The 72,089-nt window shown below is 42.3% G+C and overlaps 3 protein-coding genes across 4 annotated transcripts in view; all 3 read right to left on the bottom strand.

Moving 5' to 3' along the window:
• Positions 1 to 13,837: 13,837 nt before the first annotated feature.
• cacng1a (calcium channel, voltage-dependent, gamma subunit 1a) lies at positions 13,838 to 32,815 on the bottom strand. Its single transcript, XM_072682803.1, has 4 exons — positions 32,581 to 32,815; positions 21,146 to 21,220; positions 16,614 to 16,751; positions 13,838 to 14,067 (listed from the first exon to the last, which is right to left on the bottom strand). Exons 1-4 carry the CDS (start codon positions 32,813 to 32,815, stop codon positions 13,838 to 13,840), a joined length of 678 nt encoding a protein of 225 aa, XP_072538904.1.
• A 2,809-nt stretch (positions 32,816 to 35,624) lies between these two features.
• Positions 35,625 to 49,739, bottom strand: cacng4a (calcium channel, voltage-dependent, gamma subunit 4a). The gene is made up of 4 exons (XM_072682802.1): positions 49,332 to 49,739; positions 40,682 to 40,765; positions 39,520 to 39,660; positions 35,625 to 38,725 (listed from the first exon to the last, which is right to left on the bottom strand). Exons 1-4 carry the CDS (start codon positions 49,558 to 49,560, stop codon positions 38,175 to 38,177), a joined length of 1,005 nt encoding a protein of 334 aa, XP_072538903.1. The 5' UTR covers positions 49,561 to 49,739; the 3' UTR covers positions 35,625 to 38,174.
• Positions 49,740 to 66,754: 17,015 nt separating this feature from the next.
• cacng5a (calcium channel, voltage-dependent, gamma subunit 5a) overlaps positions 66,755 to 72,089 on the bottom strand; it is a 26,881-nt gene continuing 21,546 nt past the window's right edge. For both annotated transcript variants that reach the window (XM_072683429.1, XM_072683430.1), the window contains 4 exons: positions 70,882 to 70,968; positions 68,389 to 68,529; positions 68,065 to 68,210; positions 66,755 to 67,255 (listed from right to left, as the gene is read on the bottom strand). In XM_072683429.1, the coding sequence (XP_072539530.1) occupies positions 66,998 to 67,255; positions 68,065 to 68,210; positions 68,389 to 68,529; positions 70,882 to 70,968 (632 nt within the window). In that variant the 3' untranslated portion in view covers positions 66,755 to 66,997. The remainder of the gene's footprint in view (positions 67,256 to 68,064; positions 68,211 to 68,388; positions 68,530 to 70,881; positions 70,969 to 72,089) is intronic.

Genomic DNA, 72,089 nt, shown 5'->3' with positions numbered 1-72,089 from the left:
AAAAAAATAAATGTACCTAAAATGCTTTACCTTGTGCTTTTGGCACAGGTCACTGAGGCTGTGCAGTACAACCTGCAGATCTCCTGTTTTTTTACAAGCATGCAGTTAGACAGCTGGGCCACTTTAGAGCTATGAAACCATCAGTTTTGTCTTTCAGACACAATTCTGACTGGGATTTCTGCCACTGCTGGTAGACCCCTATGACCGTACGCTTCCATCCATCTGCAGATTCAGCTACTTCCTTCGCACTATGGTCTTTGGCCACGCCCAAATGCTGAAAATCACTTCTTTTAGCCAATCATTAACATCTGCTTTGCCACCCATTTTCTACACATTCAATGAAACACTCACTGCACTGCACTATTCTCAAAGTATGAGGTCCCGGAAGCTTATTTGTAAACTAACCCTATATCAGAATGACAGAATGTACAAAGAAACAGTTGTTTACCACAGGGTATGTTAGCAACAGCAATAGCCATGCCTTACTTAGGCCTGATGCTGATTACTAAGATTTCACATGACCCTCAGAGGTCATTAAAATTTTTCATTGCCTGCTTGGACTGCTTTATGGTCCTGATTTTAAAAAGAAGCTACAGGTTTAATAACGTTGGGCAGTGGTCATGTTCTGAGTCACCTAGTCGTTCGACTGAGTTTTTCGACATTCAGGGAAAACCACTCAACAGATTTGGCCCCAGGCTTCCGTTATTTAGGCACCGTTACCGTTGTGTACTGCGTATGTACTCGCTCTGATACGTGCTTACATAGCGTTCGTACGAGGTGAGAGAATTCACTACGGTCTCGAGCGCAGTGTGTAACTGAACTGAACTTAAACAGTTCTGACAGGAGCTGCTTTTAGATGCCTCGTGAATTAGCTGAGAGGTGTGTAGCGTTTGGAAAAGAGCTGCTTCTCCCTTCTCTTATTAGCCGAGATCCGTTATGCTCTTTCTCTCTGTCTTGTTTGTTAGAGTTGAAATGTCTCCTCCTCTTCCTCTCCATAGAAAGGTTAACTAAATCACCATCACTGCCAAACACCCTGCATGAGACACAGTTCAGCCTGGATTTAATGAGGTGGGCGTTTTCTCCCAGCTACACTCACATGCTTCTTCAAACGCGTACTGTTGATCTAGGAACAGTGGTGTGTCTGAAAGTGCTCACATATGAAAAGGTCAGTGAGGTTGTCCCTGTTATACACACACACACACACACTCACACATACACACACAAGCACACATGCTATGTATCTGCATTGAAGTAATGGTGCTACTGGCTGTCAGGGAGAACGGCGTCTCCGTCATTCCCACTCCGGGCCGTGATGCTGCTGCTACTGCACTATGGAGGTTTGGTGGTGGAACTGCAGGAGGAGAACCTCTCTCCAGAACTGCTGCTGTGTAACGCCACGTAACCCATAGAGTCATATTAGTGTAAAATCCTGTAGTATTACTCTACCGCCTCAGCCCACATGCTTCTCTACCTTCAGATCAAGCGTCTGGATCTTTCAACTTGTCCAGAAATGCATGTGTACAGCTAGCTGTCCATGAGGGGTTGCTCAAAGCGTGGTTTGGATTTACATCAGTTGTGCAAAAGTGAATTACTCCATTTGTAAAACATCGCTGAACCAGTGAAAACTATTATCTACAAACTGAGAACCGTAGGGGAACATTGGTGAGTCCCTGTCCTCTTAAATGACTCAGGACCATTTGTATTTACATTAGTGGTGTATTACCCCTAGAGGTTGGAAGTGTAACATCACTTTTACACCACTGTTGTAAATACAAATGCTGCTGGGACATTTAGGAGGCCAGACACTCCTAAGAAGGCTCACTAATGTTTTTATAGATAATTGTTCTCACTGTGGTTCAGCAATGTCCCACAAACGGTCCTAGACATTTAACCATTTCCAGGCAGATACTTCAACAGCATTTTTACCTCATCCCTCTGAGATTATGGTCTAGTTGCGGTGAGTCCCTCATGGTAAGCTTTAATGAGTTATACATTCAGCAGGGCTGGCTGGATTCAATCAGCTGAATATGGTTAATTTAGTGCTTGAGTAACTAATTACTTTTCCACATGGGTGGAGTTGGAAAACTCAACAGCTTGATAAATATTCTAATGAACGTACGCAACTGGGCGGACAAAATTTGTTTACGCTACCATGGCAACACACACAACAACTACTTTGAGTTGCGTTTGTGATTTTGTGAGATCTTAAGGGTTTACTAAAGGTTCTGATATCTGGAACCGAGATACCAGACCATATACAGATACAAGCCAGAGCAAACCCTCTCATCCTTCAGGCCCAGCACCCGTCGCCTCTCCACTTCTCCACTTGGGCGTCCAGCTATGCTCTGTGCCGCTACAGCTAAAGTGCTGTGTTGGGACGTCCTGTCCGTCCCGGCACCCAGCCTCAAAATTCTGTGGTGATCTGGACGGGTGCAGGCCGCAGGGCACCGGGCATGAAAGATGACGAGACCACTGCTTCCCCAGTCGCACCTCAAGCTTTAGCTCACCAGCTTTAGCTTTAGCTCTCCATGTTGCTCAAACTCAAAGAGAAGGCGGAGGAGCCATGTTAGCCTTGTGATTGGTCAAGGGTAAGCTGATGTAAACCTCACCCACTTTTAGGACCACTCCTTCCACATGGAGAGGAGAGCAATACTGGTGAAATCCAGCAGATCATTACACTTTGATAAGATCTTCATTAGGCATCCTTTGTACAGTTCCACTGGGGGCCCTGAGGAGCCAGATTACCTTCATTAGAAAGAAAACTCAGATTTAGGTTCCCAGGGGCTTTAAGTCAATAACTGTTGAACCGTGCTTTACAGCAGCCTTCAGTAGGTTTACATTTCTAGACTGAAATCATTAGCGTTAGCATCATCCGTCTAAAGCCTTCACTCCTGCAACTGTTCCCCCTCCAGGCTGGGCATCAACTGAAGCGACAGCAAGCCGCGCTTGGACCCGAGTCGGCTTCTCCTCATTGTCCAGCTTTCTGACAGAATGACATTGAAAGGTTCTGATGGCAGTCACCTTCCGCTCCACAGGGGAAGCCATTTTGCACCCTGCCCTGTTTCCCACGGCCACAGCAATATGTCCTCATTATTTTTTCAAAGAACATGGCCATACTCCCTCCATGACTGTCTCCCTCCACCTGGCAACGTCCTATCAATATTGCATATCCGCCTGTCGCTAATGCACTGCACGTAAATTGCATACAGCCTTCAAAACTGTGCAAAGGAAGGTGTTATTATGAAGGGTCTGCTCTTATTTCACTGCTGTCAAACAGGCCTGGCCAAAGTACAACCACTCTGGCACATTTATGTACTATTATTAATACAGATATGCACTCGGAGGTGGCTGGGAAAAAGGCAGAATAACATAGGGAAACCCTGCTGTCCCCATGTACTTGAAATACATGCACATTATCATGCTATTTTATTATATTCCCTGCTCATAATTACATAAACAGCTTTCCTTTCCACATGCCTAGCCCCTATTCTTGCAAATACACAGCTAACACAGTTGTATGGAAAGTCCCCAGCTCCGACCAACATCACACTAGGAGCGATGTGGGGAGGAAATGCCATCAACCCACCCTGGAAAGAGCAAGGCCAGTTGTGCTCTCTCTGACTCCGGCTGCTGATGGAAAGCAGCAAGAGCTGGGATTCGAACCAGCGATTCTTGGGTTGTAGTAGACCACTTGACTCCTCCGAGCCTCTGAATTAGGATATCTGACTTTAATTTTTTGTGTTTTATTGTTTGGCAGCGATTGCTGCCAGTCATTTGACCAGTTTGTTTTTTACAATGTATATGCGACTGTCCAGATTTTGCACTGAAGAATTTTTCTTTTGACTTTGTTTTGATCACCTCTCCTTCCTTGTTCAATCTCCGGCAAATGAGAACAAGCAGCCCACATCTGAAACTAATTACTTGTGCAGTACGAACATGTTCAATTAGCCTTTAGGGGTAGGATTTCACAGGCTTCGTTTTGCACGGCAAAAGAGGAAGTAAACTTCCCATCTGACTCAATTTATGCAGATAATTTACCCCCCTAAAAACATAACGAGCAATGGTGGATGGAATAATTATTACTAATCATGAAATCATTCGGCCCAGCACGACTCCTCAGTCTCCTTGTTTAGAGTGTCTGAGAACTCGGGGACTGGATGCTGCAAGACTTGCGTTTGTCCTGGAAATGGACGCTGTGTCTTTTGCATATTTGTGGAAATGGATGTTTGCTTGGGTTCGGGCTCAGGCTCAGGCTCAGGCTTTCCTGGAAAGGAAGGAGGTTTTATGAGGGGCTTGTTTGGGTTGAGGAGTCTGATGATGCAAATGTGTACATCAGTTCCACATCAATGAACTATTAAATGCAATATTCGTCCAAATGTTTGTGGACACCCCTTCTAATAAATGCACTCAGCTACATTAAGTTGCACTCATTGCTGATTCAGATGCACACACACAGCTTGTCTACTCCCCGTAGAGAAGTACTACCAATAGAATAGGGCTCTCTAAAGCAGATCAACATCAACCTATTGGCACCATGCTGCCTAATGCCAGGTCTGGGCTAGAGGGGTACAACAAAGCCCCACAGCAGCATTGAGCTGTGGAGCAGTGGAACTAACTGTGTTCTCCGGAATGATGGTTGGTGCTTACAAAGCTCCCAGTTTGGTCCCACCTGGTTGCCCACAGCAGGTTGACTCTGCCCCTGCCTTCCATGTATGGCAGAATCTGTCCTTAAACTTTTTGCCATCTTCACATTGTGGAAATGATTGTTAAGATGGACCTGGAGTCTCCCGGTACAACTGCTAAGGTCTGAGGCCACACTGATTAGATTTAGGCTAAATTTTGTATGTTATTAAAGGCAGAGTCATTTTAGCGTTAGGATTTGCTGGAAATATTGTTTTATGTCGGAGTAGCTGCCGTTTACTGCTTCTCAATAAAAAAAAAATAAAGACAAAATGTGGCCAGTGGTTTCCAAACTTTTGCATAAGATGATTGCACAAATGTAATGTGGACATTCTGTCATTCTGATCAGCTGTGAACCACTTTCCCGTGTGTGTATGTGTGTGTGTGTGTGTGTATATATATATATATATATATATATATATATATATATATATATATATATATATATATATGTTCTATTGTCACAGAGAGTTTGCCTCTGAAAGATCAAAAAGGTTCATTTGCAACCTAGAGAGTGCCTTGATCGGGCGTCTGCGTCCAAACAACATCAAATACAACCTCGTACAACAAGCAGAATATTTGAGGACTCTATTCTGGCAGGCTGGACTGAATGGCTGTTCTTTTTACAGAACCTGCTTCAACACTTTGCAGCCTGTTGATTAATGAATGCAGGAATTTCAGTGCAATAACCCCTTAAACAGTCTATGCTCTGCTGGTGGGCCAAAAGTCTTATTACCAACTTCTGTTACCAGAGAATAGCCCCTCCAGTTTGTACAGAAGTCCCTGTAGTTACTGAGTAAGACACCTTAGTACATAATAAGCCTTTCTGCATTAAGGGGTCAAAGACTAACCTGCCAGGCCAGATCTATACAGTTATTTTACCTCCCGATCTGATCTGCATTAGCATTAGCCTCCTCCTCGATTCTGAATGTGCCGTTCAGAGCTGGTCTAGAACCAGAGAAAGGAGTGTGGTTCTCCCGCTGGTAAAACAGAGCATTTCCACCATAGTTTAGTTTCTAACCAGGCGAAATACCAGAGTAAAGACAAGACGGGAGGAACATTGGATCTTTCCAAATGGAGATCATAGAATCTGTGTCTGTGTCATTGCACAGCTACAGCCAAACTGTGTGCTTTTTACCTGCTGCTCTGGGAGTATTGACATTCATTCCTCAGGTAGAAGTGATTGGAGATACGAGGGTTTAAGAGACTTCTATAGAAGCTGAAGTATCAACCGAAGCTTTTTACTCCAGTAAAAGTGTAAAAGTACTGGTTTCAGAACGACTTCAAGTAGAAAAGTAAAAGTAATGGAAGGAAAACAAAGGCTGAAAGCTTAGGCCGCGCCACAGGGGTCTATAGTGCACTACCCTCCCCCCTCCCCAAAACCCCATTTCTCTAAAAGCCATAATGAGGAGAATGCTCTATTAAAATGTTGATGTTAAAAATGTTGGGCTGCACTAGGCTCCTGTTTCAGCTGCAGATCTGCCCATTGAAAATGAAGCATTTCAGTAATATCAGCTCTATTAAAGGAACGTCTCTGTGCTCTACTGAGCATCAACATGAGCTTCATGGAGGAAAATATGAGGAGTCGTTGTCTAGAAGTTTTGTAAAGCTGCAGAAAGTCAGACTTCAGAGGCTTGTGATCAATAAGCTTTATTGGAATGTAAATGTGGGGCTCAGTCGGGACGTTTCACTGCAGCTCTCTTGAGTCTCTGCCACGGACACAGTCTTCATACTAGACTACAGACGTCTGCTGTGAGCTCGCTGGAGAGGGACGGGACGTGTGCAGGTGTGATGGACCTCTTATAAACCAATAGGGAGTCAGAATGGTGTCTGTTTATACTTCTCATCCAATCACGATCAGACTCACACTTTCCGGATAGAGAGATTTATCTGGAGAGGGTTTTTATTGATAACGAGCCGGAATGAAAACAAAGGGAAATGAAATAGGAGGAACGAGGCTGTTTTTAAAATGTAAGAAGTAGAAGTAAAAGGTTGACATAAAAATAAATAATTACTCCAGTTCAGATAACCAACATTTCTACTTAAGTAAAGTAACGAAGTATTTGTACTTTATTACTTGACACCTCTGCTAACATCTAATGGTCAACAGAAATGATCAGGACTTCAAGGAATGCTGGGAGGTGTAGTTCTTCCTTCTTGTCTGTACACCTTCGCTGGTTTGGTCAATGAACACAGATTTTTCTGCTGTTATTAAATTTCAGATGGTCTGAACACAGTGACACTCATTTACTTCCAGCTAAATAATGATAATTACAGTTGCAACACCTTTTTGTGGACTATTGATTTTTAGGTTATTATATTATTATTATTATTATTATATTTTGATTGTTATTCCAGTATTTATTTCTCAACACTGAGAAACCTTTTTTTAGTGTATGAATAGATTTGAAGTGAATTAGCAAGACATCACCACACTCCAGCGCTACTTCCATGGCATGATGCTATAGAAGAACCATCTGATGTTCGGTGTGATATAAATTCATATTAAATGATATAAAAATTTATATTATCTAAAACAAAAGAAAAAAAAGATTGCCCAGAACATCACACATCAGCCAAGAACCACAAAGGAACCTTTTTTCCCCTTAAGCTTACCTCCTTATCCCCTACTGAAGATCAGACCGTCATTCAGGACCTCTGATTCATATTATTGGGTGGCTTGCGTAAGAAAGCAGCTGGAGACCAGTAGTTAAGTCTCATAACGGTATTTCCGTCCTAACACACACACTCTTGCTCTCTCTCTTTTTGGAACTCGCCCATCTCTGTCTCTCACAGAGTGCAAATCGCCTGATTCGGGCTCATTGTAATTCCGCACAGTTGGCCCTGGTGCTGCCGATTGCTCTGATGTTTGATCCCCCCCCCTCATTATTGTCATGATTGCGTTCTCTGCGTGTCACTGGGCCCACGGTGAATGGACGTGATTGGCAAGGCAGAATACTGGGGATGGGGAGGGGAGCATGACAGCTGAAGTTTGGAAGGTCGATTGCTGAAATGCTTTCTTTAGGCTGTGATTGGATTGTATGCGGCTTTTCATTGCAATTAGGGATCCCCTTCATGTATTTTGTGGATTGTAGGTTTCTTCAACAAGCCATCATTTTCATACTTGAATTTGTGACTCACTTCATTCCCTCCTTCACTTTGCTGATCTTCCGCTTGACGTCTTCATTCCTGGGTCATAGCGACAACCCAGCCAATGGGTTTGCAATTATTAAAGATGGCTTTGCTAGAAACCTCTATGTTAAAGCTCCAGTGGTCAACAGGGGCTCTGTAGTCAGACATGTGTTAATGATGAATGGGTGAGAGAAGGTCTGAAAAACTGTGCAGCAGATGCTAACTGCTAACTTGTGTTTCTAATAAAGTGGCCAGTAAGTGGAAGCACAAAGCCAGTGTTTCTAATAAAGTGGCCAGTCAGTGGAAGTACAAATTGAGTGTTTATAATAATGTGGTCTGTGAGTGAAGGCACAAGGCCAGTGTTTCTAATAAAGTGGCCAGTGAGTGGAGGCACAAGGCCAAGTTTTCTAATAAAGGCCAATAAGTGGAAGCACAAAGCGTGATACTGAGCTTTAAGGTGTGACTGTATTTTGGAAAGAGGGACACCGTGTGCTTAGCATGTGAATAGTGTCTCCCCCTGCCAGCAAATGTCTGGTGTTAGGGTACACTGCCGCAGAAGTGAAAGACTGTTTTGATAGAATCAGGTCATTTGTCAAGCAGCTTCACTTATCCGGGCTATATTGTATTTACCATACTTGAGACCATTAGCGGTCTCCTTGGTTTGAGATGGACACGGCCGGTCTAATTTAAATTCAGAAAGAAGTGTGAATAATTAGCACACATTGAGGATCTGTCACATGGCTGCCGTTTACGATAACGGTCGAGACGTGAACTGCAACTCTGTAACTAGGCCAAGAACTTTCTGTCTCCTGTCCTTCATGATCAGGTAGGCCTACATTACACTCCTCACACTCCTCATTGGTTCTTGGCTTGGATGTACTGTATATAGCTAACCTGTTAGCTCACCAACGTGGTGAATGGTTCCAGTGTTTTCTCTGCTAAGGTATTTTTGGGGATTTTTACACCATATCAGATATAATTCTAATAACACTGAGCAAAAATTGGAACGAAACTTGTCAACCGCAGATTTATTTTCCCATAAAAATACAGGTACGATACAGGATGCATACAACGAAACAAAATCAGAAGGGAGTAAATCTGCAATGTAACCAAGAACTCTTTGTTGAAGCATGCAAATAAATAAAAATAGAAAAAACAAAATGCTGGACACTACAATCCCAACGTCTATGGTAAATGTTACTGTTTGGACAGTAGCCATCAATATGTGCTAAATGGAATTTAAGGTGATTTTAATCATTTGAAACAAGGGGTTCCTCTGCGGGGATCTCTTACAATCTCTGTCTAATTAAAAATGCTGGATATTAATAAGATAAGCTCAATTAAACTAAAAAGAAACGATGCAGGGGGTGAAAAAGCTTCCAGAATCATAACAGACTGTTGGTTCATTATGTAATCAGCGCATTTAAATGAATTTCTTGAAGGCAAAAGAGAGGAACGTGACTGATTTTGGAACAACAAGGCTAGATTAATACGTGCTGATCATCAGTCATGGACTTAGGAGGTCTGTATCGTGTTTATCTCTGTACAGTGTGAAGTGAAACATCTTGATGTCTTCTCAGATTATCTGTAGTTCAATGAATTAAGGATAATCAGTGAGAAAAATATGCTTTAAACAGCTCAGTAAAAAGGTATGCATGAATTATTCCATGACTGCTGCAACTTGGACGCTCCGAAAAGTAATCTTGCACCATTTAACATGCGGGAAGAATTGCATTGAGGCGTTGATTTGAAGCATTTTCAAGTTTTAGGCCCGAGTTTCAGAGTGGCTGTGACCCAGTTTATCGGCAAGTGTGGAATTAAGAGAGGTTCAAAGAAGCCTCATTTCGCTTTGGTGCATAAAAAGTGGCACGAGAAAGTATATGAAGTTTAATGTAGAATGGGTGAACTTTACAGGCGTAGAGAAGAGACATGTCTGCACTTTCTGGCTAATCTAGGGGGGCAAGAATCAACAGAAAGTACACTCAAGTACAAGTATTACTGCGTCAATAGAATGATGCCTGAAGCAAAAGTAAGAGAAGCCTAGCATAAACCAACTTCAGTCAAAAACCTCCTCCAGAACTTCCCTGTAGAACTGCAGTGTGCATGTAATGTTAGCATCAATTAGCATAGCTCTATTCTTTCCGTTTTGGCTAAAAATAACATGCTAAAGCTCCCGAACAACATTAAAACGGGGCAAAACCTAAAAACTAAATATAGCTTAAATAACTTAAGTGTGAAGGACTGAAATGGAGCTGTGATGTAGATTACGTTACTTTTGTCAAATGTTACACAGCTAAACTTTACGGGCGTAGCAAAGAGACACCCCTGTACTTCCTGGGCAATTTCTGAGGGCAGGAATTGAAATAAACTATACTACTAGTACAGGTATTGCTGCGTATGTGAAATAATGCCTCAGACAGATGTAAAAGTGGCCTAGCGTAAACCAACTTCAGTCAAAAACCTCCTCCAGAACTTCCCCATAGAATTGCAGTGTACAGCTAGCATCTGTTAGCATAGCAAATGAAGGCTTTTAGGCCCTATTTTTTTTCCATTTTGGGCTAAAAATACCATTCAAATGGGACAAAACTCAAAACCTAAATATAACTTAAGTGTGAAGGACTGAAATGGAGCTGAGTGTGATGTAGATTACGTTACTTTTGTCAAATGTTACACAGCTAAACTTTACGGGCGTAGCAAAAAGACACCCCTGTACTTTCTGGGCAATTTAAGGGGGCAGGAATTGAAATAAACTATACTACTAGTACAGGTATTGCTGCGTCTGTGAAATAATGCCTCAGACAGACGTAAAAAAGTTGCCTAGCGTAAACCAACTTCAGTCAAAAGCCTGCCCATAGAATTGCAGTGTACAGCTAGCATCTGTTAGCACAGCAAATGAAGACTGTTAGGCCCTATTTTTTCCATTTTGGGCTAAAAATAACAGTAAAACTCAAAAACTAAATATAACTTAAGAGAAGTGAAGGGCTGAGATGTAGCTAAGTTTGATTACTAAGTAGATTACTTTACTTAATGTTGACTACCTAAACTTTACAGGTTCAGGAAATAGACATGTCTGCACTTTCTGGCTAATCTAGGGAGGCAAGAATCAACGGAAACTACACTCAAGCATAATTAATGCTACGTCAATAGAATAATGCCTCAAGCGAAAGTAAGGGTAGCCTAGCATAAACCAACTTTAGGCAAAAACCTCCTCTAGAACTTCCCTGTAGAACTGCAGTGTGCAGCTAGCATGTTAGCATAGCAAGTGAAGACTGTGACTGTTAGGCCCTATTCTTTTCCTTTTGGGGATAAAATAACAAACTAAAAGGTGTGAACAACAGAAAAACAGGACGAAACTAGATGTCTCTTAAGTGTGAAGGGCAGAGATGTAGCTTTGATGAGAGTCTGATGTAGATTACTTTACTTAATGTTGCCTACCTGAACTTTACAGGTGTAGAAAAGAGACATGTCTGCACTTTCTGGGCTAATCTAGGGGGGCAATTATTTTAGTCAAAAACCTCAAATTTCCCCGTAAAGCTGCAGTGTAGCTTCTTAGTATATGTAGCATCTATTAGCATAGCTAACTGAAAACTCTATTCTTCTCTTTTTGAGCTAAAATGAAATGCTAACGCTCTAAAGTGAGAAGTATAAGCAACAGGACAACATAATTAACCTCAAAAAACTGCAAATATGTGTGAAAGTCTAAAATGTAGCTGAGTTTGGTGTAGATTACTCTACTCATAGTTGAGCCGAAGTACAAATATTAGCATATTAGCATTTGGAAAACCTCAGAGAAGTCAAGCTAAATCCATACACACAAGGAAGCAGAGGGCAGATGAGGTGGGTTTGGGACTGCAGTGTCATGGAATTAGCCGCTTTCCTTACTCTGGAAATGCTAAAAGAGCAACGGATGCCATTTTGTTTGCACCTGCCAGAACTGAAACCCCTCCAAAATGTCTGGCCAGGCATTCAGAGGGTACGGCCGACTGGACATTAGCATTCTGTTCAGAGCCGAAGCCAGATAAACTGAGCTAGTGTGTCCCCAAACAAAGCTAGCATAGTGTGCCTACAGGCTACTACAGACATATCCCACCACAACCCAGCTGCTCAACCAGAAAAACAGACCGAAAATGAATACAAAATCGCATCACATCACATTAGGAAAGATAAACGCAACACGTTAGATCAATTCAGTAACTGTGGATGTTGGTAAAGTAGCATCAGAGCTAGTTTAGTCATTTACATCCGAGCTGTCCTGCTAACGATGGCCACCTTTGAACATGTACTCTTAAAAATTGTCGGCCATCTTGCATTTTTCTGTATACTTTTGCAGAGCAAGGGTGTTCAGAAGGATGTAAGTTAGTCTAACAGGACTATTGTTGTCATTGAGAGATATTTTGGGCTAAATCCATTGGTCAGTTTGTCAGAAAATATTCGTCTAAGGTAAAAGACAGCTGACGTGGCCTAAAAAAAATAAAACAAAGAACAAAACAAGGCGTTAAAAGGATGGTGTGACGCCGATAAATCTGTCTTGATAATATTTCAGCATCATAACCATTCCAGGTAAAAATGGTTTGTATATATATACAGCAATATAATACAATGCACACATTTAAAGTAGAACTCCATGAATCTCCTTTTCTCCACAATTCGATGGTTAAAATCTGAACAGAATCATTGCAGTAGGTTTGCTGTGGAGAGGTGCACTGTAAAGGCACTTACCAACTCTCTAAAGTTTCCTTTACAGTGGTGGTGATAGGAACCAGAGGTCCTGCATTCTCTACGGCACACATGCAGCCATTTTATTTACGTGTTATGTAAATGCACCAGTGAACAGTGGATCTACAGGTGTATTCTTCAGGTGTTTTATGTGTAATGTACAATAGTGTGGGAAAATAGTGTTAAATAAGTGTTTGCTTTGGGGACTGTTTTGCCTCACAACACTTTGCATGTAACGTTCCGCCATATGTATGTATAGCCCGTATGTACAGCCCCGAATTTATCACTATTTATAGGCAACATGTTTAGGGAAATTTAGATTTCATAAACCAATGGATATTTCCCCTAAATTCCAAATAAAAATATTTGCTATTTATTTACAGAAAAAACAAAAACAACTGCTCAAATAATGCAGAGAAATTATTATAATGTAAAGAAGTTATTATTCAGATTTAAACACAGTACTAACTTTGAGAGCATTCAGAAATCACTATAGCTAATCACTATAACCTCAACGGCCAATCACAGCTCTCATGTCTCGGCAGGCTCTCCACTAGTCTTTCACATTGGGACTTTTGGGACTTTATGCCATTCATAGTCTGCAAATTCAGGCAACTCAGCTTTATTTGATGAAATGCCTGGAATAAAACAGCTGCCGTACACAGAGAGATGCAAATTTAATAAAAAAAAATTATATCTTAATATCTTAAAAAATATATATTTTTCCAGAGCTGTATATGGCTTTTGTTTTTGTTTTTTTTTAAAAAGAAGTTTGGCCAAACCCTGATTACAAAGTGATCATAACGCTATTGGTTAGACCTCAGACATCATATTTATAATCATGTCTTATGTTATAATTTTCTGTGAAGGAGCTTTTAGAGGCTTTAAACTTTTCAGACGTCTGATTCCATTCTCCACCACTGTGAACAACTGTGATTAGAAGTTTCCCTAGAACTATTTACCAATTGAATTGAGATTGAGAGATTAAAAAAAAAATCAGTGGAATTCCACTTTAAGACAACCAAGGCAATTAAACCCCCCCATTCAGTAAGTCTCGCACTGAGCAAATGTACACAAGTCAAGGTTAACCAGAGGATTTGACTGAGCTGTGCAGCCAGAACGCACATATTTAGAACCCTGTAATGACTTGTTAGTACTAGCACACTCTCAAAACAGGATGCTGTTCTCTTGCCACCCCCAAAACAAAAACAGAGAAAAAAAATCTTCTTGAGCTTCTTGTTTCCATGCCGGTGCTGTAATCAGCGACAGGCTGATAGCAGTGCAACAGGAGGTTTCACGGCTGGCTTTACTAGATCTGTTCAGGCTCTGCGTCCATGCAGGTCTCCCAGGGGTTACGGGGCATCTGGGGCATGGAAAGGAGGAGGAGGCCGATGCCGCTGAGGAAGAGGAGGACGAAGCCTGTGCAGGCACAAGCGAAGGACCAGGAGTAATAATATTCCATCCAGATGGTTTCCTCGCTCTCGATCATCCTCTTCACTGACTGCCTCATCACCTCCACTGAGATGATGGCGCACAGGCCTGCGGGGCAAATGAAGGGAACGAGAGAGAAAGAGGAGGTAAGTAGAGAATTAAAGTTAAATTGCCAACCAATTCCATTTCCTTTTTCTCGTTGACTTCCCCTCCACCTTCCAGAAGTTTTACCCACATCACACATGCGTAACATGAGCGCTCGCTGCAGAGGGAACTGTGAGGCATGGTGAGTTTAAAAATAGACTTGGAAACAGAGAGAGCGGATAGATTGCCACCCTAACAGTTTGCACCGACTCATCCCTAGCCCTGTACACAAATCCTTTGTACCCTTAATCCAGATCAATTCATCATAGATCATAGATCACAGAATAAAAGTGTCTTATTCTATTGGAAAATTGCAAATTGCCATATTAAAATATTATAACCACCCTTGGTTTGGAATGAACTCAGTCCCAGGTAGAATATGGGTGGTGGGTCATGTTTAGCACTGCAGTGACACTGACTGACTTGGTGGTGGTGTGTTATTAGTGTGTGTTGCGCTGTGTGTTACGAGTGGATCAGACACAGCAGTGCTGCTGGAGTGCTTAAACACCTCAACATTACTGCTGGACTGAGAATAACCCACCAACCAGACATATCCAGCCAACAGCGTCCTGAGAGCATTGATGATAGACTAGAGGATGATCAACACCAATGAACTATGCACCAACTAGGTATGTCGACCAACTAGGTAGAAGGGCCCCCATCATTACAGCCCACCTTAATCTCACAATGGTCCCATCTAGGCCCCTGTATGCAGTGTACAACACAGATGGAGCCCATGTTTAACTCCTGGTCCCATTACTGACTCTTGTTGGTATCCATATATGGGGTCAACTTGAAACCCATAGACAAAACTTACTGGTTTCCAAACGGGCTACCCATACAGGCCCCACATGGACATGTTAGCTGGGTATTTCTGGGGGAGGGATCCACTTGTTTTATTGCCATAAATGGAGGAACAATAATAACACATATAATTTGTATTATCAAACATAATACATAATACAAATAATTTTTATGATCTATAATTGTCATAAATAAATAAGACATCATTAAATACAATAACATCAAAAGCAAAACTACTACTTTGACCACAACTAATAATAATAATAATAATAATAATAATAATAATAATAATAATTTTTATTATTATTATTATTAATTTTATAAATTTCTGGCTTTTGTAGTTTATTATAGTTTAACAAATTTAATAATTTGTAGCTTTATATAATATATTTTAGTTGGTTTCTCTGGTCATGTGTGTGTATTTGAGTATTTTACAAGAGCTAAGAAAACCCCTTTAGCCAATCAGATTTGAGAGTCGATATAATAATATTGTTTTTGACAATATTTAGTTTTTTGGGTGTGATAATGAAGACATACTATGTTTTTGACAGAGCTGAATTGATATTTTGAGGTTTGACTGGCCGCACAGTTTCAAGGTCCACAAAGATGCTCTTTGAATTTGTCAGGTTTTGGTTTACGAACCCTTCAGGACACACTTTTTTCTCATGTTCTTCATTAGTTTGTTTGTTGTTCTTTAAGATTGACAGTTTTTGGGAAACGTACACCAGATAAACAGTTTTATTGAATTCTTTTGACTGGCGTAAGACTTTTGCACAGTACTGTGAGCCCAAGTACCTAGAGAGGAAAAGCAAAGTGCTGTCAGGAGTTGCTTTATCAGTCTGTTCTGTCAGAGCAAAATATTTAATAAACTCATACAAAAGAGGAAAAAAGAGAATGTGCTCAGAGGAGAAGCTCCTCAGCTCCGTCTATGGGACCAAGCAGACACCCCGATTGTCTGGGACGTCACTCAGCAGTAGGGGAGACAGGGATCCTGCCGTCCCCCTGAGCCAGTCGGAGCACAGTTCATAGTCCCAGGATACCACAGCCATAGGCGATGTGTGCCTGGGACTCAAACTTAGGTCCCCATGGCAGCAACACTGCTTTTGTAACTCGATCCATGCAGGGCCTCCCTACGAAGTCAGATGACATTTTTGATGTGATCGGAATTGGCCGAGGTGTAGTTTACTTAACTTTTCATTTCTGCCATTTTTAATTTCTCTCCACACTGCCAGCTACGTGTACTGTTTCTTTTCCACTTGCTATTGTTTATTACGTGTTATATATATATATATATATATATATATATATATATATATATATATATATATACTTGTTATAATATAAATAAATTAGAATCAGGAGCTGCTAACTGTTGTAACTATCTCTCTACTGGGTCTTTGAGCTCCAGCGGCCTAATGCAGAGCTCATAAGCTATATTCAGACTGCAGGCAGTATAGATAGAGGTCATGTTGCGAATAATGCAAGGGATACAAAGGAAGTAATACATAGAGCACAGTACATACAAACAGCATCAGAACTAAACAAGGCACATGTGGTGGTAATGATGAGGGGGCGGAGCAGAAATGTTCTAAGATGTTCCAAGACCTTTAGCACAGGACTGTGGCTTGGTATAACGTTAATAACACTTTCCCTTGGTGCATTAGATATAAAGGCATTTCCAGATATGAAGACTAAGTTTGACCTACCTGCAAATGCGTAAAACATGCCGGCTGGTTTGTGGAGATAGTCTTTGCCTTTCCGCACGGAGCCCAGCAAACAGAGACTTCCCAGAATCATAAAGGCCAGACTGAAAACAGCAATGGCTGCTGCTGAGATGTTGTACTCTGTGAAGAGAGGATGTGAGGTCAGGATTAATCAATCATAGAGTATTAATCAATCAATCATTCTAATTATATATTAGAAAGGACAGTCAGATGCTTAGTCTTCCATACAACCTAAAGTGACATTACAAACACAGCAGTTATAATTAACCCCATAAAAAGCCTATGGTCTGCCGGCAGAGCATTGAGCCCCTACAGCCCCCCAGCATTGAGCTGTGTAGCAGTGGAACTCTGTTCTCTGCAATGATGGTTGGTGCTCCATCCTAAGTTGAGGAGTCGGGGATGAGGTGGGACGGTGATCATCCAACATTCTGGCCTCACTAATACAGCTGTCCCAATACATTTGTCCAAATAATGTATTTGTCCTGTAACCATCATAAACATTTCTGAGACTCAGTAGCTCATCTGTCAGTTCCAACCAGATGGGAAAGCCATCATGACTCACAAGTCAATTAGCCTTGGACACCCAACACCCTGTTGCCAATTTTTTTATTTGTCCCATTTGTCTTGGAACACTGCTCATTGGAGATGCTCGGACCCAGTTCGTCGAGCCATCACAGTTTGGACCTTGTGAACGTTGCTCAGGGCTTCACACTAATGTTGACTGCAAGCACCGACCTTTCAGTTACTGTCTACTGTCTACAGACCTTGACATTCGTTGTTGTTATGGGACAGTATGTCTGAATATTGATTGTAGACTAAATGTTCAGCCTTTGGTTTGGTTATGTAATCTATCAGTGCACCCTAACTTTGTTTGCTAGACTCCTCAAAGAGTCCCGAAAGTTCAGCGCAATGAATAATTCATGCACCACATTAACAAGCTATACCACAATCATATAGCTTTAGTGGAATCATATTGGAGGGCTAAGGCAGGCAGTGCCTGAGGGCAGAAAATAAGACCCAAGTGGCTCATGTGCTCAGCAGAGGCAGGGGAGATGAGGTCAGATTGGGGATGACAGACAAGTCGCACGCTTCACAGCGCCTCGTCCCGCAAGCCAACAGAGCAGATTTGCAGCTTTTGCCCAGCAGACCAATCCATGACATCAGTCAGATATTTTTGCCTGATTGAAGTGGGCTACAGTTCGATGGCACTGGCCAAGGCCTACTCCAAGGCCTACTCTGGTCCAATTCCTCATCCAGTCCATCCATCTTGCACGGCTCGATCCCTCTGCAAGAAGACTGGTACTCTACAGCACATTCTGAGCTGCTGTCCCAGAGTTCTCGACGATGGTCGCCATCACTGGTGGCATGACCAGGTTCTCTGGACCAGTGGTCCTCAACACTGGAGGTCCTGGAAGGACCTGGTCCAGCATTTTTAGTGGTGTTCTGCTCTAGCCCACTACCTTCAACTCAGGAAGGGCTTAATTAGCTGATTATCATGGACAAAGTGTGTTGGGAGCAGGGTAAACACTAAAATGTGCAGGTCAGGGCCTGCACACAGAACCACAGATCTGGACAACTGCAGAAATAATCTGCAGTGCCCTCAACATATCCTGGAAAGCAAGAATGGTCAAGAACACCATTGGATTGAACCACCACCAACAGAACAGCAGAAAATGACTGGGCTACTGTTCACAAAACTGGTAGGTGAAGACCACATTGCAGCCTGATATTGTGTTGTGGTCCGATTCATCAAGGCAAGTTCCTCTGCTTGGGAAGAACCATTGGACGAACATGGAGGAGGCCGACGAGTGGGAGAGAGCCACGTACGAGGAGCCTAAAAACAGCGGCCACCAGAAAGTCTGATGAGCCTAGTGTTGGCTTGTGAAGGTCAGCTATCCTGGCTTTGCAGGTCTGTCACTTTGCAGTGCAGATACCTCACTTGGTCATGGGAGAAAGAAGAAGAAATCTCAGAAGACCACTAAGAAAGTATCAAGATGTCGTTGGCTTGAGATTGCAGATCCCAGATCCCAAGGCAGATCCCAGGGTTGGTCCAAAACACCTGGCGACCCCGGGGGGACATGACTGATAACATTCACAATGGTGCCCCAGCTTATAGCCTGAATCTGGACTGTTCTCAGGCCTGCCGTGGGCACTAGTGAATTCCTGCTCTCTGATCATTTCCAGTTGAATAAGAAACATTACATCATTTCCAAAAGTAAAAAAAGTCTGAATTAAACTGGAGGACAAAACTGCGTTGTGAAGCGCTTCATTCTGGTGGAAATCATGCCCACATTTCAATCAAAAAAATGATCATCTCTGACAGGCCTCCTCTCAAGCCACACTGAAATGCCGCTATTCTGTGATACACACGCTGCAGGACATGCTCAGATGGTCCACAATGTGCCCAGTCTGCTGTAAGGAGTCTGCTGGGACAATAGGAGCAAATTGAATAATCAAGGAGGCAGAGCAGTGTCCTAACCACCAGGGTCAACCTCCATCACCCTGAATTCCTCCGACACCCTTCGCTCAAGCATGAGGATTGTTCATGCCGGGATCTCTTAGGGACAGTGTTCAGGAGACAAATGAACTGCTACGTTACACTAAGCACTAAATCTTCTGTTGAAAATCCCCTTTCGGGCTGCAGACAACTTACGATCAGTCACTAGGCTCACATAGAGAAAAACAAGCAACCTAGTCGAAGGTAGATTGATAATAGGTCATTTTGCTAGTTCGGACCACGCCTTCAGCTTATGATGATTTGGGAGAAGACTGTAAGAAATGGGGGCTGGAATTCAGGTGGCTTCTGCTTTGTGAGCCAGGAATCTTATATGACAGGGTTTAAAGGGAGGTGACGGGGTGGTGGAGCATTGTGTTAAAGACATGTGAACCCTATTGATCCAACTAGATTGTATTTTGTATACTTGGTGTTATTGTGAATGAACTCATGCTTTAGGCTGCTGTCTTGGCCAGGCTTCCCTTGGAAAAGAGACCATTGCGTCTCAACGGGACTGACCTGGTTAAATAAAGGGTAAATAAATTATAAGAAATTAGGTAAAGATGGAATTTATAGGACGTTCAGTCAGGGAGGAGTTTTTTTCAGGCCCAGAATTGAGTTATTTTATAACTCAACTTTGAAAGAAGACACCAGTCCTATCCCTGGTTCACTGAAAGCAGGTGTGACAAAACCATTTAAAAGTGCAGAACGTTTTTAAACTGTTTAGCTGGCAGAAAAAGGGGCAATGCCAGAAAAGAACCAGCTTTCACTCAAAAATGGGGGCAAAATTAAAATATCAGTGCAATTTAAATTAATTTGGGAATTTTTCATTGCATCTGAAAGAGTGGCCTTCTTCCCTCCTCCTCGAGAATCACCTTCCTGCAGGTTTCAGCACCAACCCAAATGCAACACACCCCATTCTACCAATCCGGGACGACTGAAGGCCATGATTAGTTGAATCAGGTGGGGTAGATTAGTATTGGATCCAAAGTCCAAAGGGAGGGTAGCTCTCCAGAAGCAAGACCACTGACCTAAATAAACAGGTTTGATGAAATAAGATATACTTTCATAAATGCTTGATCATTTTACATAAATCAATTACGTAAAGACCTCAGAATGACGTTTTAGCCTGTCAGATAATCCCTTTTGCTTTATTTTTTCTGAGCATTGATTTCCTCAAGAATATTTTAATTGACAGATGCTTAGAGAGCGATTCTTGGAAATGAGAACCTTCTAAAAGTATTAGGAACTTCCACATAACATAAAAACCCCATAGAAATTAAAATGATGCCCGAGTGCAGAACCATAAAAGAGTAGTTTAATAAGTACGACAACCTGTCGAAGTACCTATTTATGGACTTACATATAAACGCATTTAAGTACACTATTTGGACAAAAGTATTGGGACACCTGCTTGTTCTTTGTTTCTTCTGAAATCAAGGGTATTAATGATTTTTTTGTTGGAGCAACTGTCTCTACTATCCAGGAAAGAAGGCTTTCTACTAGAATTTGGAGCAAGTTAATGAGGTTAGAATTGTTAAATGAGCACCACCTCACCTCATCCCCAACTCCCCAACTCATCCCAAAAGTACTGGATGAGGCTCCACCATCGTTCTTTCACTGCTCCACAGCTCAATGCTGGGGGTGTTACACCCCTCTACTAGCCCACACCTGGTATTAGGCAGCGTGGTGCTGATTTTTATGTCCTAACCTGACTGTAGGCCAACAAACTTCTAAACTGTCCAATTCTAACCACCACCACCACCACCCAACAACTGAATACGACTCCAGATTATTAATGACAGTGCCAGAATTGCTGGAACATGAATCTGAAATTCAAACCCAAGCCCAGCTAATATTTGAGAAATGGTGCCGAAGCCTGACAACTCCATGATGGGAATAGAGATCAGAGATTTCAGGTTCTAGTGGATCAGACGTTGATTGACCTTGTCTATACATCCCGTTCATTCAGAAATGAGATTGAAGTGGACAGCTGTTGTTACCATGTGCACTTGCTTACCTCTTTGTGTTTTAACCTCAAAGATCTCAGAGTCTTCTCCAGGATTGAAGTGCCTGAAGTAGGAGCAGTTGACCTCTGTAGGAACAAAATCGAGAGGAATTTAACATGGGTTTGTGAACAATTGGGCAGATTCATGGGATTCATTTAGGAGAGGTACTTCATCTCAGTCTTGTGTGGTTTCCCTGCAACACGGCTAATTCAATTCATGAAGGGCCTCATAAGGAGCGGATAATTTGAGTCAGGTGTGTTGTATCGGGACAGGCGCTAAACGATTCTAATACCACATCAACCTGTAACTGATGACACGTTCATTCATTGTCATTGTCAAGGGCCTTCAGCAAGAGTTTCTCCTGCTTTTGTTGGAGTAAATGTCTCTACTATCCAGGGGAGAAGGTCTTCTACTAGATTTTGGAGCATTGCTATGAGGATTTGATTGCATTCAGCAACAAGAGCATTAGTGAGGTTAGAATGAACTTCATCATTCCCAACTCCCCCAACTCATCCCAAAAGTACTGGATGGAGCTCAACCACCATCATTCCAGAGAATACAGTTCTTCCACTGCTCCACAGCTCCTCAATGCTGGGGGGCTTTACACCCCTCTAGCCTACGCTGGCATTAGGCAGCATGGTGCCAATGGGTTCAGGTTTATCTGCTCCCGGGAGTCCTATTCTATTTGTAATACCTCTCTACAGCTGTGTGAGCATTTGCACATCTGAGTCAGCTATGGAGGCATTCATTAGAAGGGGTGTCCACAAAGCCAATAGATGGTCCAATAGAAATGCTCCAAAATGACATTGACCAATCACCATTTTGTAGATACATGTTTCTTGCAGGGCCCATATATTATATATCATTGTAACAAAACTCTAGGCTGTCATTTTGGACTATTTTCATGAAATTTCCAAAAAATAGAAAGGACAACAGGCAATTTCCAATAGTCTTGATAAGACAGTGACAATGCGACTAACAGTCTCGGTTCTTACAACCAAATCTGGGGTTCCACTCCCATTGCCCAAACTTTTTTATGCATTGGTTCAGGTGTGTTAAAGCTGGGAAATACAGGCAGCAAAGACAACAAACCTTTGACGCCACAGCTGAGAAAGTTATCAACATCCACTTGTTTCAAATGTCGATCCATGAAGGGCCTAATGGAGGACTGCTGACAAGCACTAAACCTGAGCTATTGAAGCTACGCTGTTCGATGCTGCATCTGAGAACTTGATCGCTACAGACAAATGGGGTTTGCTGGAACCATCCTTTCATGCTGAGCCAGATGACAAAGTATGCATTCCTTGGAGATCTTGTGCTGATACAACAGTCTCAGCCCATGGACTGCATTATATGCATAAGCTCTCCCAGCCATTATGTGTCAAACAGATAGATCCAACATAAAAGTTAGATCAGATCTGTCTGTTCATGTGGGTGAAGTTCTTCAAACACTAAAAGTACAAACCTAATACAACTAATACTGATAATCTAGAAATACTTTTAAATAAAGCATCTGTACAAAATGTATAAATTGTACAAAATGTATAAATTGAAATTGAATAGAACATTGCAATACTATTTTGCTGGGTATTGACCAATATATGTGTATGTACAGTATGTATTTCCCCAATATATTCAATATTAATAGCAGTATATAATAATATATCATCTGGCATAACGGTGATGGAGATTACTTTTTATAAAACGCTACATGTGCTTATATTCTTTTGTATTTTGGTCAATTACAATTACAAAATATTTACAAAAGATGGCAACAAGATTTTGCCAGAGACTGTTACTACTAGACAATTTTGCTGTGTATTGACCAATATATGTGTATATGTGTATTTTCCCAATATATGCTATATTAATAGCAGTTAATATGTGAGATGTTTTGTAGCAATTACATAATTTAATAATCAGTTATTAAGTAAATATTTAATCGGTCATCAGTCAGTGGTGGAGACTTTATTCTGAAGCGTGTGAATGCTGAAATGTTGGAAAAAGTTCATTCATAAGTCATTGAGGTTTAGAACCATAAGCTAATTGTGCTTATATTCTTTTGTATTTTGGTCAATAACAATTACAAAATATTTACAATAGATGGCAACACATGCAGTGTGTATTTCTGTTTTGCCAGAGACTACTCAGATATGTTAGCATTTAACATATACTATCTTAATACAATGTTAATATATGTATGGTTTTATCACAATTTACTTTTAATTTTCTTTGTATATATTTTGTATGTATTTTTTTATTGTAAACATATATACAATATAAATATACTTTTGGTAAATATTTTGTAAATGTTACCAAACCATACAAATAAAAATAGCTATCAAAACAAGTAACTACACTAAACTAACAAATAAACTACAAGTAACTACAAGTAACTAAACTAACAAATAAATGCATATAGTTCTTATAATATTTGTAGATATACTATATTTATAACTATAGCATTAGTTTAGCACAGTTCTTAATGAAGTCAGTAAGAACATCATATCATAAATATGAATGAATATGAAAATTTAATTCATATTTACACAGGAAAATTCAATTATATATACCATATCCATTTTCTACATATTTTTATTTATTGTTTTGTTCATATTCTCTGCATGATACAATTCTGTTGAACTTATGAAAAGAAAATCACCCTGAAAATGATGAAAAAGTAATGGACATCTAAGTATGTATATATATATATATATATATATATATATATATATATATATATATATATATATATATTGTAGTGAACCAGTTTCTGACCATTACCAACCTCTTTTGCATCTCATATTTATGCATCTCATATCTTAAAAATAAAGGTAGTGTGGATTGTGTAGTGTCACAATAGACGAATCATGCTTGTTACAAATTTTCCAAGGATGGTTTTATGAAATCATGTCTGAAAAACTGTGATAATGTCGTGATAAAGTCGTTTTAACAAAAGTTCAAAAAACCTCCTTAGAATTTCCTTAGAATTCTATATTCAACCTAGAAACCTTTTAAGAATGGTAGTTTATGATAGTGTCAGCTTACATTGCAACCGGACCTACACTCGAGCAATCCTGCAAACAGAATTCCAATGCATCAACTTAATAAAATGCAGCTATTAATATCCAGCACTTCCCCATGATGCGTACGCTTTCTGTATAGTCCCAGGAACCACATATGGTTTGAATTGCGGCGTATCTTATTCTCACATCTCTGCATAGAGATGACACCTGTTGGGTGTGGCACCACGTGGTACTGCTATTTCAGACCAAAAAAATACAACACTTGAGCAAAGGCTTTTGGGCACCCCTGATCAAATTACAAGGGTTGTTGCTTGAGAAGTATGTAAAGAAGTCACATCCTCTTCTGCACATTCTATACAGGCTATGCTTAGTTTAACATATTGCAAAAAAATAAGAAACAAAAACCCAATATTAATAACCAGGGCTGCCCAAATTGTTGCATAAAGCTTCAAATGTATGCCACATATTTCCTATTTTAAGGCATTCCATGCATTTGAAGCTGTTTTGTCCAATATAAATTATAGTGAATGCATTTAAATGGGGAGCTATGTAGTAGATATGGTATCTATAATAAAAACTATAATTGTAGAACTGCGTAGCATTCCCTAAAAACACAGAATATCAGACAGATATGCAGTGCAATATTGCAACTATAGTCAGAAACATTTCTATAGCAATATAACACTCTTCTAAAGTGTGATTCATCTGTCCTAACAGTAATAGAGGCTCCTCGCAACCCTGCCTTTATTAGAGTTATTAAATTGGAGAAATTGGAGTCTGTTTCTTATGAGTTCACTCAAGGCTTTCTTCAGCACACATTGTATTGTTTCTGTTAGGAGGCCTATCTCCAAAACCCCAGCTTTTCAGGAAGGAGACAAAGTCCTGTGGGTTTTCTGTGGTTCTGGGCAAATAATTATGAAACTTTATAATAAAAAAACTTCATTTGTTTGGAGGTTAAAAAAAAAACCCCAGTGCTGTATTAGTGCCTCGAGGGGAAGTCAGCTTTCAGTTGAGGTTTAAAATTGAAAAGAGTCAATTATGGACGTTTTCTCTTGACGCTGGTGTGAACATGTGTCAGTACAAGGCTTTCTTATCCCAGAGTGAAATGAATTGCCAACAAAACTGCAGAAGAGAAAATACGCTAAACTGAGTAATTCCAAATGATTCACTGCAAGAAACCAACAGCAAGATTCAGAAACACTGTGGACAGTTTCTGGTTTGTGGTTCAGGTGACTTGGCCAATCACAATAACTAATACAGTAATAATTAGGTTATTAAGTACTTTATTACTAGGTTATCATTAAAACTAAACAATAATAACTTTAAAGACTTTTTGACTTTTTGCATTGAGGCATCTTGGCCAATTATGATGACTAACATCATAGTAACTAGGTTATTAACTAGTTTGAATTAAGTTATTACTAGGCTATTAAAAATAATAATAATTACTACAACTAGTTCAAATAAGCTATTGCTTTTTAAATATTTCATGCATTTGTTGTCAATGACCTTTTTATGTTTTAATATATCTATGCATGTCTTATTCTACAGAAATGTATGTGTATTGTTATGAGCAGAAATGCCATCATTCTTACATTTCTTGGACAAATCTCTTACTCCAATCAATTAAATATCAACTTAATATATATTAATATTACAGTTTGAAGCTAAGCCTTGAATATCCTTAAACTAAGGCTCTGGTAAATTTTCTGGCATGGTGTGAATGTTTTCACTGGGCCAGTCTCTAGGAGCTATAGGCAGCCAGTGATTTGAGTCTTCACAGAGCTCCACTGGGCCATCAGAGAGCCTCCACTAGGCCAATTCGGTGGAGCACATTGTTGTGTTGGACCACTGGGCAAAAACAGGACCAGCCGCTGGGCCAAAACTGAGACCACCACAGCAGGACTTGAATTTGGCTGGAGTGCCTGAGCCAAACATGAAGAAGGCTGTTGCTCAGGTGTGGTTGTCACTCAGCATGGGACTGTAAGCTTTAGAGCTGTAAAATCCCTCCCTCCTCTCGCTCCAGACAGCTGACTATTTTCCCAAACTAAATTTGTCTTTCATTGGCCACACGGTTGTATTGCCGCCTCACGCATGCCTTATTTTCTAAGCAGTAAAACAATTATAGTAAAGCAGCAGGGCTGGCGAGGGTTACGAGAACAGATCTGGTTACCAAGAGGTTGGAAAATGAAGTCAGTCAGTAACATATACGCCTGATAAGCCGTTGCCCTGGGTTAGTGGCTTATTCTCTATTCTAGCCGTTTTCAAAGATGCCAGTGAAAAATCTTGGCATGGTTAAATAATGCGAGTTGAAGAGACAAACTGTGAACCTCAAACACTGATGTTTGTCCTTCAAAAAACAGCTGGAAGTGCAGCTAGAAAACAGGCCAGTTCCAAAACTCCACAACTGTTACATCACAGTCTTGACTCATTAATAGTTACACCCCCCAAAACATACGTACACCTGCATTCAAGCTGTAGACCAAGAAGAACTGCCTACCTTCTGAGAATTTATTTTTACTATTTACTTTCCTTCGTTTTCTGATACTCTGGCCCAGGATGTTCATCAGTAAACACAAATATGCTATGCTATGCTAAGGGCCTTGCCATGAACCAGTCAATCAGATGGAGAGCGTATTAGGTCCACCAAAAATGCAAAAATGTCTTTTAATCTAAGCTAAAATAACAGGGTAACAGGGTAGTAAATACAGTGGGCCTGTAAAACTGCATCTGGGACCTAACCTCTATATATATATATATATATATATATAGAGAGAGAGAGAGCTATATGGAGCCCTGACGCTGGCCTACAAAGCCAGGAATGGACCAGCCCCTCCGTACTGGATGGCGATGGTCAAATGCCGATCCGCACCAAGAGCCCTTCGAGCCTCAAGTACGGCTCGGCTCGACCTGCTATCCCTGCACCGAAGTGGTGGAACGAGCTTCCCCTGGGTGTCCGAACAGAGTCCAACACTCGCTGTCTTCAAACCCAGACTGAAGACACTCCTCTTCTGAGAGGACTTGGGTGAATAGCAGAGTACTATGGTCACCTTATTGACTTGTGTTTAGTGGAGTCTAAGATTAGAGGCATCTTTGAACTACTAGTCTATTCTAACTAGCTGAGGTTTTTCTTGGGTAAATAGCAAAGCACTTTTGTAAGTCGCTCTGGAAAAGATGGCTAGTAGCTGGGATACACACATATTACATATATTGTAGATATTGTGTTTTTCATATTGTTTAAGTCAGTTGCCATAAGAACTATCTAGAGATAGCTTATCAAATGGAGGTTGAGGTCATGTTCTGATTTTAAAATAGTTACGAAGAACTGTTCCTTTGATATGTACTTTTAAGCTCAAGGCAATTATCTGCTTAACATTCTCATAATATCAGTGAATTAAAATCAACATATTACCTCTCAGTCTCCCAGTATTAACGCAACAGGTGGCAAAAAGCATCCAAAATACTACGATCACATACTTTGACTTGTATTAAAAAACGCTGTGGCACCCTAGCTAACTAAGTTATTAGCAGATGACATGTTGTAGGCCCTTGTGTATGTAACTTCTAAAAAAAAACAGACTAACAAAGAATGCAGCGGATTTGTCACACAGGAATAACCGTGACTGCCTTTTTAGCAGGAATTGCAACATAATAAATACCTTCCTGTGTTCGCTCATTGTCAGTGTGTCAGGTTTAGAGCAGCAGGTGTTCAACATGTTAATTCACTACAGCTGTTTTGGGGATTCCTCTTGTCCGGCACCCCAGAAATAGCCACCCTATGCAGTTTTCTGGACAGGTGCCCCCAGTGCCAGACTCCAGCTGCGACAGGTGGCGGTGCAGTCCCTAATTTCTACAGTCAGGAATGGCAAGAGCTTGACCAAAAATCCTAAGAATTCCAAAAGGGTGTTTCGCACCTTCGGTGCTTTGACCCCTATTGAAAGCTTGAGCTAGATATGGGTTTCTACTGAACCAGGGGTGGGGATTTGTTTATCAGTGTTTAATATTAATATAATATTAATATTCAAAGTGCTATTAGGCCTCCTGGGCTCCTTTATGGTGTAAATGCCCTGAAATGACCTTTTTACATTGTGTTTAATGATTTCTCACCCATTGGTTGCAGAGAAATAACAAGCAAAGGAATCCAGTTTGCCTTTCATTGACTGTAATAGACTGTTCAATTATCTTAATTATTACATACCATTAATAAGTAATAAATGTATATTAGTGCAATGCAAAGCATTGATTTAGCCGTGCCAATAGCAGCGATTTAACACTGTTACTGTGCAGTACTGTTATTCTATATGCATGCGTTAAAGGTGCTGCACGTCTAACCGTGTATGAGTCACTTGTCACCACAGTGCAGTATAGGGCGCCGGCTGGGAATGAGTGGGGGTGGGCTATGGAAAGGTAGCTGGGGGCAAATTTCTTTCTGCAGTGATTAGTCCTGGCAGTCCATCCTTCTCCACAGAAATAATATTCCCTCAGGTCCAGCATTGGACAGTGTTAGGGCAGAGTTTCTTGAAGCTGTATGGATTCACTTTGATCCAGCTCACAGTATTTTCTATGCCCGGCGGTTTGGAAATCTGAAGGGATTAATAGGAACTGTGCTGAAGGCATGGCAGTCCTGTTTCTCTAGGTGATAGTGTGTAATAGGCAGTTTTATATACTTTTTGACATAATGTGAATATGGCAGGTTGTTATATATATATATACAGCAACTTAACCTAAACACTGCCTCACTGAGCTCCAAAATAAAACCATATTCAAATTGTAATAAGTAAGTTTTAGAAAAAAATGTAGTTTAAAAACACAAAAACACATGACAGATCCCTGCTGGTGTCTCGAACAATTATAAAAAAAAATACATAAAAAATATATAACATTGAACATTCATTTAACATGTGTTTCTTCACCCATCCTTGAATTATTTGTGTGTATAATAAATATAAGTGTATAATAAAATTCCACTTAAATTACCCCATAAACCTTAAAGGCAATGTCAGGTTTAGGCCACACCCACATTTGGATATTTTCAGCAGTAAACATATACAGAAACAGATAGCGGTGTTGCGTTACACACCTAATTTCTAATATTTTGCTAAATGTTCTGCCTGGAGATTTGATCAGCACAATAAGGCCACAACTTTCTTGTTATTCATTTTTACTACATGATATTTAAGAACATTCTTTACACAAAGTCCTTTAGAATCGTCTACAGCCCAGTTTATCTTTCTGTAAGACATGCATTTTGTAATTTTAATGATTTTGCCATTTAATCTGCAACCAGATTTGTTGCATGTTATTAAAAACAACGATTTTAAGCTTGTAAATGGTAGTGTACACTGTTGGAAGGACACGATCCTTGAGGATGTTTTGGAGGTTCTTCAATTTGAAACTGTTAAGAAACCTTTAATAAAAGGTTCTTAGAATGAACCATCCTTAAAAACAAAAAATGTAGCTGTATCTAAATATAGTAGCTTAAACATCCTCTAGGAACCTTAATTCAAATTAGTTCTTTGAAGAACCAGATTTCAGACTGAGGAATTCCTTAAGTTCTTACAGGCACCTCTACACTGTTAAAAGTTTAAGATCCTTGAGGAACTTTTGGAGGTTCTTAAACTGCCAAAGTTTTAGGAAAAAAGGTTTCTTGGAGGTTCCTTAAATCACCTTAAGTTTTAAGTTGAAGAACCTCAAAAAGTTCACCAAGGATCTTTAAACTCTTAACTGAATAAGAGCATTGAGGAACATTTGAGTTCTTGGGGGAACCTCTCAAGGAGAGGTTTGTCAAGGACCCACAAAAATATTTTAAAAGGATAAGATCCTTGAGGAGCTCTTGGATGTTTTTCATTCATTTGGAATTGTGGAAGAACCTCTTAAGGTGCTTTCAGGAACATTCGATAGGTTTTTAGAAGACAAATGGTGCTTGATGGTTCCTCAAAGCACCTTAAAAGGTTCCTCCACAGTTTCAGGCTGAAGAACCTTCAAAAGTTCCTTAAGGGTCTTATACGTTTAACAGTATAGGCCATCCTGCAGTGTTGAAACACTACTAGCTCCTTATGTGATCCTCACTCTTTCAGTTCTGGATTTAAGTTTTCATGTGTCAGTATTAGACATGCTCTCACAGTTTTGCCTCCCAGGCTCTGTCTCCAACTGGCTTTAAGGCTGTTGTCTGTCTGTCTGATCACACAGATAAACACTGACAATCTGATGAAGGTGTGGTCTGAGATTTCCAGCCTTGAGACTCTGAATTCTTCTTTTATTCCACACAGTAAGGCAAAGTCCAGAGCATTTCAGCCATACTGCAGTCGAACCTTTGAGCTAGCGTTCGATGAATTCCCAAAGTAATTCATAAGCCAAGTCTCACCACAGTCATGTTAAACTTCTAAATCTTGTCTGGTTAATTGTGTTTAGAATTAATTAGCAGCCTTTTTATTGGCTGCTACAACTAGCCCCTCAGCCTGTTCAAATTAATCCCACCTATGGGGAAGGTGGTAATACTGTACTTTCAACAGAATTGCTCATAAGTATGGTGCTATAAAGCACATGTGTTTTGCAGTAGGGTGTCTTAAAGCCCATTAGCCCAGAGCAGGGTAATATCGATATATACCTAGCCTACAAACAAAAGCCTTATGAGACTAAATGCAATAGCTAATTCGTGAGAAACTGGAAGTGAGACTAGGCTAAAGGCCTAATGCTAAGCCAACTGGACAAGGGATCCAGACCATAAGTCTAGCCCATTATAAACTCTAACTCAAACCCAGTTTGAATCCTCAGTCTAACCCATTATAAACCCTAATCCACACCCATTTCAAATCCTAGATCTAACCCATTACCCAAAAATCCCAAATCCAGGTCAATCCCTTAAACCCTCTCTCGAACCCATGACTAACCCAAATCCAGTTCAAACCCTAGATCTAACCCAATTCAAACCCTAACCTATTACCAAACCTAACCCAAGCCCAGTCCAAACCTTGCTTACAAACCCTAACCCTAACATCTGTAAGAGGATAGGCCTAGGGTAACAGGTTAACAGTATGTTCCAATGAATATGCCAAAAATTCTAGCTGTTATCTTGAGCAATGTTTTTGGACGGCAGAGTGCAACAGCCAGGTTAGAGATACACTCAAAGGATCCACCGTGTACTTAAGCTCGATTTGCCTCTGCAATGTATTTGTGGAGCTCACAGAACTACCCTGCAGTTTTGAAACGCAAGCCACGCACTAATTACGGTTAGCACGCTCAGACTCTGACAGAGAGCATAATTAGCTAGAGGGGGAAGTTGCGTGACGTTAGGACTACTGCGCATAGTGCAACTAGCAACAGTTTATAAATATGTTGGTGTCAGTTTTTACAGTATATGTCTACCAGCAAAACCATTACAGTGTCCGATCTTCGTGCCTCAGCTATACATTACCCAGTATTAGAGTAGCTAGTGCTAGTGTTTTGGATCTAGACCACCCAGAGGGGCCCACTGGTTCGCTATAACACAGCCTGCTCATTTGCTAGCACATAGCTCCGGGAAAGTGCGTGCCTCCACATTGCAGAGATGTCTGCAGCTCCATTACAGATTGGGTAACTCTGACCTAAATAATACACCGCTCGTGAATCATGCGTTTAGCAGCCCACAGACTTAGCGAGGAGCATAATTAACATCAGGATAACAATCCTTAAAATATCCGAAACTCCATGTCCCGCTTTCTAGACATGCCATTGACTTTTTCTTGTGTAGATGAATTCATGGCAACAGGTTATGGGGAGCTAGGCATGAGCATGGGTATTCAAACAACAGCTATTTGCTGTTAAGTGGATATTAAAGTTGCTAGCTGGCTGCTATGGATATCCTATCCTTACTATGGTGTTTGCTAGGTGGTTGCTATGCTATCCCAGGTGGTTGCTATGATGTTTATAAAGAGATTGCAATGTAAGTATTACAGGTAGTAGCTATGTTGATATATAGTGTTTGCTAAGGATTTGCTCAAAAGTTGTTGCTATGGTATCCCCGATGGTTGCTATGGTGTCTTAGGTGGTTGTCAAGTGGTTGCTGTGGTTTGTTTGGTATTGCTTGTGTATTGGTATCATCGAGACAAAGGAAGAGTGCCAAAACTTTTGCACCCTAGTCTTTTGTAACAACCGACATAAAGCTACATAAACATTTAAAAAGCCTTATTTCAACATGTTAGCTATCCTAAAGTCTACATATGTCAGTTCTGATGTCATATTAAGTGTTATAACAACCAATGTTTTATGGAATAAGCCTTTTTTTAGATCATGATTTTTGTCCATTTTCAGGAGTATTGTGTGGCCTCATGGACTTCACTTCCTTGCTGGGTTGTTTGAGCCTTTTTTTCAAGAATAGTTAAAATGCCAGTCCCAATGATGAATATATGACTGCACCACAGAGCTAAATACCCTAGACTCACCTCCTGGTAGGCTGATAGGTCCACACCCATGCCCCAAGGTCTCTACCGCCTCAATGTAGATGTGCTTCTTGCAGAGCCTCCACAAGCCGAAATGGGCCGCTTCGCACGTGGTGTTGACGGTATCCACCTTTGGGCTCAGCACAGCCCAGTGGTCCGTCACCACGGCTGTGAACATGGACACCATGCCTACCAGGACCACCACATACGTGATCTTCACCTTCGTACCCTTCTGCATGGTGTCCCAAGGGTCTTCTTCTAACTTGCTGCTACTGGAAAAAGAAACACCTCCTGGGGGTAAAAATCGAAGACTCTGTGCTTCACGCTGTTGGTCCCCTAGCCAGTGCTCTGGGTAGGGGTGGATCTGGACAGGTCAGCTTCTCTTCTGTCTCACAATTCTGGTGGAGGTCCTGACGTGGGATAGGCTCAGTATAGCTCTGTAGCATGTGGACTGAGAAAGAGGGCCAAATGGCAGTGGCCTAGATTTTCATACTCCTGTCCCCCGAGGCTCTGGGCCTATGGTCCGGCCTGCAGCTGTCGAGGTACATCAGAAAAAGTTGATGACCAAACGGGCTGGCTCACCTCGGGAAGGGTTGGCAGGGGGGTGATAGCTGTCTCATCTGGGGTGTGGGAGGGTTTTACTATAAATGTGTGTGGTGAGTCAAATTATCAGGCTGCTCACCTATCAGATTTCATGCATAGATAAGGATGGTATGAATAAAAATAGGTATATAATAAGTCTCCTCTTATAAAATAACAATAATGTAATAATAAAATATAAATAAAAGGCTAATAGGTGATTAAAGCATATCTATTAATGGTTATTAATGACTTAAAAAAAAATCATTAGTAATCCGTTCTAATACAAAAACCAGAAGGACAACAGTGACCTGTTGTTTTCCAACCTGTGAGCCCACATTTATCCACTCTGTTGAAGCTCAGATGCTGCAGGTTCCTGATCTTACTATGGGTTCTCCCTCAGTCGGTGTTCTACCTATCAGCTATAGCAGAGCTCTGTTAAGAACTTACTACAGTTTAACACCAGCAGGAGCTTTAGTTGCTCACTAATGATCATCTGATCAGCTAAATTCACATAAGAAGAGGCTCCATTTCCATTATAAGCTCTAAGCGATTCTCCTGAGCTTCACTCAGCATTTTCAGCACTGGTGATCTTCATATGTGGAGCTCACTAACAAATGCTGGTGTGTTTTATACTTTACATCAAAATTAAAGTTAATTAAAGTTAATAATGCATTATATAAACAGACATAGATCATCTGAGATAAAGAGACATTAAACTGAACTGACTGATTCAGAAGACAAAGGATGAGAAGGAACCAGGAACAACTGCAGTGAGTACAGTATCACCAGATATTTACTCAGTAAAGTATTACCAGATATTTCCTTGCTGGGTTGTTTGAGCCTTATTTGCAAGAATAGTTAAAATGCCACCACAGAGCTAAATACCCTGGACTACCTCCTGGTAGGCTGATAGGTCCACACCCATGCCCCAAGGTCTCTACCGCCTCAATGTAGATGTGCTTCTTGCAGAGCCTCCACAAGCCAAAATGGGCCGCTTCGCACGTGGTGTTGACGGTATCCACCTTTGGGCTCAGCCCAGCCCAGTGGTCTGTCACCACGGCTGTGAACATGGACACCATGCCTACCAGGACCACCACATACATGGTCTTCACCTTCATACCCTTCTGCATGGTGTCCCAAGGGTCTTCTTCTAACTTGCTGCGACTGGAAAAAGAAACTCAACCTCCTGGGTGCTTCACGCTGTTGGTCCCCTAGCCAGTGCTCTGGGTAGGGGTGGATCTGGACAGGTTAGATTAAAATGTATGTATTTTAGATTGCCGTTTTTAACCTTATGCAGCCAATCAGGCATGCAATTCCACATAAACAGCAAGTATTAATTATACCGATGATCTTGACCAAGCAGTGAAGTCGCTCGCATTGGTTTTCCCTGTACTACAAATTTATTTCAGACTTTTTTATTTATTTATTGGTTTTATTTTTTATTATAAACATCCCAAATTCCCAAAGAATAGCTCCACCAGTTTGTACAGAAGTCCCTGTAGGTACTGAGCAATAAGCATGGGAGTGTTAGGGATACGTGTCTGATTCGTGGACACCCGAAAAAACCCTACATGAATACTTTGTAGCGTTCGGCTCAATAATCAACACCAATAATCAACCAGCCTGTTCTGGCTATTGCGCTCACACAGATCGAGGGGGATGCCCTACATGCAGGGTGGGACTACATCCATAAAGACACCATGTTGAGCCATACCAATTATGAGAACTCAGGGACACATTGGTTCACATCACAGACAGACACAGGTCACTTACAATTGTGAAGGTAGCCGTCAAAGTAGCCAAATCCAATCTGAGCAAGAAACTGGAATTGATTATTTGATTATTGAGGCTCGTAAAGTGAACATAGCCTATGACCTGTATATATATATATATATATATATATATATATATATATATATATATATATATATATATTTGACCTTGCAGTTAGTCATAGTCGTATCCTCTGTGTTATTATCCTTATTTCTGGTGCACCCCTGAAGTAGCCTAAGAAATGACTTGTTCACGCAGGTCTTAAGAAACGAATGTGAGCCAAAAGGAATCACTTTGGTCTGATGCTTTGTAAAACCACTGAAGTTGAATTATCTCCTGTGAAGTCGAACTGAGTTAAATTGAACTCTGCAGGGGTGACTTCAACTCTGCTGGAGCTCATTTAACACATCTGACTTTTATGTGGAGTTCTCTGCCATTTCCGAGCACAGAAAGGCATTGAATGTCTTTGGGATGTTGTTTCATGGCTTTAAGATGCTTCCACATTATTATTACATTCCACTTTAGGGTTTGCCAAGGAATTTACATCTGGAAACCTTGGAAAATTGTGAGCATGTGTTATGTGTTATAGCAAAATATATATATATAAAAAAAGATTTCTATAGCAAAGTGAAGGAAGCTAAAAGTACAGCACTCAAGCAGGTCCGGCAAAACATTAACATCTTTGCTTTATTGAAGTGGACTACAGTCAAGGGGAGCAGACAAAAAAATCGAAGAAGTCGCACAGCATAACAATAATAAACATCCACTCTTTAACTTTTCCACAGAAAAATTGATGTATTGCGAATGTGTTAGATTAACAGAAAGCACAGCGCTATGTTACAGGTATGCATGGTCATGTCTTTTTGTTTATATGTTAGAACAGCTGTTAAAAGGCGTAGTAGTATTTCTGGTAAACTGGGACAATAAGAAGATTATTGGTGGTTGCGTAGTCGTAAACAGGAATATAGGCAACTTCCAAGCAGGATTCACTTTGACTTTATTAACTGTTGCCATAGCAACGATAGCTGTTGGGAATAGGGCGATATTTCCTGCGGTAATGTTGTTATGAGACAATTTCACACCATCCACAGAGAAACAACAACTGTCCGTGTTTGATTGATCACAGCAATAAAATATGATAACGAATTGACTTCTTGGCAGTTACATCATCTCCTCACCCACTGTAGCATCCTCATCCTGGAAGGTTACCATCCCTAATTTTCCATGTGTTGCCAGACATCATCACTTTTTAGTTGTTGTTGTTGTTTTGTTTTTAATTACGCAGCTTTTTTCTCTGTTCGTGGAGATACAGACAGACAGGCATCTCGGAACGCTCGGCAATGCTGCACTAGGCTCAGCGCCGTGCTTGGAGCGCAGTGCCACATTAACCCACCACCCTGTGGATGCCGTAATGCATTCTGTGCTTGCTTTCGCTGAATGGACTCGGTGTGTGTTATATGGCAATCGCGCTTGCATCATTAGCCAAATGCCTCCGTTTACCCGCGATCAGCTCGGCATCGAGGGAATGTAGCATGAGCCGCCCCTGGCACAAACCGGAGAGAAACAGCCCAAGTGTTTAGACCATATGTGCCAAAAGATGTCCATCAAGGATCTGAGAGTGAAGAGTTTCTGTAGCGCGAGTTGGACTGTAGAACTTTTGGCCTAAGCGATGGGCCCAATAAATTCAACAGTACCTTTAGCACTGCACTTTAAAAATGTCAAGTCAGACGTTTTTTCAAGTGAACTCAACTTAGTTTTCTCAAAAGTTCTTGTAACACATTTAGATTAGTCAACAATACATACTGAGTCGAGCTAGTAAATGAGCTGCAGCCAAAACTGATTACATAGTAAGTAAGATGATTAGCCTGTGGCTCCGCCCCCTCAATGGGTTTACTGTTTATTTCCATCTGCAGATTAGAGTGCCCTGTATCATCCTCATCCCCACCCCCAAACTGGGAGACATTTGACAGTGGAGCTCTGAGCTCTTGCTGGGATTTAATTGTATGATCCTGTCTCTGGACAAATAGACAGTTAGACCATAGGGCCGGTCTAGAGCAGTAAAATTACACTACATTCAAACACAGTTCTGAAAATCTACCTTTCTTTTCTTTCTTGGGCACAGAAATTTAGATGGCTTCGCAGCTCTAGAGTGGAGTGACTGTCTAACTGCCTGCCCTACATTGTCAGACGTCTGTAACCCTCCATGTGATAGGGGGCGTTTTAGGTTGCAGGTTGGAGTAAACAGTAAATAGATTGGGGGGGTGGAGCCACAGACTTAACTATACAATACTGAATCAGTTTTAGCTGCGGCTCATTTACTAATGTTTTGGAGGTGAGCTTAACTCAGGAGTTAAATGTATGATTTAAGAGAACTTTAGGCTAAACTAAGTTAAGTAAACTCAAAAAAATATATATTATTAATTATTAAAATGCTCATTATTTTAAGGTTGCCTGCCTTTACAGGGCATTTTTTTGAAAGTGTGGTTTCTGTTGGCTATAAAAACTCTCCTGTCTTCACCCTGATCCACAAACAACCCATCGGTTCCTTCCAAACCAACAGTTATTAATAACGTCCCTGAGCAGAAAGTCCTTGAACATCCGTTTTTTTTTTCTTTTCTTTTTTTGCTTCTTTTTTTTCAAACTTGAATGTTTCACAAAGGACCGATTCACAGTTTTTTATACATCAGATTTGTTGAAATGTAAACGTCAGAAGTAAACAATATGGCAGTGGTTCAAAAACACATTTGTACAAAATGGCTTTGTTACTAGATATAAGCTCAAAAAAGGGGCAGTGGATCATAACTCGTGTCACGTTGACTGAATTAGCACCTTTCAGACGTTTTTCCTTTGAATCTACTCTCTCAAAGACAAACACACTGACACTGCACATCATTCGTTGTAAAAAGAAAAGTCGCCAAAAGCTGTATTTGATCAGTACTGGGAGAAAGGCTTAATATTTTCAATGTTCAGTGCATCATAGAAGTATTGCTACTTGGACTCCTCACTGTGCATTTGAATATACAGTATAAATCTCCCCAAAGCCAATCATGGCTCCGGGAATGCTACAACGTTAAGCATGTATCTCTTTTTTCCCACAAACCACCTAATTCATGTTTTCATGTTTTCATGACTTGTCTGATGTGTCATGTCAAGAGCCCCAAACCACGGAACCACGTTCTTCTCCAGGTCTTCCAGGTGCCACCTTGTACCTGGTGGCCTCCTTGTAAACAGCCACCATGCATTCACACTGGTGTGGTCCTGCGGTTCATGCTGTCTTTCGTGTCTTTGGGGAAGCAGTTATGGACTTGCAGGAAGCTGGGTGGCTCACGGTCGGGGCTGTAGGGGCCCATTGCCCCTGAAGGCCTCAGAGGGTGCTCTCTCCCCAGCGTGTACATGGAGATTTCCCCCAGAGGCAGTGAGGAGGCAGCAGCTGCGGCGGCTGCCATCTTGCGACCCACGGGCGAGGTGTCTCGGGACGGCTCGGTGGAGTGGGAGCTGGAGCGGGAGCGCCGCCGACGGTACCTGTAGCTGGGAATGCGAGTGTAGGGCGAGGAGGACGAGGACGGAACGCCTTTGAGGAACTCGCGGCGCTTGAAGTGCACCTCCTTGTTCTTCTCGATGTAGATGTTGACGGCCAGGACGCCAATGGCTTCGGCCACGATGAAGGACAGAGCGCCGGAGTAGAAGGACCAGCCGTAGCTGTACTGGTTCTTCTTGTCCTCGCTCTTTTTGTCGCTGGGGTCTCCAGTGTTGCTAGAAATGTACACAATGATGCCGATGATGTTGCTGAGACCTGGTGAAAAGACAGAGACACAGAGCTTAGAGGAAGACGTGATTTATTACTGTGATATTACTGCTACCACATGATCTTTTGACCTCTATGTACAATTCTGAGTCCCAACCTGTTTAACAGCAGTTAACAGTTTGTCAGCTTCTTAAATTTGTATTTAATTTACGTACCCCCTAGTGGCTATTCGGGCAGCGAAATGGAAATCAGAGTTATTAGAGTTCATGCTGTACATAGTAAAGTTGTAAAAGTGTTGACTCAGTGCTCTCTGTGTGATACTATGTTTTTTGCTGTATAAAAGATGTATGAGAGTTTCCTTCTTGTTGGATGCGCTATGTTTTCCCAAGTAAGTGTGCAAGCTAATTCAGACTAATTCACAAGGCAGACTAGAGTTAAATTCCCAGACCAGACTTTTAATCCATTCCACATTTCTAAGCAGAAGAAAATATCTTTTATTACAATTATTTTATGACACTCTTTTGCTCAATTTGAGGGAAAGCTATTGTAAAGTGTACAGTATTGTTTTGGGGAAAGAGAATTCTCATTCTCGTCTCCAAGCTTCTAAGGATTAAAGAGCAGACAAGAGTGACCTAGTTCATTACACAGACTTCCAGTATGTAGTATTGTGCGCTTTGTCTCAGCAGTTAACTTGCAAAGGATTTATTCATGATGTGAGTACAGCTTGACAACTGTGCTGTGCCCTTAGGAGTGTGAAAATGGAATTCTGTACGTCAATAAAAAACACATCAGATGAGCGAGTGCCGTAACGCTAGCCGCTACACTCCAGTCCTTTGTTTTACCTGCAGCCACGAAGAGGATGCCGGCGCTCAGGAGGATGTTGTTTCTGCTGCTGTAGACTCGTCCCACCCCCACGCACAGCCCCCCCAGCAGCAGGAGAATCGTGCTTAGGATGGGGAAGAGGCTGGAGGCTCGCACAATCCCTGCACAGAACAAGATGTCAAACACTCATTTTCGGGGTGCCTGTTTTCACTGTTTTAACAGGGTTTAAAGTGTTTACTTCTGTAGTTGGGAACTGGAGCTTTGAGGCCAGAATAGATGGAAAGTAATATTAGCTAATGCTAACTTGTTAGCATAGTTCAAAATGCATGGGTTTACCCAGCTTAGCCATTGAATAGCATGAGTCATTTTGATCAAACTGGTTGTCAAGCTGGTCAAAATGGTTGAATAGTTTAATAAATATTTCTTCCCTATTACGTTCTAATATGGCTCTAATTATTAATCATTGACAAATGAAACAATTCTTGATGATTATGACAAAAATATTAGTTTTATTTTTTTATAGTCAATGTTTTGTTCATTTGAACACACAGTGTCATTGATGTGAAGCACCACTTTTTTGAAGCACCAGGAGAATCAGCCTGCCTAACATGAGTGAGTGAGTGAGGGAGTGAGTGAGGGAGTGAGTGAGGGAGGGAGGGTGGGAGTGGGTCAGTAAGGGTAGAAGGGAGTAAGTGAGTTTGTGAGAAAGTCATGTCTATGAGGTTCTTGACATCTTAAAAAAGCAGTGGGTGTTTCATTATGTTCAAATCAAATTTGATATTTGATAAGGCACCAAATAACCCATTATATACTAATCAATAAATCAATCAATTTCTAAAGATGGCATTAGTTAGAGCAATACAATGGCCAATGTCTCCAGGCCCAGCATGGTGTAAAGTCGGCCTGAGACTTGAACCCAAGTTGTAGTTTTAGGACACAGATCTACTAAACAGGACGTTTTACAGAATGTACCCACAGTTATTAAGAAATAAAGTGATCCATTGTCAGGGTGATATTACCCCCTTAGCACCAAAATAATGATGTCAAAATTAAGGCATCATGAGACCCCACAAAGAAGCAGTGCTCCTCATTCCCCGGGCGTGAAAAGATCACCTCGGCTTATTTTTGGCTGCAAGATTGAGAGACAAAGTAATGAAGAGTGGAAAAGAGAGGCGGACTTACGCAGGATGTACTCCGAGCTGTCCGTGTCATAGTCATTATCCTCGGGGAAGTGATTGATCCGGTAACAGCTTCCTTTGTTGATCCCTGTGGACGGATACAGCAGCAATCGGATACCGCAGCCATGATTCAATCATATTGTAACTGCTCTGCTTGGGCCTGAAGCCAATACACTCTAACACAACACAGGAATCACTGGATGACAATGAAAAACTCAGGGGGTGAAGCTTCCTAAGGCATCATCATCATCATCATCATCATCATCACCACCATCATCACAAACGTCACCCTGCTGAGTCTCAATCTGAGTGCTCGGGTTAACCCCCTTTTTAAGCAGAGACTCTAAGACCCTGTCCCCAAACCCCATGTATACGGATATCTTGGGAAAAATAAACATCTCCGTCCAAATCTTTCCGTCCACATGAGAACGCATGCCAGCCCAGCAGGGGGTGCTCACACCTCGCAGAGTTTGGTGTGAAATTCCTCAAACAAGTTATACGCAATTATGACCACCATACATATGATACAGATCTACACTATATGTCTAAAAGTTTGTGGACATCCCTTCTGCTGAATGCATTCAGCTACTTTAAGTTGCACCCCTTGTTGACACAGATGTGCAACTGCACACACACACACAGCTTGCGTAGTCCTTGTGGAGAAGAAGTACTGCCAAAAGAATAGAGCAACATGAACCTAATCATTGGCACCCATGACTGGTTGTCCTTCTTTGGAGCACTTTCGCTTTTGGTAGGTGCTGACCACTGCATAGTGGGAACCCCCCACAACACCTTCCTGATGTTTGAAGATGTTCTGACCCAGTCGTCAAGCCAGCTAAATTAGGTTCTTATCAAGGACCCTTTTTACACTGGGTGGTCAAATGGGTCTCTGCTTAGTCAGACTGAAATATGACTGTTGTGTGGGGCAGAATATGCAAATTCTCTTGTTTTGGTTGAACTGGGATGGGTTTCGGTTGCCGAATGCGTCTAGGAGGTGGTTGAAATGAGGTTTGGGATGCTTTACACTTGCGCTATTAAGTGACTTGGACCTATCCTGATATAATCCTGAAATTTAAGATGGACGAAGTGACCACGTGTAAAGGGGGTCAAAAGGTCCCTGATTTGTCCCTGATGACGGTTTCTTCACTTGCTGCCTAATATATCCACCTCTTGACAGGTGCCACTGGAACCCGATAACCTGAAAAGCATGTTCACGTCACCTGTCAGTGGTTTTAATGTTATGGCGATGTCTCTGATCTCTGTCCAAGACCCTTTTGTAAGTGGTTAAAGCTGTTGTACTGTGATCTTAAACTTTATTAATATTTAATAAATTCATGCTCATATGATTTTATGTGTGTATTGAGCGATAATCCATTTCTTCCTTTATTATGAATCTATGAATACAGTTTATAAAGCTAACCACTGGGTCAACTAACCCCCTTTTGGATGTAGATAACATTTAATAATACCATCCAAGCACCTGGCTTTAATATATGCTAATCACCTTATGTTCATCTGCTATATGCAAATACAAAGTTATACCGTCTCTTAAGATGCTGAATGCAATCAAATCCTCACAGCAATGCTCCTCCAAAATCTAGTAGAAAGTCTACCCTAGACAGTAGAGACAGCTACTCCAATAAAAGCAGGATCGACTCCTTTTTAATACCCTTCGTTTTGGAAGAAACAATGAAGGAGCAGGCGTCCCAATACTTTTGTCCACATGGTATTAATAGTTATGAGTTTTCTTAAAACATCTCTAGGGTTACTAATCTACTTCCTAGTGCATTATGAAATTCCTTCAAGCTCCCGCAGCTTTTCATGAGACTTCTCAGATTTTTTTTCATAGATTACAAGTGGAATTTTCATGAGCAGCGGTTCTGTGCTAGTGTTTGGGAAGGCAGCCTCTAGGAGTGTGTTTTGCTGCGCGTCTCATTACGCTGCTAATTGGGCTTTGTGTTTAATCAACTGGAGCGAACTAACGAGCGCTGATGAATCGAAGAAAACAGAGAAAGTGTCTCCTGTTTCTTTGAGGGAACACATTGAAGTGGCATGTGAGGGATGTGTGTGTATGTGTGTATGGTGTGTGTGTGTTGCTTAAAAAAAAAGATCAGACCGAGCTTTGGTGCGAGTTTTGCCTTCAGCACCCACTGCTGAGAAAAGACGTCTTCTGAGTGGAGCAGAAGCAGCAGCATCACTGATCTCTGCTAGAGGCCCACTGTGTCTGGACCTTCTGACTTTTCAGTCTGGACCAAAGAACCAAAATGGGGTCAAGACCAAAAGAGGTGGACCCGGTCCGGATCAAACTGAGCTATGGTTTGTGAAGTCTGGATGACATCATCCCCAAATCATCCCAAAAGTGCTGGATGGAGCTCCACCACCATCATTCCAGAGAACACAGTTCTTCCACTGCTCCACAGCTCCTCAATGCTGCTGGGGGGCTTTATTTATACCCCTCTACTAGCCCACATCTGGCATTAGGCAGCATGGTGCTAACAGCTTCTTGTTTATCTGTTCTAGATAGTCCTATTCTATTGGCAGTACTTCTTCTCTACAGAGACTAGACAGGCTGTGTGTGTGTGTGCGTGCATGCACTTGTGTCAGCTATGGGTGCAACTTAAAGTAGCTGAATGCACTCATTAGAAGCGGTGTCCACAAACATTTGGACACATGGTGTAGAAATGAGTTGAAGGGAGGAGATGGGGGTGGTCTTTAGGTGTGGAAACTTGGACATGGACTTGGTCAAGGTAGAGATGGGAATTTGTTGGACATGAGACTGGAAGGGGGAGGAGCTTAAGGCATGTTGCTCTACAGCATATCTTGAGCACTTTGAGGGTGTTTTACATGCAAGTGCATTACTTGTGAGCGTGTGTGTGTGTGTGTGTGTGTGTGTGTGAGCTGATGTCTGAACTTCATGTCATGAAACGTTGAAATGCATTAAACATTTAGCACCAGGGAAGCTCGGCTCTTTTGGACTTGGCGGTCTTACAAATAAAGGGTAAATAATTTAATGAGGAAAATGTTTACACAGACAGATCAGCAGAGCATTAATGCACAGAACCAGAGCATCTCTCCCTGAGATCCTCGCTGGGACACTTTGCTATCATCTGGCTTTATTAAATCTGGCCTAGCCGCTGATAAATCAGGTGAAAATCCAGGCGGACTTTCATCTGTTTTCTGTGTGATATCCTGGACTGACACTATCAGAGACTCGGCTGTTATTAAAGGCGAGAGACTCTATCAGACACCGTAGAGCCCTCTGGTGGGCGGGGCTAATATAGTAAGCAGTCACCTGGCACCTGGCACAACATCAATAAAAACACACTGCTTTAACAGGTTGCAGTAATACAATACATCAATTTGCCATAACATTATGACCACCTGAAGCTGGTGTGAAAAACATCATCAGATTATCTTCATCTCTGGTGGCTCCGGTCAAAGTCTGGATCTATCAGACAACGAATGAACAGTCGGTTCTTGAAGGAGATGAAGGTACTGAAGCAGGTAAAACGGCCGAGCGTAAGAATCTGAGGCACTTGATGATCTAGACGACTGGGTCAGAACATCTCCTAAACATCAGGAAGGGCTGTAGGGTGTTCCTGGTAAGCGGTGGTCAGCACCTACCGAAAGTGCTTCAAGAAAGAACAGCCAGTGAACCGGCGACAGGGTCATAGGCACCAAAGGTTCATTAATGCTCATGGAAGCCCCGCCCACCTCACCACTTGCAAGACTTAAAGGATCCACAGTTAATGTTAGCCTTTGTGCCAGAGACCACAGGACGCCTTCAGAGGTCTTGTGGAGTCCATGCCTCAATGGGTCAGGGCTGTATCAGCCAGAATATCAGGCAGGTGGTTTTATTGTTATGGCTGATTGTTTGTTATTAAGGTGCAATGCAAAATTCTAATTAAAAAAATTGCATAATTCAGCATGAGGAGAAAACTACAAGACCAAAACAGGCTGTAAAACTGGCCAATCCCAAAACCCCCAAACTGTTACATAACAGTCTTGACGCCACCCAAAATAACATAAATCCCGCCCCCTAAGGAAAGCCTATTGAGGCTAAACTCAGCAGCTTTTTTAGGAAAATACGAAAGCGAGGCTAAAAGCTTAAAGCTAAACAGAAAAAGGGGGAAAGGCAGACTGGAGGAAGCTGCCCTGCGGATATTTGCTGAGGGGAGGGGAAGCTGAGGGGAGATGTGCAAAGCAAGCAGGTGCTAGGCTAAAAGCTAACCTAGCCAAGCAGCTGCAATCCCTTCAGCTAGCTAACCACCTCACTCATGAGGACACCAAGACGACAGAAGCACTGTCAGATAAGACTCTGGAATAATTACAGAAAATAATTACAATGTTCCTAAACTATGATATGGTAGCCCAGGTTATGCTAGTCCAGGTTAAGCCATGGGGCTCCTTTGAGGTGTTTCAGTGCCGTAAACCGGTCAATAAAAGCTAAGCTTGCAGATTTTCTCCCACAAGACCACAAAATAAGAAAATCAGCAAGTTTCATTCGGTGAAATAACAGGGCGGTAAATAGGCCTTTTTAAATGGTTGCATAATTATGATTTATACATCATTAACAATTTAAAATACCCATCAAATGCCTTCTTTGGCATGTCTTTTTTATGCCTTTTCACTGAACATTATCGGAAATATTCAAATAATTTATAAAACAATAACTGTTATTATATTCCCGATAATGTTTCCAATAACTGATGAATATTTCCAATAACTGTTTATAAATTATTTGATGGTGTGTCATATTGCAGAATGATTGGCAGTGGCATCACCATGGCAACATAAACAACCACCTTCCCCCTTCCACCTTAAATTAGCACCGCAGTTACGGTCTGCCTCCTGTAAGCGCCACACCATTTAAGGTGGAACTGAGAACTCCAGTAAGAAGCCGGAGAACGACTCCCGCCTCGTTAGTGCATCCGGAGCACGGAGCTTAAACGAGTGTAGGGCGGTATGACGGGCGGTGCTGTGACACCTCCTATCCCCCCCGGACACATCCTATCCCCCGACTGTTCCACTGGTTAAAATCTTCATGCGGCTGTCGTATTAATATGCCAGATTAAAATTTAGCGAAAAATATTTACTGATCATTACTGGATATTTATCTGGACAAAGTGTTGCTATTTATTTATTTATTAAATGTAAATTACTTATTAGCAAGTTTAGCTATATAATATTGTTGTTGCTATGCTGGCATATAAAGATGACAGGTAACAGCAACAGGTAAAGCTAGCTATCGTGAACATGCTATACGCTATATATGCTAACAAATATTAGCAACAGTTATCTACATCCAATCCCCCTGACACGCCATCTCTCCTGACTGTTTCCATTGGGTGAAATTATATATATATATATAAGTATATATATTTTTAACTGTTGCTGTTTACCTTTTATCAACTTATCGACCGAGTTCAGTTGCTCCGTTTGCAAAATACAGCATTAAATATGTCCTAGTAAGCAGTTGCTTGGGGTCGTCGATCACTGTATTGGGTCCTAAATGCTGGTCCTGTAAGGTGACGTCAGAGGGGGATAGGATGTGTCACGATACCGGCAAACTCTGATTAGCACAGGTGCTGCTGTGTTTAGGGAAGCGCTGTGTGCTGAGGGGAGTTATCTAGCAGGATCGAGGTAGGTGACGTCACCATATTGCTAACTCTGATTGTGGCTCTTGACCGATCTGACGTCACACAGGCTAAAATTAAAACTATAGAAAAACTAGTTTGGAAAATCTCACCACAGAAAAGCCCAACATCCCTTTTTTCCCTGCCAGTTCAGCGGAAAGTCATCACAACAACTACAGCTAACAGGCAGAGGAGAATCGTGAACGTGAGAAGACTTTCAGGGCTTTAATTGGGTAATTGTATCAGGCCTAATTAGGTATTTGACTCAAGGCAACTGTGCCTTAAGTCCTATCAGCTGCGATTAAACCCGCAGTCTTTTAATGCCCACACAAGACTAACGTCCGAATAGTGGGTCACCACCACCGCTCAGCTCCGAGGCTCAGTGGTCCAGCGGCCTGTGGCGGCCTTAATGGAGACACTGTCCCACAGATCCCGTCTCATTTCAGCGTGATCTAAATGAGCTGAGACGGAGCCTGAGAGCATACGTCTCCTCCCCACCAGTCGACTACAGTGAACTGCATGATGCTGCTGGATTATACTTACTAATTTATAAGTGTCTTGCAGGGTGACGCCTATGTTCCACGCTTACCTAATATGCTCACATTAGGGAGAGAACAGAAGAACCAACGATGCCCCGATGTCTCAGCACATGTGTGATTTAGCGTTTGTGGACTTGCGTTCAGCCAAACGCAGACTTTTGATCCTTGTGAGTTCAAAGCCTGTCAAAGTTTAAGCGCCTTAGCGCTCCACCAATCAGGGGAGCAGAACGATCAAGCACAGCGTGCGCGAGGGGAGTTTCCATAGCGATCGTGAGAGCTACGGTTGCCCAGCAACAGCATCCCCACTATGAGAAAGTTGGAGAAAACAAAGCAAAATGAAAACAAATCCTTCCGAAAATGTAAAGTAGCCTAATTTCCATACAGTGCTAATTCTAAACCTTATCAGGAAACTGAAATTTCAAACAGTTACATCGCCCTCTCCTGTTGGGAGGCGTAATGATAGCAAACCAGCCGACAGAAAAGGCGCGAGAGTCCTTTGAAGCAGGGTGTCTTATCCCTCGGAAACAAAATAATTCATAAGCCTTTCTTTCCTTTGCAAGACAAACATTCCCAGCATGAGAAAGGAAACCAAATCATAACAAACAAACAAACAAACAAACAACCCCCCCCATCCCCCCCACCCCCCGGAAAAAAAAAAAAAAACTAGACTGGTCTAATCAACTTCAATTGGCTAAATCAATCAAACACTACATGTCCAAATGTTTGTGGACACCCCTTCTAATGAATGCATTCAGCTACTTTAAGCTGCACAGATGTGCAAATGCACACACACACAGCTTGTCTAGTCCTGGTTGAGAAGTACTGCCAATAGAATAGGAATAGGACTCACTGGAGCAAATAAACATCATGAACCTATTGGTACCATGCTGCCTAATGCCAGGCATGGGCTAGTAGAGGGGTATAAAGCCCCCCCAGTATTGAACTGTGGAGCAGTGGAAGAACTGCGCTCTCCGGAATGATGGATGGTGCTCCATCCTATACATCTGGGATAGGTTGGGGATGAGGTGGGTGATCCTCCAACATCCTTATTATCCTGACCTCACTAACGCTCTTGTTGCTGAATGCAATCAATCAAATCTTCACAGCAATGCTCGTCCAAAATCTAGTAGAAAGCCTTCTTCCCTGAACAGTAGAGACAGTTACTCCAACAAAATGCATGGGAGACCCTTTTAATACCCTTGATTTCAGAAGGAACCATGAATGAGCCGGTGTCCGAATACTTTTGTCCACATAGTGTAGAGGTGGTTTGCTCAGATGGAAAGACAAATCAGGAGCTGCTTGAACTTCACAGGACACCAAATTGACAAGAGACTATATATAGAACCAACTATAGAACCACACTCTGAGAACCACAGAAGGGTTCTCTATATAGCACCAATAGTGGAACTCTTGAACCAATTTGTAAAGTTTTGTTATTTAAGTTTAATATACAAGACATTTCTCATTATAGAGAGGAACCAATTAACCAAGCATAGAACCACACTGAGTAAAAAGGGTTCTTTATAGTACCCAAACACTGCAGAACCCATTTCTATGCTATCTAGAACCATTATATAAAACGTTATTTTTAAAAAATCATATGCATGAGGTTACCTTTCATGCAGAAGAACCATCTAACCAAGCTTAGAACCACACTCTAAGCAAAAAGGGTTATTCAGGGTACCAGTAGTGGAACCCTATTCATTAATGCTACATAGAAACATTGTATAAACATTGAACAATAAAAACAAACAAACAAATGAGATGTTTGAAGAACATAGAGAAGAACAGTGCAGCCAAGCAAGGAACCGAGGTTTACACTGGGTCAGAATTCATTCATGAGGAACTGACCAATAGAAATGCTCCAAAATGACTTACAAAAATATCTATTTCCATTGACTTCCATTGAAAATGAAGTTTCTCTCCTCTGTTGCTGATAAAGCTGCTGTTTGTAGATAAGAGGATGTGGCCTTCACTGAAAGAAGAACCCTTAACAAATCTGAAGAACTCTTGAAGAACCTGCTTTTTAACCCCTTAGATGCCGTAGTCCACACTTCTTCACTCCAGAACTACATGACTGTCGTTACATCACTTCCATAGGTCCTAAAATAGAACCCTGTGGGACGCCACAATAATTAGGACAGCTTCTGCATAATGATTAATAATGGCATAATAACCTTGGGGTTCAAAGGGGTTATTAAGGATGTACAGCTTCACCTACCATGCATCACTGTCTTAGCAACATCTGGTATCTCCTGAATGGAAACTTGGTCTAAACTTCCCTCAAAACTGATATAATGAGGTTCTCCTCAACTCTCCTCAACTGGTCAGTTACTGCTGGTCAATTCAATTCACCACGAAGTATACAATCAAATAAACAACAACGACAGCAAACGAGATGCAAGTTTCCAACCCCACCACAGAACCACGCATCTTCTCAAAGGAAGCCCAGAAGCTCCTGCCCAGCGTCCACGCTTACCTTCGATGCAGCAGATCCTCCACAGTCCAGAGTGCGTGAGGTCTCCTTTGGACTTCCTGGGCTGCAGCAGGTTGTCCGCCTCGTCCGAGCTGCTGTTAGTGGTGTTGCAGATGTGCGCGCGCGAGTAGAGCCAGTAGTCCGTGCCGATGGCCACGGTCATCAGGCTGAAGGCGGCGAACGCGCCCAGCGTGGTCAGGGCCACCTGGATGCCCCGGTCACACCAAGCCATGGCGCTTCATAGCCATACGCGCGCGCGCGGGGGTCCCAGCCGGAGCGAAGTGGGCATAGTGGAGGCGCGAGACTCCGCGTGGCGCGCCTCGCATCCCTCGCTCCACAGGCGGAGTGAGTGTACGTGTGTGTGTGTGTGTGTGTGTGTGGATGTGCGCGCGCGCGTCTGGTGCTGCTGTGCCCACAGTTGTGGTAGAAGTGGGCAGTGTGTGTATGTGATGAGGGTGAAGGCAAGTTGCACCACCCCTTACACTCCATCAGCCAATCCAAACGGGTGGTGTGTGTGTTGGGGTGTGGTGTATGTGTTAAGGTCAGGGTTGTTTCAGGTGTGTGTGTGTGTGCGTGTGTGTATAGTGTGCATGCGTGTGTATGGGTCGTGTAAATTGGCCACTTATTTGTGGGGAAAAGTGTGTTAGGTTAGGTGTAGGTTAGGTTTAGGTGTAGATTAAGATGTGGGTTAACCTACACCTTAATCTACACCTAAACCTAACCTTAACCCACATCTTAATCTACACCTAAACCTAACCTTAACCTACGCCTTATCCTACACCTAAACCTAACCTTAACCTACACCTTAATATACACCTAAACCTAACCTACACCTTAATCTACACCTAAACCTAACCTTAACCTACGCCTTAACCTACACCTTAATCTACACCTAAACCTAACCTTTACCCACACCTTAATCTACACCTAAACCTAACCTCAGCTGTGAGTCGACACTAAAGGGGAGGCAAACAAGACTACAGTTGGTCCATGGGTTCCATGTTGGCCCAACATATAGATGCCCACCTGGGTCAGTGATGGGACCAGGAGGGGTTAAGTATGTGCCCCATCTGGGTGGTACACCACATATATGGCCTAGATGGGACCCATGTGAGATTAGGGTGGGCTGTAATGACCCAACTGAGACCCAATAAGAAAACACACTCACCCACAAACCCACTCAGAGCCCATGCCCTCCTGGAATCCACCTGGAACCCCACCTAGCCCACGTTCCTCCCATGTGAGCCCCACACAAGCATATTGGCTGGGAAGCATGTTTTGGCTGAACTCTTCCTTTGAGGTTCAAGGTTGCATTTACAACATGCATTTACAACATGCACACTCATGTAGAAAAGCACCGAAACCCCCCCCCCCCCCCCCCATCAGCTCCAACCACAACACATCAGTGTGTGTGTGTGTGTGTGTATTGGAGTGGAAGGTGTCCACAGTTACCAGAGCCCACAAAGCCAGCCATGCACTGCTCACTGTGCGGATACTCATCCAGCGAATCTGAGCATGAAGAACCAGACAAAGTTCTCAACAGGCAGCATCTCAGCACCCGCCCGTCTTCTGAAGCAAACACTTCCCCATCCCACAGCCGTGGATCATCTGGATATTCAGCGAATCAATCAACCTTTATTTTCACTCGGAAGCACACTGAGGGTGACCCTCAGCCGAGCTGTTACAATAAACAGGGTTTAAAAGAGAAAAGAACAGAAGAAAACGGAAATACACTGAATGGACAAAAGTATTGGGACACCTGCTCATTCATTGTTTCTTTTGAATTCAAGCTTATTAAAAAGAGCTGATCCTGCTTTTGTTGGAGTAACTGTCTCTACTGTCCAGGGAAGAAGGCTTTCAGCTAGATTTTGGAGGAGCATTGCTGTGAGGATTTGATTTAATTTATAAGAGCAAGTTAATCCATCCAGAACTCCCCTATTCTTCCCAAAAGTACTGGATGGAACACCATCCATCTTTCCAGAGAACACAGTTCTTCCACTGCTCCACAGCTCAATGCTGCTGGGGGGCTTTATACCTCTCCTCTAGCCCACACCTGGCATTAGGCAGCATGGTGCCAATAGGGTCATGTTGTTGATCTGCTCCAGAGAGTCCTATTCTATTGGCAGTACTTCTCTACAAGGACTAGACAAGCGGTGAGTTTGTGTATATGTTTGCACATCTGTGTCAGCAATGGGTGCAACTTAAATTAGCTGAATGCACTCATTGAAAGGGGTGTCCACAAACATTATTTAAAACCAGAGCTAGAAAAAAGTCAAATCCAAGCAGCAATCAAAGTAAATAATCACATTTTAAAACAAAAGAATGAATAAAAATAAATAAATGAAAAGTATATTATAAACTATAAAAATAATGAAAATAATAATAATAATAATAATAATTTTCATCATCATCATCATCATCATCATTATACTAATAAAAACGTAAAATAAGTCAGATCCAAGCAGCAATCAAAGTAAATAATCACATTTAACAACAAAAGCATGAAAGAAATAAAGGGAAATTATATGATAAACGATTATAATAATAATCATCATCATCATCATCATCATTGTACTAATAAAAGCCATTACAAGAAGAACATAATATATAATAATATAATAATAATGTAATACATAATATAGATTTATATACAATAAATCTAATAGAATAAATTAAAAATATAATAATAATAATAATAATAATAATAATAATAGTAATAATAATAATAATGATAAACAAACAAATAAATAAAATTCAATAAAACGCTAAATAAGTCAAATCCGCATCTCATCTGTTGCCAAACACTGATCCTCACTGGACTTGGTGAAGCTAAATCCTCACCTCATGGTGTCTTTAGTCTGAAAGCTTCCGAATGATGGGGGGTGTTGGGGGGTGTTGGGTGGGGGGTGTTGGGGGGGTTGGTGTGTGCTGAATTCTAATCAGCCTCTCCCTCAGGCCTCTCTCGCCAGCTGTGCTGGGACACACAGAAAGCCTGTGTGCAGAAGCCAGACAGATAAATATCTGTACCATTATTTGCTATTAGGCCGACCCTGTAGTGCCGACGAGTGTGTGAAGTGTGAGGTGGTGTGTGCTGGTTCAGAGGTGTGTTTCACTCGGAGTTTGGCAGCTTCGGAGTGATCAGAGCAGACAGTGCCCGCTGTGTGTGTATAAGTGTGTGTGTGTGTGTGTGTGTGTGTTTGTGTCCCATCCCTCTCACAGTGGCCCCCTGTTCCTGCAGCTCGCTGGCCTGCTTCCGAGTGAAGACTGACAAACAGGCCTATACACACACACACACACACACACACACACACACACACACACACACACAATACACAATAGTAGTACTACACTCTTTTAAAATAAAGGAACTTCAAATGGTTCTTTGAGCAATAAAGAAAAGTGGATTTTTACATCAGGTGAAGGTTCTTTAGACCTTTAGAAGGTTCTTCACACTCGCATCTCCTTTACAAACATGATTCTTTATGCCATTCTCATTCTTAAATATGTGATGTTGCTCAAAAGCCTTCTTACTTATTAGGTAATATTGTAGATAATAAGTAATATTATATAATATATTATATATTATATTATATAAATATAATAATATTTAAATATCGAAATTCTAACCCAACCCTAAACCTTACCTCCAGAAGCAAAAGTCAGTTGAACCTTTTCTGACTTAATCTGCTGCGTTCTTAAAAACGTGAAAAAAGTGAAGACATTTTGTCCCCACAAAGAAATAATAAAAGAAATATATAGTATTATTTATTTTTAATATTTCTAAATCTAACCTCCATCTCAATCCTAACCTCGTGAACCAGAAGCTAGTCTTACATTCTCTAATAAAAGTTGCTGCACCCATTCGTTTAGATACTGTAACTGCATTAACTGGGCTGTAAAATTGATAAAAACATTCGAACAACTTTATGTGATTTTTTCATTTTTTTAATAAATATTATACAATGTCATATTTCCTGTGAGTTTTTCCATAATGTAATACTGAAGCTTTATAATATTTCTACATCTAAACTCTCAGTCCTCACATTTACCCCAAGAACCAGAGGCGGGTCTTTAACTGTTTTATGTTTTCTGCTTGGAGAATGTGAGGACATTTGGTCCCCACAAAGAGCCAAATATGTGACATCACCCAAAAGCTTCCTATGCAGTGGAATACTGTAGCTTTATAATATTCCTACATCTCAACTCGACCTCAATCCTAACCTTTACCCCAAGAACCAAAAGCTAGTTATATTTTTTTCTAATTAAAGCTGCTACATTCCCTAAAAAAAGCGGTAAAAGAGGTAAATGTGTGACCTCACACATCACCCAGTTTTCCTACAGTGGAATACTGCAGCTCAGTCTTAACCTTTACCTCAAGAACCAAAAGCTCATCTTTCTTCATGTTTTCTAATATAATTGTTCTTGAAAAGTGAGGACATTTGGTCCCCACAAAGTGGTTAATACGTGACTACACACATATTCACACACACATCTGAGGCGCAGCATTCCTTTAGAGCCCCGGTGCCCGTGAGATGCATCAGGCTCATCTGTGATAATATCAGGAAAATAAGGCCGCCTTCAGGCCACGCAGTAGGGCCATCTCTCAGAGAACGGCAACTTAAGCAATTACCATCACAGCTCCAGAGAGAGTTTCAAGGTATTAGTCACGAGCACTTGGTGTGTCTGTGTGTCCTCAAATGTCCTCTGGGCTTGTGCGGGACAGGAGGAAAAGACAAAGCAGGAGCGACTGGAACGGACAGGACGTGAACAGGAGGACCGATTTCCCCCCCCGTTCTTGTTCTCATGCTGCTCTTTCGTGTTGTTTGCTTAGGAGGGGAAAAAACAAGGACAGCGGGGAATGTTTGTGACCCAAATGTCACCACTGGGGAGTTGTAGTTCTTCAAAGACATGGATCGGGACACAGTTTTTCCATTTACCCTAGAAGCAGTCCAATTAACCAAGACATGTTCAGTGTTTAGTCTTGCACTGGTGATATGAGGGTCACAGCAAACAAGCAGCTGATAGTTAGCCCTAATTAGTATCATGTAAACACCAGTCTAGATCATTGCCCATTCATTAAGCTGAAAAAATGGACAAAACAATTAAGATATGCATGAAATACTGTTTTTATTAATATTACAGTATGTAATACAGTATAAGCAAGTCCAAGCAAGCGTCCACCATCAAACCTTCCTCATAATTCAGTCATTAATGCTGCAGGAGTCATTGGCTGTAGTTAGTTGCTGCACTAACCTCTAGTCACAGCACTGGAGACAAGTCCCGATACTAAACCCACCCGTTCGTAGCTCCCCCTCGCTCTAGCAATGCTCCCGACACTAGGAGAATACACGCCTTCTCCGAATACATGCAAGGCCCGACACTACCTCTTTGCAAACTGCCGCCGATACGGCAGCCAACACGCTTAGAGAGGGCACAGCCAGTTGTTGGACGGGGCAGTGGTGGCTCAGTGGTTAGAACTCTGGGCTATTGATGATGGTTGTGGGTTCGATACCCGGACTCGACAAGCTGCTACTGTTGGGCCCTTAAGCAAGGCCCTTCACCCTCTCTGCTCCCCGGGCACTGCTCCCCCGGGCAGTTGGCTGCCCACCGCTCTGGGTGTGTGTGTGTGTGTGTGTGTGTGTGTGTTTGAAGGCTACCAAAAGCATCTGGCCATAGTACATTTAACAAAATACACGATGTGTCCAAATGTTTGTGGACACCCACAAACCCACTTAGTTTAAGTGGCACCAATTGCTAACACACAACTTGTCTAGTCTCTGTAGAGAAGTACTGCCACTGCGATGGAACGATGGTTGGTACTCCAGTACTTTTGGGTTGAGTTGGATGAGGGTATGGATGAGGGTATAAGGTGGGGTGGTGATCATCTAAATCCTGACCTCACTAACACTTTTGTCGTTGGATGCAATCAACCAAATCCAATCAACCAAATGAAAAGCCTTCTTCCTGCACAGTTGAGACAGTTACTCCAACAAAAGCAGGAGACACTCAGGAGAATAGCCTTGATTTGAGAAGAATCAGTGAATAAGCAGGTGTCCCCATACTTTTGTCCATATAAGGTGTGCTGTGCAGTACATGTGAAAGTACTAAGCAGAGCATGAAGAGTTAATGAATACTGAGGCATAATGAAGTGAAACCTCTAGTGTGATCATGCAAAGACGTCAAGCTTAACAGTGGAAAGAAGAGGCAACAGTGGAAAACGCTCTTCAGAGTTCTTTGATCTCTCACAAGATAGCAGCGTCTAGACGAAGCTGCGAGGAGTCTGAGGAGGAAAGAAAATGAGAGCAAGAAAAAGAGGGAGAGAGAGAGAGACACTCACAGACATTCACAGAGGGGGGTCATATAAGGAGAGAGACTGATGGAGACTGTTGCAGGGGGAGGAATATGGAAATTCACTTCCCTGCACCGACTGATCTTTTCTCTTGCGAAACCATCTGACCCCTCGCTTGAGTTTATTATCATGTGCGGAACCGATTCAATCCAGCTTCATTGCCAACCAGCCCTTATTCATCAAAGTCAAAGAATATGTACTGTACAAAAGGAAAAAGTGAGGCCCAGCACTTTTATAGACTACTTCAGAATTCTTCAGCATAGCCCCAAGCCATTAGCTGAACCAGGGAAGGGCAACGAGGGCAGGAGTTCAGTAAATTGAATCAGGTGTGCTTAAGCAGCAAAAGCCCAAAACTGTGTAGGGATCCAGCCCTCCAGGACCAGAATTGCCCACCACTGAGCTAGACGTTGGAGCACTTGAACAATGAGGTGGAACATCTAAGGTCCATCCATCCATCTGATTCCTCCTGGTCAAGGTCGCATTGGGTCCCAAGCCTATCTGGAACACTCCCAGTCCAGGGCAGGGCCAGGTACCACACACACAACCACTTACCTAGGGGCCTTTTAGCATGGCCAGTTCACCTACCTGTGTTTTAGGGGGCGGGAGGTGGGGAGAACACACCAAACTTTACACACAGACAGCGACCAGACCGAGGATTGAACCCACAACCCCCAGACCCCTGGAGCCAGTAAGACACACACAAACTACATGTGGCGACACTGTGCCACCGCTCTCAAGCATTTGCCTTGACCTAATAAAGGTCCAAGTCTGTGTGTTGTGTACTGAGCTGTTCTTCTAAATCTAGGAGTAGCTGTACTCTTGGCCTAGCAGGTTCCTGTGAGGTGATTATTAGGGATTTTACCAAACCGAAGAAACTTGGGGACCACGACAGTAAAGAGCGGAGGTGCAAAATCCATTCGATTGAGTCGTAAAAGTTGAGATTTTACTGTAATTGAATCGATTCATTAAGAAGATCCACTTTACCTCCTTTGCTACTTGGAGACACACATAATCTGGCATCAGGTCCCTTCAGGTGTTGAGTGATAGGAGCAGAAGCTTGCAGAGAGTCTGTTTATTCTATTGGCAATACTTCTCTACAGGGACTGGACGAGCATTTGCACAACTGTGTCAGCAATGGGTACATTCAATAGAAAGGGGTGTCCACAAACATTTGGACATGGCAATGTCCAGGGAAATTTGCGGTGAGATTTGCTACGGCCCTGGGAAAGCTTAGACCACCAGTGTAGATGCTCACAAATGTGCAACCAGTGCCATTTTTCTTAGGTGCCTGATTTGAATGAACAAGTGTGTTTTTGTTTACCTTGCTGTCCTGATCACACACACACACACACACACTCCTTCAAAAAAGGAACAATACAAGAAGCCCTTCTTGGTCTGGGGTAAATATCCTACTGCACAACACGGTAAACTGTGAATAATTGACAATAATCCTTTGTCAAGACAGATGAATGGTGTGGGAGCATTTTCACTCCACAACAACAGCCTTTCTCTGAGCTTAGAGCGTTGGGGGAGCATATGTGTGTGTGTGTGTGTGTGTGTGTATCTGCAGCCTCCAGCCAGAGCGTCATACGTGCAGATTAAGATATGCAGCCCAAACACATTCGGTACAGCAGCGTGGAGTGTGTGTCTGAGTCGGTCCATATCTCTCAAGCCGAGGTGTGGTGTGTAGCTGAATCCCTGAATCGCTGAATTGCTGAATATGAGTTCTTTACTGGTCTAAATTGGTTTGGTGCTGGGGTGGTGATGATTTAACTGGTCACTCAGCATGGTCATGATGGTTGACTATCATACCATCCTCCAAATCACAAGAAGTGCTGGTTCTAGAGCTGATCTAGAGCTGGTTGACGAGCATACCAGTGTCCAAAACCAAACAAATGCTGGTTTATACTGGTCTGGTCCTGGTACTGTAAATGTTAACCAGTATACCAGTGTCCAAAACCAAACAAATGTGTGGTTCTAGTGGTTCTAGTTGACCAGCATTCTTCAAAACCAAGCCAATACTGGACTATACCGGCCTCAGGTGATGGACGACCAACATGCCAGTGTTCAAAACTCAACACAAATGCTGGTTTGTGCTGGTCTGGTGCTGGAGTTGTACTGGTTAACCAGAATACCAGTGTTGAAAACACAGCACATGCTGGTTTATACTGGTTTGGTGCTGGTGTGGTTCTACTTGACCATCGTCCAAGATACAACAAATGCTGGAGTACACTGTCCTTGGTTGCTGGACGACCAACATACCAACCCAACAAATGCTGGTTTATACTGGTCTGGTGCTGGTGGGGTTCTAGTTGACCAGCATACCAGTGTTGAAAACACAGCACATGCTGGTTTGTACTGGTTTGGTGCTGGTGTTGTTCTACTTCGTACCATCGTACCATCGTCCGAGACACAACAAATGCTGGAGTACACTGACCTTAGTTGCTGGACGACCAACATACCAACTCAGCAAATAGTGGTTTATGCTGGTCTGGTGCTGGTTGACCAAATACCAGGCTTCACACCATATACTGGTTTTTGCGGGTGACCGGGGCATGCGGTTTTATTACTGAAGTACTTGAGCTGAATGTCTGGAAGCTTCCAACTGTGTGTGTCCAGCAGAGGGTGATGTTGCACATCTGTGTGTGTGTGTGTGTGTGTGTGAAGAGTTTTGGAGAAGGGTCTGACTCAGTAATGACTGAGATCATGATAAGCCTAGAGCTGAGAGCGCGGTGGCTGGACATCTTGCAGAACATCATCATTAAACAACAATCCCACCGTAGCTCTCAGCCTGTTCCACACTGTTCGGCTTCGGCTAATGAAAAACAGCTTCTAACACAGCCCAGAGCAGTGAATAATGCACCACACACACACACACACACACACACACACACACACACACACATACACACACTTCGCTCAGTCTGTCTCCTCCTCATCATCAACATTTGGTCTGTCAGGAGACGTTCAAAACTCTAAGCTGAGACGTCTGCTGTGGATGAACAAATAAACAACAGTTTGATCTCTCTCTCTCTTTCTCTCTCTCTCTCTCTCTCTCACACACACACACACACCACATTTACAGTACATTTCTCTGTCTCTCTCTCTCTCTTTCTCTCCCCCAGTGTTTATCTCTTAGTTCCTTGTTTCTCGATGTCTCTCGGCCCTCCACACTCTCTCTCTGTCAACTCTGTCACTCCTCCAGGGAATCTGGCTAACACAGACAGGTGTGTAATTACGAACTTCAGGAAGCTGTAAGCTCACAGGCTGAGCGCTTGTGTTGCTGGAGTGTGAGACTGTTATGTAAAGGCAATTTCAAATCCAGACGTTTTTCCCTTTAATCGAACCCAAGAATGCAAATCCAGACAAAACAAGCTCATTTCTCATCTCATTTCCAGTCAAAACAGCCATTAAGTACAAGCCCATCATTTATTAGTGTCAGGGGAAAACCCTGAGAGCATCTGTTCACCAGAAAATGACCCAGAAGCCTCAACAGTTACATCAAAAATCAGATGTTTGAGTGGTTCCAGCGCTCCACCTGACCAACATCCCGAGAATTCGACCCTTCCTCTCTAGAGAGGTCACCCAGGTGCTCGTCTAGTCACTCTTCTGGCTGGTCTTCCTCTGCGCACCATCAGGCCCCTGCAACCTACCCAGAATGCAGCGGCACGGGTCGTCTTCAATGTTCAGCTCCTTCTCTGCTGCGTTCTCTCTTCACTGTAGCTTCCTGTAGCTGCTGCCCAGGTCATCAGATTCAGAACCCTGACGCTGGCCTACAAAGCCAAGACTGGACCAGCCAGCCCCTCCATACTGGATGGCGATGGTCAAAAGCCAATCTGCACCAAGAGCCCTTCCAGCTTCAAGTATGGCTCGGCTTGACCCGCCATTCTTTAAGATCCACGGAAGACGAGCATCCAGGCTTTTTTCTGTCCTGCACCGAAGTGGTGGAGTGAACTTCCCCTGGGTGTCCGAACAGCAGAGTCCAATGCTTGCTGTCTTCAAACCCAGACTGAAACCCTCCTCATCTGAGAGTACTCAGGCGAAGAGAAGAGTACTATGGTCTCCTTATTGACTCTTGTTTAGTAGAGTCTAAGATTAGAGGATCTTTGAATTTTTGGTCTATTCAAACTAGCTGAGGTTCTTCTTGAGTGAGCAGTGAAGCACTTATGTAAGGGATAAGAGCTTCTGCTAAGTGCCGTGAATGTAAATGTAGCTTTCATTCTTCTCAGGAGACTTACTTTTAGCGTGTCTGCGTGGAAATCTTTCTTTAGAAAGTTGGAACATTTCCTGCCATCCCACCATGCTGATTTGTGCTGGTCTGATGCTGGTGTGGTGCTGGTTGACCAGCCTACCAGCCTACCAAAACACAACCAAGGCTTCACACCTTCCAGTGTTGATGTTAAGTCCAGATTCTGATGTGGTCAGTCTATTGTTCTGAGAATAGCAACAGCTTATTTGTTTGATAGGCCTGTTTGCTTTTCTCATTAGGAGCTTCTCGATCATCTCCACATACTTTCAGTCCCACAGCATTGAGTCTTCACACAGTGGGAGGATGGAGGATGGAGGACACAAACACCTGAGGGTTTCTGAACTCCTAAATTTTATGAGGATTACTATTATTATTCATTTCTGTAGAACAAATGTATTCACATTCATTCCTCAGGTAGAAGTGAGTGGAGATACGAGGGTTTAAAAGACTTCTATAGAAGCTGAAGTATCAACTTAAGCTTTTTACTCCAGTAAAAGTGTAAAAGTACTGGTTTCAGAACAACTTCAAGAAGAAAAGTAAAAGTAATGGAAGGAAAACAAAGGCCGAAAGCTTAGGCTGCGCCACAGGGGTCTATAGTGCACTACCCCCCTCCCCAAAAACCCATTTCTCTAAAAGTCATAATGAGGAGAATGATCTATTAAAATGTTAATGTTAAAAATGTTGGGCTGCACTAGACTCCTGTTTCAGCTGCAGATCTGCCCATTGAAAATGAAGCATTTCAGTAATATCAGCTCTATTAAAGGAGCGTCTCTGTGCTCTACTGAGCATTAACATGAGCTTCATGGAGGAAAATATGAGGAGTCGTTGTCTAGAAGTTTTGTAAAGCTGCAGAAAGTCAGACTTCAGAGGCGTGTGATCAATAAGCTTTATTGGAATGTAAATGTGGGGCTTAGTCGGGACGTTTCACTGCAGCTCTCTTGAGTCTCTGCCACGGACACAGTCTTCATACTAGACTACAGACGTCTGCTGTGAGCTCGCTGGAGAGTGACGGGACGTGTGTGATGGATCGCTTATAAACCAATAGGGAGTCAGAATGGTGTATGTTTATACTTCTCATCCAATCACGATCAGACTCACACTTTCCTTAGGGAACCTTGAGTGTTTTTTCCATGGAATTGCTTAAAGAGGTGGATAAAGGGTTGGATGAGGCTTCCTACTAGTGCTATGGTTAAAGTCATCAATTTTCATATGATTTTCAATGAATTCATACTAAAATAGAATTGAGATCTTACTGTAGTTCCATGTTGGTGATAATTAAGGTTAGTTTATATCTGTAAAATTCAATTACACTTGAAACTCAACTATTAAAGTAATATATATATTAAGTGCATATTTCTATATTTCACACAGTAAATAACCTGGATATCTCTGCATTTCTGCATTTGAAGCACAAATCAAACAACCTGTGATGTTAAATCATACCACAAGAGGGACCCAAAATACCACCCAACAGGAGCGCCTCACTGATGAACTAACCACCACATGTACACACTGTAGACTGACCAGACTATACAGGCTAATTGCACAGCTGATGTTCTAGTAGTCCTACATGCATGTGGTCAGATTTGTAGATGCTGCATTTGGATATTAGCTTATTGACAACTGAACATAAACACACACAACTGTACTTCTGAAGCTATAGATATGACTCTGGGAAGATTCAGCACCTCCTTTATATATATCTGCACTCACTGATCATTGCTGGACTGCTAGCTGGAGAGGAACCGCATCAGTTTTATGCAGACTCACCACCGGTGTCCCACAAGGGTCAGTACTTGGCCCTCTACTTTTTTCCTTCATACTCTCTTGGTAATCTCTGGCTTTTGTGGCTGACATCTAATGGTGGGTCAAACTGGATCCCATCCATTCTGAGCTACGGTACATCTCTGGAACTGCAGGTGCTCACTGTGATCTTACCGTCAGTCTCGGCTTGACCCGCCGTCCTTCTAGATCTAGGCAAGAAATATTGTGTATCACTGTATTTAGGTATCAACACTGGCCTGTTTACTTTAAGGGGGGTGTTTTCAGAATGCACAACGAATCACTTTTGTTGGTTTTAGCACCAACAGGGTTCAGATCCCATTTAAAAAGATTCAGTACGATGTGTTTTTTCATTAAAGAGAAGAACCATTCAATCAAACGATGTCTGCAAATGGCCTTTAAGTTCTACTTATAAGCATGACCCTCACTAAAGAACCCTTAAAAATCCTTTTGTTAAGCTGCACTACTTAACTGTAGCAAACCAGGACCTTAGGCCATAACAGAAAATAGGAGTGGGCTCTCTCCCATGACCCAGGAGTCTTTACAGAGGGTTAATTGTTGTGTTAGGGTTTTAAACACCTACACAAAGGTGGCGGCGAGGCAAAAATAACTCGTAGGGTTTCTGTCTTTCTGTGGGACCTGATTTAGTGAGTTCTTCACTACAGCAGCTCTAGAACATCCCTTGAACTTAACAATTTTCAAAATGCTACCAACCTTCGCCCCCGATACACTGTTAAAATGAGGAACTTCTGTGGAGGAACGTCTTGGGGAGGCTTTTAGAAGAAAAAGGTTCCTTGAAGGTTCCCCAAAGCACCTTAAGATGTTCCTCCACAGTTTTAAATTGAAGAAGCTCCACAAGTTCCTCAAAGATCTTGTACTTTTAACAGTGTACCCTATTATCATGCCCTTTTGGACATCAGTAAATTCGCTTCCTTTGCCCACGATGGCCGTTTAGCACTCTGCGACAACTGACTGGTGTGCTCGCTTATTTACATGTACAGCAGACCCTGTCACAAGGCATCTGTGTGACGTCCCGGGCCAGGTTCATTCCAAAGTAGGGGTGGTCATAATAATAATTCTGATATGACCGTGACAGCAAATGAAGGGTGGGAGCATCTTGCCCTTGAGCCGCTGTAGTGAAGGTTTACCGAGAATGGACTTCTTGCATTGAGCGCCATACATTGAGCGCCACCCCTGTGGACCACCCTCATTTTTATACAGTCATACCAGAATACACTGACCACCTATCTAATAGGTGTCCATTTACTTCTGGAGACACGTCTGAAAGTTTTAGAGAGGTGGAAATACACATTTTTGGAAATACACATTTTTGGAAATACACATTTTTCGTTGGACACTAAGAACCTCTCTAAATCTTCTAGACGTGTCTCCAGAAGTAAACGAACACCTATTAGATAGGTGGTCAGTGTATTTTCACTGATATTACTGTATAAATATGAGGGGTTATGGGGTTCATATTTCACATATTTCAAAACAGCACATGAGTCCATAAACTGTTCAACAGACACATGGCTTTATTTCAGCTCTACTGTACAATGCACATACAGCATGGCAGTCACTGTAAAAACAGCTGAACTGCATTAACACGTTCACTGGCTGAACTGCTCTGCTACAGTATTGTATGTTAACATATGTGGAGCTCACATTCTGTACAGCTGAAGCATCACGGCAGAAGGCAATGCAGCTATGGTGTATCGTGGTCGAGCTAACAGGCTATACCTCTGCTTCTGCTACATGGCTGGCTCATTGCCCACAGATTAGAAGAACATCTATAAACATGTTTCATCTCTATAAAAGTCTCTTCAGTTTATTTACAACGTCGGTTAAATATGTACAAACGTAATAGAACTGGAAAAAAATAACATCCACTGTAATAAACTTCATATATAGTAATAATAATAATAATAATTGTTATTATTATTATTATATTCATCTATAAAAACAGCAATGAGAGTGGTTTCATATAAAGGAGTAAAATTGTTTGGCCTGTTGCATCTTTCTGTGTTTTTATGGTTTAATAAAAGAATATTTAAAGAACATGTTCATCAATATTTCACAAGTGGACTGCTTGCCAAAGAAAAACATGCATCTCCATTTTTGTCCGTATTTAAATTTTCATCTCCATCATATGAACCCTGTAGCTGTTCTATACAATGTGTAAATACTTCTGGATGAATGGACCAATAGAAATGCTCTAAATTACATTGTTGCCAGGTACTTTTTTTTTGGAGATACACATTTTTCATTGGACGACAATTGAAGCACTCCTTCATTCAGTCACCAAGTGTCCGATTACTTCTGGAGAGGTTTTTAGAGAGGTTCTTAGTGGTTGTACACTAAGAACCTCTCCAAAAACCTCTCCAGAAGTAATCGGACACTTAGTGACTTCAGCTTCTATAAGGTATACCCGTCTCTGAGACAGGTTTTCAATGCTGTTGCTTGGTTGGACAAACCTGTCCTGGAAGTGTAACTATCCATAACTGGAGGTTATGAATGAAAATGATCCTGTCTAGTGAGGGAAAGATGATTAATATGAAAATTCATACTCAATTCAATACTCAAACATGTCCAGCTCATCAATGACAATAAATGACCATACTGACCATACAAAGATGTTGTTTAAAAAAAAAAAAAAGTAAATAAACATATGCCACGTATATCACGGCTTGTTTTATTTGAAATTTCTAAAGGGGGAAGATTTGGTCAAGCGATTCCCTTTTAGAAAATAAACAAAAATATAGCTGTATCAATAAAGTGCTGGTGAATAAATAGCATTAATTGCACTGAAAAAACAAACAAACCTATAAACCATAAGCAGCTCCAGTAATCTGCACATTCATAGCCAACAGCTGCAAATATAGTACCACCTCCAGCAGTCCCGCCTGGACCTTACCGACCCGCAAACCAACACTGCTACAGCAGCCATCCGACAGAGCTTTCTCTCCATATTACTATATTAAAGTGCGAAACTGAAAGATTCAGAGCTACGCTCTTACAAATAAAGATGCTACAATGGGCTCTTAGAAGAACTGAAGCCTGACAAAAGTATTGGGACACGTACTCATTCATTGCTTCCTCCAAAATCCAAAGAAGAGTTGATCTGCTTTTGTTGGAGTAACTGTCTCTACTGTCCAGGCAAGAAGGCTTTCTACTAGATTTTGGAGAAGAAGCATTGCTGTGAGGATTTGATTGCATTCAACAGCAAGAGCAAGAGCATTTTTGAGGTCAAGATGTTGGATGATCCCCAGCTTCCCAACTCATCCCAACCCAGAGATATTGGATGGAGCACCATCCCATCCATCATTCCAGAGAACACAGTACTTCCACTGGTTCACAGCTCAATGCTGGGGGGCTTTTTACCCCTCTAGCCCATGTCTGCCATTAGGAGGCATGGTGTCAATAGGTGGATGTGTAGACATCTGTGTTTGCAATGGGTGCAACTTAAAGTAGCTGAATGCATTCGTTAGAAAGGGTGTCCACAAACATTTGGACATATAGGAGTAAGAGTAACTTTTTAAATAAGAGCGCCTTGTAGCGCCTCTATTTTTAAGAGCGAAGCGACGAGAATAGATCATAATAGGATCTATAAACAGGTGATAAAGTCAAGGCCAGCACGTCCAATCATCAGCTTGTCCCCTTTGAATGGACAGTTAGACTGGATTAACATCTGTAAAACAGCCTACGGATAGATTCTCACCTTTGGGATAATGCTAATTTTGGACATCCAGACTAGACTCCAGCTAACCTACTTTACGAACTTTCACATGAAAAAAAGAACAACAAAGATAACGGAGCTGTAATCTCTGATAACAATATAGAAAACGAGCGAAAAGCAAAAGGTTCTAGAAAAAAGGCAGAGGTTCTAGCAGCTACTGTACACAGGAATGCAGTACGAGGGCCGAGACGCCATCTTCCGATGAGCCAAAGGCCTGAAAAACTGCACTGCCAGTGGAATTCCAACGGGAGGCACTCACACACACTGAAGGAGGCGATATCCTTTCTCTGCAAGCGCAGAAAAAACGGCAGCTTCCGTTAAAAAGACGCTCCGGTAAAAGAACCGTAACACATGACCTCAACCCGTCATATAAAAGTCCAGCACTTCTTCAGATTTCAGACGTATGTGTAGATGTACGGTACTGTGCTAAAATCTTAGGACATCTGAAAAGTTATGTGGAAGGCCAGGAAACTGGGTGGTTAGCCTTTTTTAACATTAGAATAAACACAAATAAGCAAACACACATGACTTCAAAGGCTACATTATGGACGCCCATATTTACAGTTCCCATACAGTCGTAACTTAACTAAGGTTAGGGAGAAGGACCACGCCTAAACTCCTCCTCTCAGTTATTGCACACCCCATAAAACTGCTCCCCTCGCCTCATCTTCTCGTGGCTGAAATTCGCAAAGCTGTGGCCCCGGTCAGCTGTGTTTACATACCCTCATCCCACCCCGAGGTCCCCTTCCTTGCCTCGGCCCACGGTGAGTGTGGTCTACACCTCACTTTAATCATTTAAACCTAATTTTAATTGCAAAGTGGTTGGCTTGGAGGTTACCATGGTATTTGATGAGGTTCTTAAGGTACCCAGGGTGGTTGCTAAGGTGCCCAGATATTCTATGGTGTTGCCAAGTTCTTTAGTGGTGGTTGCTAGGTTGGTCGTTAGGGTGGTCGCTATGGTATTTCAGATGGTTGCTAATGTTTTAATGGTGGTTGCCAGGGTGGTCGCTATGGTATTTTGGGCGGTTGCTATGGTGTCTGAGGTGGTTGCTGTGGTGCCCCATGAGGTGGATTGAGTGTTACTTGTGTATTTGTATCATCAGGACATAAGAAAGGTGCATAAATGCTGGCACCCCATTCACTGCTATGGGGGTAAAATCTGTAAAATGTCCGTTGCTATGCGGAAACCATACATCCATTCAAAAAGCTGCATACAAGCCTGAACCACAGAATTAGACCCAACCATCTGAAGTTGGATTACGTTGGTTATAGTATATTAAACAGATAAAAAAACAAAAAAAAACATGAAGTTAATTAAAACTAAAGTATTTAATTTAATTATGATACAATATAATTAATATCATTTATCCATCATTAAATTAGGTGTGCTTGTAGTCTATATTTGCATTTATTCTAATATTATAATGATTTACAAACAAAAACACAAACCTTACTGCTGAGTCTCAAACCACGTTCTTGTCTGAACTAAGATTTTTTGCTCAGTCCTCTATGTTTGTGTGTGTGTGTGTGTGTGTGTGTGTGTGTGTGTGTTTTCAGCAGGGAGACGATGACATCTGGTCGTAGTCGGGGCACTTGAGCAGGGCGGGGTAGTTGGAGCTCATCTGGAGCGAAGCTTCGCTGGAGATGTCCGAGGGGCTGCGGCCGCGGGTCCAGGCGTCTGGGTGCAGGAACTGACCCGAGTAGTCGCTGCAGTTGCTGAGGCGCGGCCGGTAGAAGCCCGGGTGTGGCCGGTACATCTCCTCCGCTGTGTAGCGCTTCATGAACAGATAGACTGACATCACGCCAGCCGCCTGAAGGACAGAGACAGAAACGGACAACAGGACGGCAGGAGTGAGGAAGCGTGCTGCGTTTACACTGCTGCTAGACTGGACGAGTGTGGGCGTGTATGGCTGGTATTGGTCTCTTAGTTGCATTTACTATGATATCCCAGGTTGTTGCTATGGTGTTGCTAAGTGGCTGTTACATGGCTGATATGGTATGGCTATGGTATACCAGGTGGCTGCTGAGGTGTTCCTAAGTGGTTGTTTGTTGGTTGTTATTGTATTGCTAGGTTGTTGCTATGGTATCCCTGGTGGTTGCTAAGGTGATGCTATGTGTTTACTATAGTGTTGCTGGGTGATTTCCTATGGGATATGTGGTTATTATGGTAATATCCCAGGTTGTTGTTATGGTGTTGCTAAGTGGTTGCTTTTTGGTTGCTAATATATTGCTAGGTTGTTGCTATGGTATCCCAGGTGGTTGCAATGGTGATGCTCTGTGTTTGCTATAGTGTTGATGGGTGATATTATGATGATATCCCAGGTGGTTGCTATGGTGTGGCTATGGTATACCAGGTGGCTGTTATGGGGTTGCTAAGTGGTTGCTTGTTGGTTGCTAATATATTGCTAGGTTGTTGCTATGGTATTCCAGGTGGTTGCTATGGTATTCCAGGTGGTTGCTATGGTGTTGCCAAGTGGCTGTTTGTTGTTTGCTACTGTATTGCTAGGTTGTTGCTATGGTATCTCAGGTGGTTGCTATGGTGATGATATGTGTTGTTTTGGTGTTTTCCTATGGGATGTCTGGTATGGCACTTTCTGAGCAACAGCAGAAGGAGCTTCACCTCTGTGAGGAGGAAGGAGATGGCTGCGAAGGCGAAGGACCAGCCGTACTTATAGCTGAAATAGGCTTCATTCGTCTTCGTTCGGTTCAACATCTCATCGTTAATGCTGGAGATGTACAACACCAGACCCACTACCAGAGAAAGACCTGCACCAGAGAGAGAGGGAGAGAACAGGGAGAGAGTCTGTACAGAGTTTTGACAGACCAAGGATGCCCAATCATGGTCCTGTTTAGCTTCATCTAACACTCGTCTACCTAAAGACCTCCAGGACCAGGACTGGGGGGCACTGATTTGGACAGCACAGTAGAAGTGTTGCCGTATTACCTGAGAGGATGAAGAAGATTCCGGAGACGAAGGCCAGGATGGTGCGGTGCGGGCGGATGTGTCCAATGTTGTTCAGGACGAAGCCGATGAACATGAAGAAGAGGCTGACCAGCGGGAATGGAGTGGCCGAGCGGATCATCTCTACACACAAAGACCAGACAAGCACTAATCAATACCTGGTCAGATGCATCGATCACCTGGGGTTTCCCTCAAGACGTGTGTTTTATGCAGGGCACTGATTCAGGCTTTATGAGATTATCACTGAGGAGGAAAAGAACTCGATGAATAATTCAACCACAGTCTCGCATTTCTCACTGAGATGCACCAGTGATCGTAATTAAATGGAAATGCTTCGATTTCCTGCATCAGGTTGCTGAGTTGACAGCTTACGTAGACCGGCTTCAAGAGTTTAACCTCTAAAAATAAATCTACACTGTAAGGACAAAAGTATTGGGACACCTCTTCAGTCATTGCATCTTCTGAAATCAAGGGTATTAAAAAAAAAAAAAAGAGTCATCCTCCTTTAGTTGGAGTAACTGTCTCTACTGTCCAGGGAAGAAGAAGGCTTTCTACTAGGAGCATTGCTGTGAGGATTTGATTGAATTCAGCGACAAGAGCGTCAGTGAGGTCAGGACGTTGGATGGATGGATAATCACCACCCCACCTCATCATCCCTAACTCATCCCAAAAATACTGGACGGACTATCACCACCATCATTCCACAGAACACAGTTCTTCCACTGCTCCACAGCTCAATGCTGCTGGGGGGCTTTATCCCCCTCTAGCCCACGTCTGGCATTAGGCAGCATGGTGCCATGGTGTGGGTATGGTATACCAGATGGCTGTTAAGGGGTTGCTAAATGGTTGCTTGTTGGTTGCTAATATATTGCTAGGTTGTTGCTATGGTATCCCAGGTGGTTGCTATGGCGATGCTCTGTGTTTGCTATAGTGTTGATGGGTGGGGTTTCTATGTGGTTGTTATGATGATTTCCAGGTGGTTGCTATGGTTTTGCCAAGTGGTTGTTTGTTGTTTGCTACTGTATTGCTAGGTTGTTGCTATGTTATCCCAGGTGGTTGCTATGGCAATGATATGTGCTGTTTGGTGTTTTCCTATGGGGTGTCTGGAATGGCAACTGGAACAACTGGAATTCGGTCTAAACTAACTGAACAAAAAGGGTCGTAGGTCCGTCTGTCCTTGGGGTTGATCCTACAGTGAGGACACAGCAGTAGTTTGTGAAACGGCCTCTTGTGGTCATCATTTCAAAGCCCCTTCATTTGCAAACGTAGAGCTGTACAGCCCTGTAATTCGCCCAGACCCTGTGCTTTGTGGTTAAGAAAGACTGTGAAAGGTTAAATGAGATCAAGTGGACGGCTAGAACTCAAATTGGCGAGCTCACTGGATATCAATGTCCGCTCAGAACTGAGGGTATTGGAAATCGTTTGACCTCTGCTGTCGTGCAGTGCTGGGGGAGGTCATGTGTGGCCTGGGACATTGTTAGAGCTGCTCCAGCAATTCCGTTCAATCCTACAGTACAGGCTGCCCTCAGTGTCTGTCATTTTAATACGTGCAAATTTAACTGCAATCAATTCATATACAAAATATATACATGTGCGCGCTCAGTGGGTGGCTTTAGCTTCCTGGTCCCAGATGTTTAAAGCCCATCTATTCAGTGCCGAGACTCATGGACATCCAACAAAAACAGGTCAGATTCATCTTCTTATGGCATTCTGGCATGTGCACTGGTCTCTAGGCCCCTTAATTACATCTATTTTCATTGCAAATGTGCAACAGTACATCACATGTAAAGCCACCACCTCTCCTCAAACTGCCACCAGTGCAACGTTACCAGGCCATCAATGGAGGTAAGCGCTGGGTAGCCAGCTCTGATGCAGGAACTAGCCTGCTAGACGCCAATGTCGGCCAGCATCACACTGAAATGATTTGGAGAGAGAGAGTGCGAGCCATCTACCCAGCCACCCGGAGAGACCAAGGCCGGTTGTGCTCTCCCTGGAGCCCTGAAGAACCTTCACGTGATGTAACATCCCTTTACCAATTAAAAGGTTCTCCGCACACAGTTGCAGAGGTCAGACTTAGCATCCATGTGAGATATCACTTTGTTTAGCACTGTGGCTAGGTGGCTATCCTTCAAACCGTTCAGCTGTTGAACAGCTTAAACCCCAGGTTAATGGATCAGTCTGTGGAGTCCCACAGGGTGCTATTTTAGGGCCAATGAAACTGATAGAAATTATGACAGTAATGAAGTGTGGGCTTAAATACAGATGTTAAGTCAGTTTTGGGCCTGCTCTTCATATCGAGGAAGACTTGGATTAGCACATAGCCGCTGTAGGCTAACGAAACTTTAGCCATAAAATAAAACCCTTTTAAAGGGTGGTGTATACCCTCAGAGTATCTACAGTATCTAGAAAAGGAGGTCAGAAACTTCAGAGTGTTGTGATAGGATGAGGTCAGTATTCACGAGGCGTGTCACTTACTCAGAACGCTGACTGTGACGTCTGACGTTAAGTGGACGTTGGTGGGCATGATGTACTCGATGGTGAAGCAGCGTCCCTTCTCTTTACCTGCAAAAACACCAGGAGAACATTCATCAGACCACACACCGGAAACAGCAGAGCACGGCTCAGTGTGCTTAGGGACTGCCACAAGGCGACTCCGAGATTCACTTCGGAGATAAATTAGCTGGAACTAGCACAAGTACAGACCACAAAGGACAAAAGTATTGGGACACCTGCTCATTCACTGTCTCTTCTGAAATCAAGATGAAAGATATTTTTAAAAAAGAGTGTATCCTGCTCTACTGTTCAAGGAAGAGGGCTTTCTGTTAGATTATGAAGCATTGCTGTGAGAATTTGATTGCATACATTCAAATGTCTTCATAAATGGCCAACTAAAAAAGTGTCAGGACAGTGACAATGTGCATGGGTCAGTAATGTATCAGCATGTTCTAATGGTCTGTATGTGGGTCCACACTTCAGTACCACCGTATCAGAACTGCAGAACTTAGAACATATTTTATAGAAGACACTGTCTGCAGGCTTTGGCACTAAGCTTTAGAGATATCCAGGAATGAGCACCTAATTAGCAAGCAGAGGATGAAGGTAGGGAAGGAGAATGAGAATGTCCCTTAGAGGGAGAAGAAGCAGGTTTTAGAGGAACCAAGGAGGGGCATTTCCTTTGGGGACAATATGACGCTGTGAGAGATCGGTATTGTTCATATCAGTGAAGGTTGTGAAGTTTTGATGTGTTCTGTGGTTGTTCTTCAGGTTAGGAACCCTCACTGAAGGTCTGATAAATAAAGGTTCCAACAAACCTGAGAACAAAGCGGCTGAAGATGATGAAATGACACAGAGGTTTTAAAAGATAGATTTATAACACTCCCGATCACCGTGAAACCGTCTGGAATTGATTGACGGGAAAGTGAATCAAATTACACGCAGTCTGCAACTTTCCTCATTTGATAATGTGCTTATAAATGATGCCATTTTGGCAGAGAGTGAGAGATTAAGCAGATGTGCACAGTGAGAGAGAGAGAGAGAGGGGGGGGGATTACTACTACTACTTTCAGCCATTGTATATAACACCCATAAAACAGCTACAACATGGCCTTCACACACTTCACACACAAATACCTGTGTTTTACATCCACTCACTGGCCACTTTATTAGAAACCTCTACCACTCAC

The sequence above is a fragment of the Salminus brasiliensis genome, chromosome 7 (genome assembly GCF_030463535.1).
Source record: "Salminus brasiliensis chromosome 7, fSalBra1.hap2, whole genome shotgun sequence".
Taxonomy (NCBI): Eukaryota; Metazoa; Chordata; class Actinopteri; order Characiformes; family Bryconidae; genus Salminus; species Salminus brasiliensis.
This window is presented reverse-complemented; position numbering and strand designations above follow the sequence as displayed.

Excerpts from the sequence above, each read along its gene's own strand:
- cacng1a (XM_072682803.1), bottom strand. The coding sequence starts at position 32,815 with ATGCAGAAGGGTACGAAGGTGAAGATCACGTATGTGGTGGTCCTGGTA. Across the intron at positions 21,221-32,580 it reads ACCTATCAGCCTACCAGGAG|AGGTCAACTGCTCCTACTTC; the intron begins GTGAGTCTAGGG and ends TTGTTCCTACAG. Across the intron at positions 16,752-21,145 it reads TGAGGTTAAAACACAAAGAG|AGTACAACATCTCAGCAGCA; the intron begins GTAAGCAAGTGC and ends CTCTCTTCACAG.
- cacng4a (XM_072682802.1), bottom strand. The coding sequence starts at position 49,560 with ATGGCTTGGTGTGACCGGGGCATCCAGGTGGCCCTGACCACGCTGGGC. Across the intron at positions 39,661-40,681 it reads CAGCTCGGAGTACATCCTGC|GGATTGTGCGAGCCTCCAGC; the intron begins GTAAGTCCGCCT and ends TGTTCTGTGCAG. Across the intron at positions 38,726-39,519 it reads CATCCTCTTCGTGGCTGCAG|GTCTCAGCAACATCATCGGC; the intron begins GTAAAACAAAGG and ends TCTTTTCACCAG.